At 18.4% G+C, this 72,089-nt stretch overlaps 9 protein-coding genes across 9 annotated transcripts; 8 read left to right on the forward strand and 1 right to left on the reverse strand.

Moving 5' to 3' along the window:
- Positions 1 to 1,203: 1,203 nt before the first annotated feature.
- On the forward strand, positions 1,204 to 1,897 carry MKS88_002182 (uncharacterized protein; the record flags this gene model as incomplete). Its single annotated transcript, XM_067215172.1, has 2 exons — positions 1,204 to 1,596; positions 1,733 to 1,897. 2 exons carry the CDS (start codon positions 1,204 to 1,206, stop codon positions 1,895 to 1,897), a joined length of 558 nt encoding a protein of 185 aa, XP_067074476.1.
- An 11,051-nt stretch (positions 1,898 to 12,948) lies between these two features.
- On the forward strand, positions 12,949 to 13,884 carry MKS88_002183 (uncharacterized protein; the record flags this gene model as incomplete). The annotated part of the gene is made up of 3 exons (XM_067215173.1): positions 12,949 to 12,951; positions 13,114 to 13,602; positions 13,732 to 13,884. 3 exons carry the CDS (start codon positions 12,949 to 12,951, stop codon positions 13,882 to 13,884), a joined length of 645 nt encoding a protein of 214 aa, XP_067074477.1.
- Positions 13,885 to 17,711: 3,827 nt separating this feature from the next.
- On the forward strand, positions 17,712 to 18,655 carry MKS88_002184 (uncharacterized protein; the record flags this gene model as incomplete). The annotated part of the gene is made up of 2 exons (XM_067215174.1): positions 17,712 to 17,798; positions 17,918 to 18,655. 2 exons carry the CDS (start codon positions 17,712 to 17,714, stop codon positions 18,653 to 18,655), a joined length of 825 nt encoding a protein of 274 aa, XP_067074478.1.
- A 12,990-nt stretch (positions 18,656 to 31,645) lies between these two features.
- On the forward strand, positions 31,646 to 32,383 carry MKS88_002185 (uncharacterized protein; the record flags this gene model as incomplete). Its single annotated transcript, XM_067215175.1, has 2 exons — positions 31,646 to 31,660; positions 31,772 to 32,383. 2 exons carry the CDS (start codon positions 31,646 to 31,648, stop codon positions 32,381 to 32,383), a joined length of 627 nt encoding a protein of 208 aa, XP_067074479.1.
- A 3,733-nt stretch (positions 32,384 to 36,116) lies between these two features.
- Positions 36,117 to 36,979, forward strand: MKS88_002186 (uncharacterized protein; the record flags this gene model as incomplete). The annotated part of the gene is made up of 2 exons (XM_067215176.1): positions 36,117 to 36,203; positions 36,329 to 36,979. 2 exons carry the CDS (start codon positions 36,117 to 36,119, stop codon positions 36,977 to 36,979), a joined length of 738 nt encoding a protein of 245 aa, XP_067074480.1.
- Positions 36,980 to 44,210: 7,231 nt separating this feature from the next.
- Positions 44,211 to 46,797, reverse strand: MKS88_002187 (uncharacterized protein; the record flags this gene model as incomplete). The annotated part of the gene is made up of 3 exons (XM_067215178.1): positions 44,211 to 45,338; positions 45,588 to 46,646; positions 46,777 to 46,797. The coding sequence occupies 3 exons, from the start codon at positions 46,795 to 46,797 to the stop codon at positions 44,211 to 44,213; spliced, it is 2,208 nt and encodes a 735-aa protein (XP_067074481.1).
- A 6,182-nt stretch (positions 46,798 to 52,979) lies between these two features.
- Positions 52,980 to 53,964, forward strand: MKS88_002188 (uncharacterized protein; the record flags this gene model as incomplete). Its single annotated transcript, XM_067215179.1, has 2 exons — positions 52,980 to 53,066; positions 53,194 to 53,964. 2 exons carry the CDS (start codon positions 52,980 to 52,982, stop codon positions 53,962 to 53,964), a joined length of 858 nt encoding a protein of 285 aa, XP_067074482.1.
- Positions 53,965 to 57,469: 3,505 nt separating this feature from the next.
- On the forward strand, positions 57,470 to 58,351 carry MKS88_002189 (uncharacterized protein; the record flags this gene model as incomplete). The annotated part of the gene is made up of 2 exons (XM_067215180.1): positions 57,470 to 57,556; positions 57,674 to 58,351. The coding sequence occupies 2 exons, from the start codon at positions 57,470 to 57,472 to the stop codon at positions 58,349 to 58,351; spliced, it is 765 nt and encodes a 254-aa protein (XP_067074483.1).
- A 10,712-nt stretch (positions 58,352 to 69,063) lies between these two features.
- MKS88_002190 (uncharacterized protein) lies at positions 69,064 to 70,044 on the forward strand (the record flags this gene model as incomplete). Its single annotated transcript, XM_067215181.1, has 2 exons — positions 69,064 to 69,147; positions 69,274 to 70,044. 2 exons carry the CDS (start codon positions 69,064 to 69,066, stop codon positions 70,042 to 70,044), a joined length of 855 nt encoding a protein of 284 aa, XP_067074484.1.
- Positions 70,045 to 72,089: the final 2,045 nt, after the last annotated feature.

Raw genomic sequence — 72,089 nt, forward strand, 5'->3', positions numbered from 1 at the left:
ATGTATTCTAACATTATTTAAATATATAAATATATCTCAAAATATAATATGAATTTGCATATAATCCGTTTTTATCTGATTTTAAAATTTACATTTATAATATAAGAATTTAAACTAAAGGAATGATTTATTATGAAAATGCAACTATTTAAATGTGAACATAGTCTATGTATATGTTAGATAAGAATTTCTTACATTAAAAACGAAAAAGAAAAATTAATCAGTAATATATTTTTAAGAATGTTAAATGATAAAATCGAATTCGTTCGTACAGGAAATATCTTATGTATATGTACATTTGAAGAAACGTTAAATTTATGATATGTAATTGTAATTTGTCTTATTTGAATATGTAAAAATTTTAAAATATTATTATTTCTTTTTTATTATTATATAATATTATCTATTGTGATGCTTATGTTACATGTTTAAGTGTGGCATTAACAAAAGAAAAATTATAATAATATAATTTATACTTTATAAAAATTTAAAAACAACACCTCGTAAATAATAGGTTTTAACATTTTACAGTTGTTAATAATGTTTAAGAAAATTATGAATATATTATGTAATTTTATATACATTACATAAATAAATATACTTTTAATATATTTTTTATTTTTCTATTTTGTCTGTTCAATGACTGAAGACACATTTTAAAATGGGCACTATATTGCAGGTACACAACTTATTAATGCGTGATATATACATATTCAGTGGAATATTCATTTTCTTATGAACTATATTAATAAAATTATTCTAAGAAATAAGGTTTTTCTAATTACATTTTTTTTTATCTTTTTTATTATCTCTAAGGGAAATTTTATAGAATCATTACCATCGAAAGTTTATTATAGAAATAAGTTTGAGTCACAAACAGGTTATTGCTTCGGGTCTGATGATAAGAGTATATTTACACAAGCAAGATCTAAATTAAATAAATATAAAGAAATTAACAGTATTGAAAATAGGCTTATGAATGCTTTATGTCACGTATCTTTTACTAATACAGGAGATGATTGTGATAAACAGTGTCATAAGTTATACTATTGGTTAGGAAATGAATTACTATTAAATTAATTGGAAAAGAATTCATTTCCAGAAGTTATTGGATTTCTTGAAGATGTTTCAAGTGCTCTTCATGAGCGTGATAAATGCAAATGTATTTTTTTTAAAAATACGAATAAGGAAACGTTTGAAAAAATGAAGATTGTGTATGATTACTGTGAAGATTACGATAACATTAAGAGTACTCTTGAAGCTCATAATAATAAGTGTACTGAAGAATTTAATGATTATCTTGTTAAAGCTAATAGTGCTTATAATGAAATATATAACTGTACACAAGAAAATGTTGAATCATATTGTACAGAACTTAAAAAGCATGTTCCTAGTTGCTTTAATGAAAAATTACCTCGTTTGAAATGTGAAATAAAGGAAGTTTCTGCACAAGAAAAAGGTTTAAGCCAATATAATACCAATTATCTTGACCCAAAATATGTAATTAATGCATCTACCTTTAGTTCATCTCAAATATTCCTGTTCTTTGTTCTACCCTTTGTCGGCATTTTCTTTATTGGCTTCCTACTATATAAAGTAATTATTAATATTATTTATAAAATTAAATATCTTAATTTACTTCCATTTATATTTGTTTAATAGATAAACAAATAAAAAGTAACTATGAGATAATTATTATATAATCATCTTGTATATATCTTCTGAATAATAGTTTACTCCAATTGTATCATGGATACATACTAAAGTATTAAAGAAAAATTCAATTAGACGTAATTTGGATGAAATGGATATACTAGAATTAACAGAATACACGAACGAACGAAGAAAATTAAATTTAGGTAGAAAACAATTAAATGTAGCATATCATGCCGCATGAGTAATCTTTTACGAAAAGTATATATTAAGTTTATATTAAGAATAATAATTTTAACAAGAATATTTGTCCATATATTCTTCTATTAGAAAAGAAAGAAAAAAAAAGAAAAAAAATACATAAATTAGAACGTCTATATCAGTAGACAGAAAATTATGATATAACAAGTGATATTATAATTTACCGTAAATAGGAATACATTATTGATATATTATCATTGTAAAAAAAGTTATTAAATAAAATATATAGAGAATTAAAATTAATAAAAAAAAGAAGTGTTGAATTAGAAATTTCCACGTTTTTCTTTCTTTTAATTTTTGTATTATTAGTCAAAATGAAATTAAAAATGAATTAAAATATTTGGAATTTTGGAGTTTATTAAAATTATATATTTTTTATATATAGTAGTATAGTTGAAACTCACAACTTAAAGTAAAAAAAGCCATAAAAGGAATAATTAATTCTTTGTAATAGTAAATTGTAAATAATTATTATTATGACAAGAGGAATGTACACCGTATAATACAGGTCATATATAATGTACGAGTAGTACAATAAATAATATACAATAAAATAAACGATTATATATATTATAAATTCGGAAATATATAAGCTAATTTTGGAAATAGAATATTCTGTTAAATTAAATGAAATAACTTTTTATATGAATATGCAAATATAAATTTTCATTAGCTCTTAATATACATAACATAAATTTACATGGTAAAAATAATAAATATAATTTGTGTAATTTTTATTATGAATAATTCTATAAATAAAAGCTACATCTATATAATATTCTTTATATTTTTACATTAAAGAAAAATGTTATACAAAAATAAAAAAAATCATGATAATAATAACAATTTCATAAGACATCACAGAAAAAAGAGATTTCAGCATTTTCATTGATAAAAATGGTATTCCTAAACATAACATTATAGAAATATCTAATGAATGCAATTATCTGTAATAAATGAAATTTTTATTTTCTATTATATATAAAATGATAATAAACAAAAAGTTATATAAAATAAAAATGATTAAAAATATTTTATCATTTTTGTAATTTTATATTATATAGATATTGTTTCTTAAAAATATATTATATATAGTCAAAATATGAATATATAAGGAAACATATTTGGTCAATATATATATAATGTATTATTAAATTTATTGAAGAAAAATTAAAAGAAAAAGCATAATATTGTAGAGAATAATATATATCAGCGCTGTTATAAATGAATAGAATAATTTAATCAAATCAATGATCCCATTAATCTATCTGTGGATGAGAGAAGAAAAAAGTATTACTATTATTTTACAATAAAATTCAAAATAGATGAACTTTGAAATATATATTTTCATAGGAAATATACAATGTAAAATTAGGATATTAGTAATGTGTAAGGATTAAAAAATGAAAAAGGTATATTATACAAAAATTGAATTATATATATAAATTAAATAAATTAAGCTTTATATAAATTATGTAATAAAAATAGTAGCAAAAGGTAACAAAAGAAATAAAAATAGAAAAATAACTAAAAAATATTCATTATATATACACCTTAGATCTACAATTTCTTTTTTTCTTTTATAATTTAGTTTTTACAAAAGTAATTTTCGTAGGAAAACTGCTATAAATGATCATTATATTATTAAAATAATACATTTAACATATAATATATTTATAACTACCTACTACGCTAAATGAATCAAAGAATAAGGAATATAAACTTACAAATATAAATATTACTGTTCTCAAAATTATATTTAATAAAACATCAAATTTATTTTATTTATATTAGTTGCACAGGTGTTACTATTTAATATATTATTTCGAGAGTATTTATGTATAAATCATAAATGCCTTATTTCAATGTCGTTAATATTTAAAAGAAAAATGTTCATACATAAAAAAATTTCCTGAGTTTTACTAAATTTTTTGTATATAAAATTTTGTATTTTTAAACTGTATTATTTTATATTGTAAATTCTTCCATATAATATTAGGCATTTATAAGTGCTACACACTTAAGTATATCTTCATTCAAATAATAAGTTTTATTTGGAGTAAATGACTTAATAATATAAAAATAATAAATGTCATTAAATTTATATATGATCTTTTTACGTGATATTTATTTTTCTTATAAGTGGTATTCTTAAACTCAAATTAACATAAAGGATTAAGGCCAATATTTTTTTTTGGTAATTGTGCGATTTGTATATATAAAAATGCATACCTTAAAATATAAAACAGCTTAAATATTTAATTTGTTTTTGAAAAATTATAGTTCGAGCTAGAATAATTAAGGTATATATATAGATAAATGAAAGTAAAAAGGTTCACTACATTACAAAAAAACATTTTAATATATATCTTAGTACTTTTTCATTTTTGTGTTACTATTAAATGTTACAATACTTTAGGTAATTATATACTTTTTCGTAAAATCTATATTTGTGTGTATAAAATTATTTTAGTTTATGTTTCAAAATACTGGTAAGAAATTTCAAATATATTAGTATAAACATAATATTTAGCTATAATATATATAAGAGATCATTAATTTTGACTAATAAAGTATATCACAAATAAATTAAATGATTCATACATTAATGATAATATTAGCGAAGTTAATAAATTGTTGATTTAGTTTAGTTTTACAAAAATTATTAGAATTTCTATGAAAAATTAAATTGTGAACCAAAAATATATAATTAATTTGATATTTTTAACATGTATTATACCAAAAAAAAAGCATGTGTTATGATTAGTAAAACAAGGAAATGTTCACAAAATATATATATTTTTAATTTTTTAACACTTTTGTTTCATTGTTGTAAATACTAATTTTTTTATCAATAATAACTACATTTACCGAAATATAATATTTATAAAATTATAATAATTCCTAGGGAAACTTAAAAATAGTAATTATTCAAGAAACACCTAGAACAATAGCATATACCTATATTTTATACATTGTACATTCTATATAAATTTAATATTTTTTAATAATTAAAAATAATGAGAAAAAAATTGTTTAATCACTCTATTATGTAATTAAAGTATACGTTGTGAATATATATGAATGAATTGAAATCATGTAATTTTACTTATCGTTAATTTTTTATAAATAATATCAATAATATAGTTTTAAAGAATCGTTTTTTAAGTATTTTTTTTTTTAATAAGTAGTAAAATTTTCTATACTTTTTAATTTTTTAAGAAAAAATATTAATAAAAATAAAAGAGATATTTTTTTATTGTTAGAAGTGCCTAAAGTGATGTTCATTTTTTCTTTATATTATATATTACAATATTAGAGTCTGTAACATGAAACAAAGTATTGAGTTCGCATGCTTTATCAAAATTTTTATGTTTATCATTTTAATTTGGACGTGTCATTTTTACAGTAACATGGTTCCATAAAAGTTTTTTGAGGGAATTTGTTTTATTCATATTTACATTGTTTATTTTTATTAATTATTTTTTTGGAATGGGAATATTTATCCACTTATATATGAAATATTCACATTTTTTTTTTTAGAGCAGGTTTAATAAAATTTTGCATGAAAAGCATGGTTCTGCTGAAAAATTATATAAAAGAGTTTATCGATTATTAGTAATTTATACAGACGATATTTATCCATATGTTGGAGATTTAGAATTAAAGATACTATATAATAAAAAAAAAAAAAAACGAAAAATTAATTACAATAGATAATGAAAAATGGGACGAAGAAAAAAAAGAAAAAATATATAAAATCTCATTAATTAAAATAAAATTAATTAAGCGACTTATGAAAAATAGATGTACCATATTTCATAATTCATATAAGCACTATGAAAAAAAAAATAATGAATAAACTTGATGATAAAGTTTTTTTAAAAAAGATGATATTAATTAAGGATAAGGATTACAAAAAATAAGAATGTAAAAAATACGGATTAAGGTTTTTTATATTATTCCTGTTATTCGTGGTGGTATTAATGATACCTATATTAGATTCATCCATTGATAGTTTATTGATTTTATTATATCATTTATTAGAATAGAGTGCACCAAATGGTTCAGAAGCTCCGTCACCTGGTTCTGTAGGCCCGGCGAATTCTTCATGGTCTTCTTATTTTTCACAAAATCCTTTTGTACTATACAAAGCCTGCAGTATTTTAATATATTGTGTATCAATCTTACTATTGAGTATTATACTTATACTAGGAATTTTTTATTATTATAAAAAAGTTATAAAACATAAAAAATTAAGTCATTGGAGGCATTCAATGAATGGTAAGAAATGCATTTATTTTTATAAAAAAGCCTTTAATGTTATATACTATATGTAGTATATTTAATAACATATTAAATATAAGAATAATTTATTATATTTTATACATGAACCTACGTATACTTAGTCATATGTATATGTAACTATAAAAAAATACTTCTTTATTTTTTTTGTAAATTTTGAATGTTTGAAAGTTTTTTAATTAGTAATTTGATATAATTTTTTATCTAAATTGAATAGTATTGCAGAATACATATATTTTTATACATATAAATTTTCAATGAAAAATATATATTTGTACGTTAAAATTAATATATAACATCACAATTAATATTATTGTATTAAAGTCATTTATTAAATTATGTTATAACTGTATTATTTCTGCATTATATTTTTTATAATATTCAAGTATAGAATTATTTAATATTTTAAGATTATTAAGAAAACGAATTATTATTTTTAAGTTAAAGTTTTAGCGTGCCTTGTTATTTACATTATGAATGTAAGAGATTATATTATGTTGTAATTTTTTTTTTTGTTTTTATTTTAACTTTAAAATAATATTTTAAATATCTTTTTATTTCTTTTTTCTTAATTTCTCATTAATATATTAATTGATTCTCTTCAAGAATAATATTTAAAAAATAAAATAAAATTTGGGATTTTTACAGTAATTTTTTGTTATTATATTCATTTCATAGTTTTCATTATCTGATTTAGATCACATGCATAGCGGAAATAATCTAACAGATCATTTGAGTTGTATGAGTATTATTAGAAAAAAGAATTTTCATTTACTTGTAAAAATTTTTTTTATCTGTATCGGTAAAATTATTCTTTTGACAAAATATGTTTATAAAAGGCAAAATAAAACTAATTTATTAGCTCAAAAAATATCACGATAAAAGTTACTAAATAATATATTTTGGTAAAATATATTGTTACACTGCATTAGGTCTAGTTTACATATAATAATTTATATATTGTCATTATTATATATATATTTTTTGGAATTTTTTTTAATTACGGTAATTGAATAAAACATTCGTATATTAATTTTACTGTGTTCTTATTTTTAACATTATAATATATTAATATTTTTTCAAATACATATATGTAGGTAAAAACTAAAAACATTATGACGATTAATTTTAAAAACCTTCCTTTAGAAAAAATTGTACAAATTAAATTTAATTAAAAATTAAATTTTTTAAAAATATAACACAATAATAAAGAATAAGCTTTATTTACTTTTAAAATATATGTAATTTTTTATAGATTCAATAATACTTTATAAATTAAACTTCTTTTATATAATTTAAACCATAGTATAAAGTTCCTGTTTATGCGAAATTAAAAAACGTGTTATATTTCACAAAACGTACAAGTTTTAAAAATTGGCTATATTAATTATTACAATTATTGTGCATTTACAACAATTAATACATTATAAAATAAATAACTCATTTATTCAAAGTGTAATATTCTAGAATAAGAATTGATAATAGGAAAACATTATTAAAGTTAAAAATTACTATCTTTATATACAAGATATTGGAATACATATATATTCTATATGTTTAATGCTGTAAATTAAATAAGTATTTCAAAATATTAATATATCATATATTTTTTTTAACATTAAAAAGTTTATATAAAAAAAACTTTTAATTACTTGACTATATTAAATAATTAACGTATACATTTTGAATATTTATGAGTGAATTAAAATTATTGTATATGATTTAATGTCATTTTTTAATCATAATGTAAATATTAAAAATTTATAATATATTCTTAAAGATGTTTTATTTTGGTTCTCATTATAAAATCTATTTTAGTTATCTATATATTATTATATACCTAAGAAGAAATAATAACCAAAAAGTGAAAAAACACATATAGTACGATTTACGTTGAATGTATAATACTTATTATAAATATAATACATTCTGAATATATTACAACTTTAGAAAACTATATGATGGAACACAATATATGGTTTATAATTTTTAAAATTTCTATATATATAACTTTTACTTGGATATGTCACTTTTACAATGAGGAGGTGCGAAAACTGTATTGGAATATCTTTGTATTATTTATATTATTATTGTTTATTATTATTAATCCTTTTTTTTTTTTTTTTTTGTATAAGTATATTTTTTCATTTAAATAAGAACTATTTACATTTTTTTTTTTTTTATAATTATTTAAATAAATATTTGGATGATAAATGTAATATTGCTAAAAAATTATATACAAAAAATTATCGATTATTAGCAAAATATGAGCAGGGTAAGAACTTTTTCATCGTAAATTTTTAATGAAGAAATGCCACATAATGAAATGGCACAAAAAAATGTATAACTAATAATAAAAAAGGGACAAATGGAAAACCAAAACCCTCAAATAGTAGTTTGTTATATATTGAGGAATACGATAGAAATAATTAGAAACGTATATCTGGTATTTCTAAAGAAAAAAACCATCTCAATTTAAAAAAAATAAAATATTTAAAGAACTTGATTATAAAGACTACATTAAAAACGTCAAGATAATTAATGATAAAAAATATAAAAAACTATATCGTAAAAAAAAAAGAATACGAATTGCTTTACTTTTGTTATTTTTCTTGGTATTGATGCTATCCATAGTGTATCTTTCATTAGAGAAAATTACAAAGGGTAGATTATTGGGTTTATTAGGCTTGTTAAACGCCAAAAATGGAACTGTAACTTGAATGTCTACTGTTGACGTAGAGGGGGTTTTGATAACATGGTTAAACATAGGAAAATGAGGTTCATCAAAAGCAATAACTCTATCAACTATTTTGTTTTATTGCTTACCTTTCTATATATATGTTGTTATATGTATTTTATGGATGGTTTATTACAATAAAAAAGATATAAAATATGAAAATGTTAAGTTCACAAAAAGAATAAATAAGAAGTAATAAGAATTTTTCTGTAAAGATGAATTTAACATATAGTCATATATTTAGTTATATATTTAATAATTATAACAATGAATATTTTTGTTTCATAATTACACATATATATACGGGTGTTTCATAGGGGGGTAGTAGTAATGTACATTCTTATTTCTTTTGTTAACTTGAATTTTTGACTGTTTGAATAATTTTCAATTTTTGTTTTAAAAAATTATTTCAGATTAAATAAATATTTTGTCTCCTTACATATATTCATGTTAAAGTAGATTTTATAAATAAAATATATATATGAGTTAAAATTAATATATAATGGAATAATTTATATAATTTTAGTAGTGTTTATTTCCATTTCATTAATAATTTTCTTTTTTTTTTATCAATTCTAAAATGATTATGTATTTAGGATATATAAGAAAATGTATTATAATTGTTAACCATAAATATGTTTTTTTTGCATTCAGTGTGTGTGCATGAATACTTATGTTTTACAATGATTTGTTTATATTATTTTTTTTTTTTTTCAGAGAAAAAAGAATGTTATTATTTATTCTATAAAATATATTTTATACGAAATATTTATAAAAATTATTAATTGTAAAAATCGTTTTAACAGAATTAATTTTTTTTACAGTCTAAATGTGAAATCTTTTATATATCGAAATAATGTAATCTTTAGTTATATATTATTTTTAACTGTTTACAAACTTAGAGATTCTAAATCATTACAATTAAGTGAATTTCTTAAACCAAATAAAGTATCACTTTTGTAAATCTTTGTGCTATTTACTCAATATTTAGCAAATTACATTAAAATATATTATATAGGAAATTTATATTTAAGTATATATATATATATTCTATTTATTTTTTATATCATTAAGGGATTAAAAAATTGGATAATAATTAAAAAATATTAATGGAGAGTTTGTTGAATTTTGTTCTAAATATCATTTATTTGGGATTAAATAATTGAAGATTCATATATCATATCGTAATGTAATATGTTCTATTATTTTCATATTTTACCAAAAATTACATTAAATATATTGAAATAACATCACATAATACAAAATGTTCAGGTTATATTATATTATACGCTTTTATAGACTACTTAAACACTCTAACATTAATGCCTTAATATATTTCTTTTAACATATACTTTATACTTTTAAAATATTATAATTTTTATTTATATTTAGAATAGAGGATAAAACACGAATATACTTAATGCATATCTATAAATTATGACAGAAATATATAAATATTCCTACTGAGGATGCATGTTAAAAATTATGTTGAATAAATGTTAAGTATTAATAAGAAAATAGTTATATATTACGAAAAAACTATATATGTCTGTATAAATTTTAAATGAAATATATAAAAATTATATAAAGGATAACAATGGATTTACAAAAATATATACATTAAAGTTCAGGTTATAATAAATTGTGTTTTGGAATATAAATAAATTCTCATATTTCATAATAGTAGCAAAAAGTAAATAAAAATAAAACAATATACTTATTATATATATTGTAACTTGATAATCTGAAAATGCATATATTAGTGTAAAAAAAGATTTTAATAAAAAATATTTTTTAATAGATAGTATATTATATATAGAGAAAATTTTATAATAAATTAGAGTATATATATATATTAATGAATATGCTTCATATATTAAATAATTTTTACTATATTATTAACGAAAAAAGTTTATGTGGTATATTTCAATATTTTTAATGTAAACATAATTGTAAAATAAAACTTATCTTTTTTAAAAATTACATATATTAAAAAATATTCTTAAAAAAATTAAATTCTTTAAAAAAAAGTAAATAATTTTATTTAATGACATTTTAATAGAACATTGCATTTTTTATATTTTGAAAAAAGTTTGTGATGTATATACATAATTAATTTAGTATATAAATTTATATTATTTTTACATTAAGATCCTTATTATATTTACTTAAACAAAATTATCATATTTGTAGCATATAAAGTAAATAATAGTAAAATACTTTGTAGCGTTATCGTATATAATTGAAAATAAATTTATATTTTTTTCAAATATTTGTAATTACATTATAAAGAAAAAGAATTTTTAAAAGTACATATTTTTAGAGTATATTTTATTTTTTTAATTTAATTGTAAAAATTCTAGGTTTTGTTTTGGAAAATAAATTAAACGCTTTCATAGAAAAATCACTATGAAAAAAAAAAAAAGAGAGAGAATAAAAATCTAGCTGAGACTAATTTTAGATCAATAAGTTTTAAAAATATAATTTGCAATAATTGAATATTATAAATTAGTTTATTCATTACTAAAATACATAGTCTCTATAAATTCATTATTTTTAACATATTTTGGTGTTCATTAAGGATATACAATTATGTAAAAATATTAGTAATGTTATAATATCTATATAATACTACTTTATATAAGAGAATATTATCTAACTGGTTAATTTTATTTTTGATGAAAACATTATATTCCCACAAGATAAATTTGAAATCATTATGAACATAAAAAAATCATTTGAAAGTAACAATTAATATATTGCATAAAGATATTTAGTAATATTTTATATTTACCTTATTTAAAAAAAAGAAAGAAATTCCCCTTTTATACTTATTATAATTTTTCTTATACTTATATTTAGATAAATATAACATGAAATTGAGCAATATTCAGAAATATGTTAATTTTTCGTACAAAATTTAGATTTTCAATATTTATATTATTTCATGAGGGCATATGACATTATTATATTTATCTTCATGGATTTTATATATGAATTATTATAAGAATTTATAATAGAAATAAAAATAATAAGAATGTTTATATTTCTTTTTGGCTTTTATGGAATAAAATGGATTTTATACTTTCTGCTATTTTATACAAAACTATAGTTTATTTCATTCTAGAATTATATAATTAATCGGTAACGGTATTTTTAATTTACTTGAAATTTAGTTTTCTAAAGAATATTTTATGATATATTAATCTCTAAATTCATGAGTAATTGTTGCATGTATATGTAATAATGTAAATATAATTTTATGGTGAAATGATCAAGTAATAACTTTTACAGATAAAATATACTACTGGAGCGATAGAAATGTTTGGATTAATAAATTTTTGGAATTATACATTGTAATACGTAAAAAAATTTAAGAATTATTCAATTATTATTTTATGTCATATATATCTAACTATATGAACGATTATATAATATATATATTACTGTTTTTTTGCTTCGGATTTATGTCCTAATAAATGATATATTAAAGCACTTGGGTTAAAATGTAGTATGGGTTTTTCGTTATCTATGAATTATTATTAAATAAAAAAGGTTTTTACTTTTATTATTGTTATTATTATAAATAAATTATATTTATCAAAAATACTTTGAATAAGTATTTTGAAAAAAGTAAAATTTCATAGTACGAGATATTATCTTTGAATTCTTATTTAAATAGCACTTTATTCTTTAAGATATATATTATAAGTAATTAATACAAAAAATATATAAAGATCAATTTTCCTAGCATTTTTATATTAAAAATGGTTTTGCATTTTTTTAGTTATTAAAAGAAGTATTATTTAAAAATTTCTATGTATTTATTTTATTATTAATAATTAATAAAAAATTTATATTTTATTTTCTTAAGTATTGCAGGAAAAAATATAAATATTGATATGTTTTAACATAAAATATAAACAACTATGTGCTGGAATATTAAAATTTCTTATGGATAATTTAATCACATCTAGTATACTTTTATAAGGATGGTGATAACTATATAATTATATATTTAATATACCTAAAAATTTTTATGAACTAATTTGAATATTGTGACGCATATATTATTTCTTATTAATGTCTTAAACTTCTTTTTGCACTTGTATTATTTTACTTTTATTTCATTTTATTTTTTTACTTTATCTTTTTAGAATTTAGAAACAAGTAAGGAAGAAAAATTATTGAGACATTTTTTTGAAGAAGATATTCAACCTACTGATTTTACAGAAAAATTTTCCTCATTTTCTTCATTAAAGGGAATACATAATAATTTATATAAAATTGGTTACAAGCTTCATAATAATTTCAAAAATAGACAAGTAAATGAAATATTAATTGGTGAAAGTGTTAATGATACATTTAATGTTGAATATTACTGTGAGTTATTGAATGAATGGTTAAACCAGAAAAAAAAACATTATATAATTGAAGGATCTAATTGTGAAGAAAACACAAAATTATGGGAAGAACACATTGAAAAATTGTGGGAACCAATAAGAACGTATGTAGATGGTAGTTTTTTGTGTAATAGAGTTACAACTCCTTATATTTGTTCTGCTTCACCTGATTTGAAGACTGCTTTATCTGTGGGTTTTACACTTCTGGGAACTTGTCTTATTAGTTTTTTTTTTTTGTATAAGGTATTATATGAATTATTGTTAAAAATAATAAAATTTCAGGGCAAAGATTGTGCTTAATTTTTATTTAAACAATATTATTAATATATACGTATATAATATATTTCATTATTTTTTCATATTATATAATAGTTTAGTCCCCTTGGTACCTGGATTAACAATAATATAAATATAAAGAAAAGAATAACAAAAAATATATTTTCTGAAGAATCATCTGGATCATTAGAAAGATCTTCTAAAAATGGAGAAATTACTATAGGTTATCATTTTGTAGAAGATTCGTAATTTATATATAATATATTTTGGTGGTTTATTTTCATAATAATATGAAGAATGAAAAGGTTAATACCTGGAATGTTCCACTGTTCAGTAAAAAAAACAATAAATAATATAATTACCATATAAGTAACATATATTTAAGTTTCAAAAATAATGCTTTACTCATATTATTATACGTTATTCATAATAATGTTATTTTGAACATAATTTATTACAAATAATTCTATAATATTACAGATTAGCAAAAAAATTTAGGATTAATATAACATATTTTACTTAATAAAATATACATTTCTTTAGAAAAATATAATTAGCTATATTTCTGGTATACTATTCTCTATAAAATATTACTAAAAAGTTTATATGCCTCTTTCAGTCACTTGAATCTATAGGGGATAATATATTTTATATTGCCATCTGCTTCCGTTGTTATCATTTTTATGAGTTGAGTATTATTTTATTAAATAAATAAAAAAACAACTATAGGATATATTAATTTTAATATACAAATTTTTAATAAGTTTTCTAAAATAATTTTAAATAAATAGAAAAAAAACATGATGAAAAAATTATTTTTTCAGAATATTAATAATATACTTTCTAGTTTAATTAAATTAAATATTTATATAAATTATATAATATATATTATGTTATGAAGTTATATAAATAACATATATTTTATTTTTTATAAATGAAATAATTATAATAAAATATATTATCATTTTTTTCAATTCATATTATATTATTCATGTATTTTTACTCTATATAATAGAAACAATAAAAAATAATAATATTTCTCTTAAAAAAGTAAGGAAATGATAATGGATAATTCTAATATATATTTATCTATATATCGATGTTATATATATACCATTATTATTATTCGTATTATATATTATATATTCAGCGTAACGGTAATATCGAGAATTCATTATCTTAATATTTCTTAAATATATAACTGTATATTTATATTTAATTTTAAAGTGAAATATTATTTTTACTAATACATGAGTATGGAATATATTTTCATTACTTTTCTATATATTCATATTTAATATATTTATATATATATTTATTTTTTTTACGTAAATATTTAGGAGAATTATATATAAGAAATAGGCAAAAGAAAAAAGATAGGAAATATATATGTAATGAAAAATTATTATGTGATCCATCTGTTTTATTATAACTTTATTAATTGTTATGATGAATTAATTTTAATTTTATACATGTATTTTATCTAAATAAACTGTATATGTATATGAGATGAATTATTTTATTAATATTAACATTTCAGTATTAATAATTTAGTTGTTTCTTATATTACTTTATTTATTTTATCCGGTATGCACTTATTGGCAAACACAGAATGTATATTCCATATAATTAAATGAATTTTATTTTATAAACAAAACTATGTTATCCAATGTAGTTATTGAATGTGGTATATGAATATAACTCATATTAAATAATTAATTTTATTAAGTATAAATAAAGTTGTCCAAAAATCAAATATTATCTTTTTTAAAATATAAAATTTCAAATGAAATATATTGTTATGTAATAGGAAATTTAGAAAATAGAAAAATAATAAATGAGATAATGGCACATGAAATAATTCATAAATCTTTTGAATATATTTATAATAATAAAGATCTATGTACAGATAAAATAATAAGTAAGCATAAACAACGTCGAATTCATAGTAATGTTCAACAATTTTCAGCAGACGTACAATATAAATAAAAAATTATATTATACATATTGTAAAATAAAAAATAAATATGAAAGGATAACGTATAATAGGCCAAATTAATGAAATTGGTATAAAAAAAGGAATTCATGAAATTACAAATATCTTATATAATTTTTAGATAATTGGAAAGCATTAATGAATAAATAAAGAACAAATAGCAATTAGCTATCTAACTTTTTTCCTAATATATAATACAGTTTTTTATGATTTTATGAATATCATTTTAAATTATGTTTAAATTATCATAAGTAAAAATATATACATAAGTTATATTCTTAAATTTAATAAATTTAAACGTATATTATTAACAGAAATTATAAATATGACTATTGATACATAATTAATTATCTTGAAAAAATTTGAGAGCATTTATTATATTTTATTGAAATAAAAAATAAATGGTACTATAAAAACTAGGTGATGAAAAAGATTAATAATTCTAAAAATTTAGAATAACAAGATATATTTTTAATATAAAGGAAAATAATTCCATATATAATGCAAAATATGCACAAATATATTACGTATTATACATAGCATATATATCGTGTGTTTTTTATAAACATGTATTTACAAAAGTAATGTTTTAAGGAAATACATAATATAATATAATTAATGTTATCATATATAACAATAAAATTATACTATATATGTATTAAATTATTTCTAATATTTCAATATGGAAGGTAATATATATTTAGAACCACAAATAAATAAATCATTCTTATAAGATGATACACTCTTTTTTTATATTTTATCCATATATTTTATTTTTCATAACATTAAATGTTATAATATATTATTACAATATATTCATTTATGAAAATAATATATATACTCTCACAAAAGATTTTTGTTTTAGGGTGAGGAATACTGATAGGAAATAATCAAAATCTGTTAGTGCAAAATTAACTTCTAGAAAAATTTTTATGTATCATGTTAATAATATTGAGTATTTTAGTTATTTACCAATACAAAGAAGAATATATATAGTTATTTTTCTATTATTTTACTTTCTTTATTGTTAAGTTTATTTTATAAAAATTTATATTATATTTTGGATATAATAAAATAATAAGAAAAAATATGCTTTACTCCATTGAATGAATGCAGAAATAACTTATTGAAATAATTTTGTTTTTATTACAATCCATTTAATACTAAAATTATTGTTTTGTTTTTTTTTTTTTATATTATATTATATTAAAATTTCTTCTGAATACAGATATTTCATTAAAATATAGAGAATAGTTAGGTCGCAGAATTTATAAATATTTTGTTAATAAATAGTAAGAATAAGCTTAGTTATTATAATTTTCAATAATTATTATGCATAAAAAAAAAAAACCTATAATTTATTTACTTTTAAAATATATATGTTTTTATAGATTTGATGATATGTTATAAATTTCACTTTTTATATATATTAAAGAGAATGAAGGAATGAGTATGTTATGATTAATATATCATAGAATGGTGTATAAAAAATGTTTTCTTCATTTATTGTAATATTTATGCTATTATTATTAAATATAATATTTCTGAGAAATAAAATTTGTTTTTTAAATATTTATATAAATTAAAAAAAGAAATCAAGAAATATAGTTAAAATTTATTATTATTATTATAGTATATAAAAAATTGCATTCCTTATATTCTGTATATTCCATATCCTACATAAACTCCATATGATGAAATATTAAGAAATCATATATTATGTCCCTATATTATCATTAGTATAAATAAAGAAAACTGTAAAAATACTATGTTATACTAAATAATTATTTTATATATTTTTTATATGAATAAATGAATTCGAATTATATTGTTCAGATGAATTATATTTTTATAAATAGCACTTTTATAAAAATTTTACAGTATTTATATAAAGTTACGTTTCATATATTTTGTTGTAAATAACGTTATAATTTCATAAATTTTATTAATTTTTTTATAAATTATAATAAAATATATATAAATTAAATATATAATTAGAGTGTCTTTTTATTAAAAAGAATATTATATTATTGTTTATATTGTTCATATTGAATGCATTACAATATTGAATATCGATATAATGGGACAAAAAATTAGGTTACCGTTATTTATTAAAGGTAGAAAGTTAATCCATTTAAGTTGGATATATTATTTTTATATTCGTATGGTATGATAATAATAATTCAGTTTATTTGTATTTCTTATATTTTTCATTATAAACTTTTATTATTTATTTTAGTGTACGTTTGTACCTTTGATTAAATTATAATTTTATTTTTTTATTAGAGCACTCTTAACGAATCTTTGAATGAAAGTTACAATGATTGTAGAAAATTATATAAGAAAAATTTTCGTTTACTCTCAAAATATAAGAAGAATAACGATTCAAGTATTGTATGTTTAAATGAAGTGATACGCAATGGAGTGTACGATAAGAATGACATATGTAATAATGAAAACATGAATACAGAAAAAAGAAAACAAACGAACAGTAGTTCGTCAAAGATTGAAGGATACAATAAATCATATATGAAAAAAAAATCTTGTTTTTTTGAAACCAAAAAATATTCTCGTTTAGAAAAAAAAATATTCAAAGAACTAAATTACATAGATTATCTTAAAAATAACAGAACTATTAGCGATAAAGTTTACAAGAAAATAGTACGTAAAATATTTGCATTACGAATTTTATTACCATTATTACTGTTTGTATTGCTATTAATATCTATCTTATTAGATGGATCATTGGGTCGCGGACTTGTTAAAGGATTATTTGAAGTTGTAAATATATGTGCAGAAGGAAAATGGAAAGAATCTTTTCAATCAATTTTGAAAGATTCTTCATTTTCTTGGTTGTTTAATGTACCAGAAGGAGTAACGAAGTATGCATACGTAACGAGATTCTTTGCTTTTCTAATATATTGCACATCCTTTTTTATATTAGGAATAACAGTTATATTAGGGATTCTTTATTACCATAAAAAAGTTAAAAAATATGAAAAAATTAAGTTCAGAAAAAGGTAAAATGTTTATTGAATAATTAGTTTCTTTTTATAATAAAGACATTAATATGAAAAAAAATATATGATATTTTTTGTTATATACTAATTAAATATAAATCTAATTGCTTAAATTTTATAAATTCATTCACTTATATACAGTCTTCCTGATACAAAACTGTAAAAAGATGTATTTCTTATAATTTTGTTAATTTCAATGTTTCATTGTTTTTAAATATATATTCAAAAGTTTTTTTTTTTTTTTGCTTTATTTAATATAATGTCTTAATATATTAGTATTTATTTATGTAAATTGATTTTAGTGAATATATTATTTTTGTTCTTTACAATGTATATATTGTAAGAGAATTAATATAACTCTTTTTAAGTAAGATGAATAACGCGTGCTATAAAACTTGCGTTATGTTTTTTTGTATATTTTTATTCCAAAGTGATTATTCCTTCAGTATAGTATGAGGATGTATCATAAGTTTTAAAGTATATATAAATGTTCCTTGATTTATATTTAATAAAAGTAATTAAATATATTGTGTTTCATCAATATGTACATACACATTTGTTTTTACTAAAGAGAAAACTTAATATTTATACTATAAAATATAAGTACTGTAAATACATTTTAGATATACTTTTAATTTTTTTGAATAATATAAATTTGAATATAAATATATACTATAAAAATATATTGTTAATACCTACAGATTATTGATAAATGTTTATTATTGGATCCTATAAATATTCAATCAAATGAACCGTTAAACTCCCTTAATATTTTATTATTCTAGTAACTGTGTCTTTAATTAAGATTTGCAAAAATATTTAAAAATATATTATTGTTCAAATTTATAAATAAATATACTAAATGCTTTTTTTCATTCTATACATTATGAAACAATTAGTATAATGGTCTAAATGTAGAACGTTATTGTATAAAATGTTTAGACTTAATTTTATTTTTATTATTTGCTTTATCATAATTGCAAATTTATAAAAATATGTAATATACCAGTAAAAATAAGAAATTTCCTTAAGGAATAATGAAAATATATGTAAGATTTTCAAAAATTATATAATTTATCTAGATAAATAAATATACTTTTTTCAAATTTTTTATCCTTTATTTCAATTATACAAATTAAAACATAAATGTTATATATAATATGAACAAGAATATATGAAGTTTCTATTGATGGTTATTGATTTGTCCATATATGTGTTTCTTATATTATGAATAAAATAAAAGTAAAAAAGAAAACAAAAACGTTTTTTTTTATTGATAATTCATAAATAAGGCTTTTTGTATTTAAGGGTATGTGTTCCGTGTATTGCTATCATATAGATAATATTTATTAGTACAATATTATTGTGTATCAGTTTTTATATATAGGAAATAATTAATTTTTATAATTAACCACAAACTTCTAATTAATAAAAGAGAAGCTACTCTGGTTATTAAATATATATAATTGTTGATTTAATTTTATTTTACAAAAGTAACCTAAATGTATATGATAAAATAAGTTCATATCAAAAAATTATATGCATATTTACTATCGAAAACGTTAAACATATATATTATTGAATTAATATTGTTGTCATAATTAAACATTATTACAGTACTTACTTTACATGTAAACTGTTCGAAGTTTTTTTTATTTTATTACATTTTGTCTAGATATATTCAAATGAAAAATAAAAACAGAATTAATTCCATAAATTTACAATATTTTCAAGTATATATTATGATATAAATTAAGCTCAATTAAGAATAATATTTTTTAAAAAGTATTATATAAAAACATAAAAATAAAATTCATTTATCTTTAATATATATCATTTTTTATGAACTAGGGTTTTATATATTTTTTAAATATATTAGAGATCATAAAAACATGTATTTGCTTACGTATTAGATAATTCAATTGTTATAAATACTATAATACACAATGATATACAAAATATTATTTACTTCATCTATTATTACAATTATTATATTGTTATAATAATTAATATTATTTAATCATGACAGAAAACGTTCAAAAAATCATATCATGCGTAATATTATATTTATTATATGGAAATAAAGTTCAAAATTATTATATGCATATGTATTGGTACACATTTTCTACAATTTATACGTTGTTTTAAATAAATACAAATTTTTTTTCATAGATTAAATAACTTCTCAATTTATATTATCTAATATTCTTTGTATTATTTATATTTTTCTTTTTGAAAACAATTAATAAAAAAAAAATTAGAATCTCTAATATTAGATAGTTTATTAAAGTATTTTAAAAATTTATCATAACGTTTTATTTAAATTATTTTCACATTAGTACTTTTTTTAAAATAGGTTCATAAAAAAACTGTACTAAATTAATTTTAAGTTACCTTGTATTTTTAAAACATAATAAGGTATATTTTATATGCTTTAAATTTATAATATTAAAATTAAAATAAGTAAATAAAAAATAATTATATATATAGGTTTTTGTCTATTATTCAATAAAATTATATTACATTAATAATTTTTATTAGTAAATTAAAATCATTAAAAAAGTATAGGATGAGAGAAAATTATAAGTCACTTATTTTTATTAAAATCATTGTATTTAACCTTTACATTTGATACGCCATTATAAAAATAATTTATTATTATAATATTTAGTTTTTTTGTTTTTTTAATGTTTAATTTTTTGAATTAATATTATATTACCATGGAAATATATATTCCTTAAATAATATGTGTTTAATTTTATTTTTTTTGGAATAACTTAGGTAAATCACCGTATAAGAAATATAAGCCACCTAGAAATTCAAGTTGCAGAAATACTAGAATACTAGCAAAGGATTCATCGAATATAATGTCAAAAAAGAATATACCAAGTAATGGAGGGATTATCAAATTATAAGATTAAAAGTATTATGTATCTAAAAATTCTAAGCATAACAAATTAGAAGGGGAATTAGGAGAAATTTCAAATAAAAAAACAAAAAGAGATAAAATACTTAAGAAGAAGGAGACTTATTTAATTAATAGATTACATAAATAGTTTTAAAGAAAAATATTTAATCCATTAGATTATATATATAATATTAAGAATAACAAAACTATTAATAAAACGGCAGCATGTATAATAATATATAGAAAGATAGACTTGAGAATTATTCCACTCCTATTAGCTTTATTGACTGCGCCAATAGTAGTTTTAATATCAATTTTTGTACCTTTTATTTATGGATCATTGAAGCAAAGATGAGTTTTGCGGATGTGCATTATATATTTTAATAGTAGTATTATATTCATTATTGTTTGTATTTTTAGCAGTTTTCATTGTATTTTGTATTCTTTATGCAGTGAAAAATATTGAAAAATATAAAATGATAAAGCTAAATAATTCAAACATTGGTTATAATTAGTTAATTTACTTGGTAAGGAACAAAATAATAAGGAATAAAAAGATATCTACTATCCTTAAAAATATAACATAAAAAAAGTGAAAATAGAGTTACATAATTTATATAATAAATTCTAAATATACATAGTTATTTTGATATAAATTTTAAAAATATGTATTCTAAATGTTTAGTTAATTTCTCCGTTTTACTTTACATATTTGTATTTTAAAAAATTGTTCGAACATACTTTAATATATTGGAATAATATATATATAATTATAGTTTTATTAAAAATGCATATACGTTTTGTAAAACTCGTGTAAAAAAGAGCAGCTAGTGTAACTTTGTTAAACGATTAAAGAAAACTATTTTGTTACATTAAAAAATGCTTTCATTTTGTTTTCATTTCTTTTACTTTTTATTGGTATAAACTGGTTAATTGGTCACCTAATTAAAAAGAATATATGAACTGTTCTATATTAATTGTAAATCTATTTTCTTCAAAAAAATAAAACAAAATAAGTATGTTCTTTTTTGTTTATGTAATAAGAAGATTTAATTAATACATATTATAGATGACTTTATGATGAATGTATTATAATGTGCATTTACCACAGAATCTTTTTTAATATGTATAAATTTTTGAATAGTTTTAATATGTATGAATAAATATGTAATTAGAAATATTATTTTTAAGAAAGAACTATTTATAGCTTATTACTAATCTTCAAAATTACAGATTTTTGTACCTGTATATTGACTAATATACTTAATATATTACTTACGTAAAATGAATATTCAATGGAATTTTATAATATTTACTTAAATACCCATTATATAGAAATCTTATATATATTTATTATACTCCTATTTTTGCTTTTTAGTTAATATTAAATATTGTAATGTGTTACTAAATTATTTAATTTTATGTATATAACATATATATATCCTTATAATGCAAAACATTATAAATAAGGAGATTTGATTATAACATAATCAATTGTAATGTACATAGCACAATTGTATGCTTATATAACCATGATGTTTAAGTTTTCTATATAAATTCACCTTTAGGGGAAAAAAACATACATCATATTGGAAGTTTTGTTATAACTGTTTTGTTTCTATTACTTTTACTTCATATCTTGTGATATTTATATTCTGAAAATTACGAAATAAAATATAAATATTCAAAAAAATATATATTTATGTAAATTCATTTAAGCTATATAATTATATATGCATTTGAATAACCTTAAGAACAATTTTTAAAATTTTCGATGTAGTATATTTACAGTTAGTAAATTAGAGATTTATAGTCGTCAATTAAATATTTGACATTTTAGTTATTTATGAATAAAACAAGAATATTTAAAGGAGATAAATTCAGAAAGAACTTTATGTTGTTGATGCAAACATTAATTAATAATATTCATCGAGTATAGTGTAAATATTCGTTAACTGTAAGTTATTTAATGTAAATTTATATTTTTTTATATATGTTGTGCATTAAATGTGGAAATAATGCGTATATAATTGATAATATTTATTCAAATATTATATATATTTAATAATAGTTTAAGTAATATAATTTTATTATTCATTATAAATATTATATATTAATTATATCTAGTGCAAAAAGATATAAGCTTTTTTTTGCATTATATTAAGAAATCATTATTTATAATTAATACACATAATGCACTTATTTTTATTTACTGTTGTACATTAACACCATGTGCAGAATTTAGTTATAATTATAAAGCATTTTTCAATGTAAAATAATATTATATACTAAATTTTTAAAAAGCAAAGAAATAGTAAAAATAAAAAAAAAAAAATAAATAAAAATAAAATTTATTATTTTTCTACTAGTCTTAGTTTTACATATCATTTCGATATACCAGAACGTAAATTTATGTACTTAACAATAATTTTTTTTAAACATTGTTAATTTTTAAATATGATAAAATTTATATTATATTTTATATAGGTGGAATAATAATGAAATAATAAATAAAAATAAACTCTCTTATTTTGATTATAAATATATTGCACATATAATTTAATATAGTAAAAAGAAAATGAATTTTTCGTACTATGTGTAAAAATATGTATGATATAAAATACCTTACATATAATAAAATAACTATTAAAAAGTACATTTTTAAATATGTAATGTAATTTACTATAAATTATGTTGATTTAAAAATTGTTTTTATAAAACCAATATATTTTATAAAACTAGGGTACTTATGACTTACTTGTACAGCTCTATATTTAAATCCTTCAAAATAACGTGTGCTAACAAAACTAATCTTATAGAATACATATTCTGTAACCTAAATAAAGTAACAATTCAATATCTTATCCTATATAAAAGAGAAGTCTATATATTGCAAATAATATTGGTGAAAGGTACCATAAAGCTATGTTCATTAGTACGATCTTAAAATTTTCTTTTATACCACCTTTTTTATTTTTTATAAAATAATTACCTGCGAAGAAAAAGACTTAAATATTTTAGTTTCCACTATTGTATCGAGTTTTTAATATATATAAACCTTATCTTGATTATCAATATTTTGTTTTGGGGTATTTATTAACTTTGTTCCTTATAATGTTTTAGTTTGTGGTGTTTCACATTGTAATGTCTCATTAATTTCATTATATTCTTTCCGTTATTATAATTCTTTACCAATGACCTTCTCATCCATCATTTCATTATCTGAATACAACAATTGTATAGGTGTTGAATTTGATACACCACATAATTTGAACTTTCCCTTCAATGATTTAGTATAGATTCTCTAAAAAAAAAAAAATAAGTAATAAAATTTTTTATTAATATAAATATATATTTCAATAAAGAAAAATTAATTTTTTAAGAAAGAAAAAAATAAAAATATTCCTAATAATTATTTAAATTGTTATCATAGGTATGGCATTCCTATAAAAGTATGACAGAAGTAAAAATTTTTTTGAAAGACACAAACTTAATTTGTTCCTCCATTAGAGTGAGTTTTCTACGTCATCTTAAATGATGTAAGGAAAATGGTAATTGCACTTTTATGTAATTAATTATAAATGTCGTTATTATACTATAAATTATAATTTGTTTTAAAAATTTTCCTTTTATTTTTTTTTTTAAATATATTTTATTATTTTATACCTCTATAATTATATTAATTTATATGAAAAAAAATTGAGGTATTAAAATATATATATATATCCTATTGTATGTCATAAATTTTATTTATGATAATGTATTTAATTAAATTAATTTAAATGGAGTTGTTTAATAAATGTAAAATATATATAATACTTATAGAAGTAGTCATTAATTTTATAATATTTTAGGATTTTTTGTTATAATAATAAAAGTAAAGAAGAGATAACATAAAAATACTCTCAAAATAAATGATCTAAAAATTTTGGTATTTTATTTTAAATAAATAAGATATGAAATGAAAATATAAAATTTTCTGTGTATATAATTAAAAACATAAACTGTAAATGTGAATTCTTACATTTAACCAACAATTTTAATTTTAGTGAAATGGTATTTTATCATCTGTTAGATTCATTTATATAATAAAATTAATTATTAAAAATATATTAAACGGTTACAATAAGATTATAGTATATTTTTTAATAAAATAATTACCTATCTAAACGTAGGTACCATATCCTTCTTTAAAGAATGACACTGAAATAAAAAATTAATAGTTATTATTTATTAACTGATTACTTATAAATTCTATAAAAATTAAAAATTTATATCTTTTATTAATATATTAGAATTCCATAAGAATGTATATATATTTTTATGTATTTCTTTTTTTTTATAGCTACATAAACATAATGAGCGTCGATAAATATATATTTTTATTTAGCTTATTTTATGTAAAATTACATATACACAAATTATTTTATAAAATATCAATATAATAATATTAGAAAAAGAAAAAGATAATATAAATAATATTTAGATATATAAAAGCATTGAATGGAACTACAGAAATTCAAAATATTTTAAGTATGTAATGCGTAAATGTAATATATAAAGAAATATTATTAGAAAATGTAAAGGAAGAAAATAATAAAAAAAATGTACAAAGATTATATTCTATTCTTTTGTTCAATAACAGAAAGAAATTGAATAATTGGAATTTTTTGTTTTATTTATTTTTTTTATATTATCTAGAAAATACGAAGTAATAAGAAAAATTAATGAATAAATATAATAAAAACATAAATGAGGTATTCCATGAAGAATACATTAATTGAAATAACATTTTGTATCACGATATTTATAATGATTATTTAATATATGTGGGAAAATATTAATTTTAAAAATATTATATATTACGGAAATATTATTGTCACAGTTTAAAATTAATTTTTTGTTACATATGTTTTTAAAATATTTTTCCTTAAAAAATGTATTAGTAAAAAAAAAAAGGATAGAAAAATATTGTTAAAATTAAAAAATTAATTATATATATAAAATAAAAAAGACATAATAATATTTCAATTTCATACCTCAAATACATATTTATATTGTGTTTTCATGTAAGAAAGAGTGCTAACTTAGTATTTTTTAATCGTTCCTATTTATTTGACTGTATTGAATTTGATTATTTAATGAAACTATTCATTCATAAATTACCCTAAAGCATATTAACAGTCAACTATTTATAGATATATATGTATTTAATTTATTAAAAAAAACGCAAATAAGAAATCTTTTATTAAGTAAATTCGTAAAATATGTTCTTAAAAAAAAAAGATTTTAATAGTTTTGTATTTTTAATTTAATAAAAATAAATTTTCATAATATTAATATTAAAATGAACTGATTTCATGTAAATTAAAGCTGTAAAGTGTTTACAATAATTTTTTTCTTATTTTCAAGTTATAAAATAATTATGAAAGGAAACATTATAGTTTTTTAAAATTTACAAAAATTCTTTGATATTTTATGTATACTCTTTCCGTCATATCGAAATATATTTATTAAAAAAAATTATAGCTTAAAATTAAAATTTTAGGAATGGAAACAAGTCTTAACGTATCATACTCCTCGTAAATGTAAATAAAATAAAGTTCTCTCTTCTATGTGTTATAGATATAATGAAATAATTATATTTTTTTAAAATTATTAACTGAATAATATTTGTTAATTGTTAAGATATATATTGAAAATACATATTATTATGTAAGAATATAGTTGTTGTAATATTTTAGGAATTTTATTTAATTTTTCCATTTTGTGTTAATACATTTTTTTTTTTTTTTTTAAATATATATTGAAAATTATTTTATGATACTGATGTATATATATTACGTTTATTTAAAATGAGTACAAATTTAATTATAATTAATAAGAATTGTTGAAACTTGTTTAATAGTATTATAAATATATCATTTTCTTATTTATTTAAAATATAATATTTAATGTTAATATAGATAACATTTTGAATATGTGAATTATTGATATAATATAAGCTAGTATAATGTAAAAAGTATAAAGACTGGACAAATACACCACAAAAACAGAAATATAAGTAAAAAGAATTCTATTTAAGGAAAAGCAGTTTAAATAAGAATTTATTATTTTTTTTTTTTTTATTATATATAAATGCACAATATAAAATGTGCTTTATTTAATGAAAAAGACGCTTACATTTTAAAATTTATAATACCTAATAATTCATGCTAGATTTTAAAAGTATCAATATATAGTAATACTGTAAAAAGTTTTAAAGAATAATATATCTTCCAAATAAATAAAAAGTTTTATTTGATTATCAATTAGTTTTAATTTTATGTATATTCCTTTAGTTATAAATATAGAGCAAAACCATGTCATACAAGAAATTTCTATTTATATGTAATTTAACAAATAAAGGAATAGCGTATATTTATATAGATTGTCTTAAAGTGGAATATATGTTTCTTTTTAAATATTTATAATAATATTGTTAATTCTATTAGATTAAATAATACGTTGTATATATAATATATTTAGTAAAAACTTCACAGCGCCCGCACTGAATTATCAAAGTACGATTTAACAATTTATCACATATCGGTAAATTTAATTACAATAGTATAAAGGTTATTACTTGTGTATTAATTACATGTTGATATATAAGTTATTTTTACCAGTTTTTATACTACAAGGTGAAATATTTATTTTAGAATATATGTATTGATAGTGTTTAAGACATTTATTTATTGAATTTTCGTTATATATTTTATAGATAAATTTTTCAAAAATAAATGTTAAATACCATAACTACGTTAATGATGAGTAATAACATTAATATTTGATATGTGTTTAATATAAACGAATTTTTATAATTTTACTATCGCTTTTTCATAATGAATAAACTTCAATAAAATAATTATTTTTTAATTTCTTTTTCTTTTTTTTTTTAGCATAATAAATTTGACCTCTATTACTCTTTATATTAAATTTTTATAGTTCTGCTAGAACCATATTCATTTGTATAATATCTTGTTTGTAATATTATCACTGATCAAATTCATGCTAACATTATTTTAATTTGCTCTATATTTAAAATATATTTTAATTAAATTATTCACAACTTTTTTATGAGAAAAAATATATCTATTAATGAATATTTATAAATTATTATTTGATTTGGTATTATTTGTTATATAATGACTGCTACGATAAGCATATGTGTGATTAGTTTCAGAAATATTTATATGTATTTGTTCATTTTTTTAATTATGATAAATCTAAATATTTACTTTTTTATTGCTGAATATGGAAGAAACATCTAGATAAGGTAAACTTATTTTAGAAAGGTTACAATTTCGTAAATACAACACTGCTATACAGTAATTTTATTTCGTATTAAATTAAAGGGATTGTAGAAGTGCATTCATATTTTAAATTGGAATAATTTATAATATTAAAATAGGAAAAGTTAAGAAAAAGCATGTGATAAATGATAATGTAATTAGTAGAAAATAATAGATAAATTCACATCTGGTAACATAGGAAATATTTTTTCTAGTGATTGTTACCGACGAATGGATTTTTCAAAGGAATTTAAATATATTTAAATCGTGTAACCCCCTGAGAATCATTAACAAATTTTAGAAAGGTACTGTTTTTAGTTTGGATATATGTGTTCTGTAAGCATCATATTCATTTTTAATGTTATGTGCTTCCCTAAAAAAAATATTTCAATTTTGTTAGATACATTTATTGATATGACTGCTTTATAATAAGTCATATTTTTCATCATAGACGAAAAGATATTATATATGTATTATATTGATGGAACTTTTTTGAAGCTGCAAAACATGTGACATATATGAAATATTATAGAAAAGGAGATAATTTAAAATATTTTTTGTTTTATTGTATAAGTGGTAAAACCTAAGTTTCTACATGTAAATTATATCGATAACATTACTTGAATTACATTCAATAATAATGCAGTATTTAAATGAATACTTTATTTCATGTGCATTTAATATTTTATAGTTAGTGTAAATATGAAAATAATCTTCTGAAAACTCAAAATTATTATTTTTTTTATATTTAACTTATTCAGTACTATTTAATAACATTCTTAATTAAATATGAAAAAGCTATAGCGCGAAATGCACTTAAGTTTTATTGAGTTATATATATGTGTAGGAATACAACTTTCTTGTAGTATGTTCACATCATAAGAAGAAAATTAAATAGTTTACTAGAAAATTAGTCTATTTCATTATGATTTCTTAATTGAGGATAGACAGAAATAATTTATACAAATAAATATTTAATTTCTAAAGAATAATCTCAAGAAATGTTTATAATCATTAAATGTTAATAAAAAGATATATTGAATTTAGTAGTATATAATTTTCATGATTTTATAATATAATTTTTTTATTTTTCATAATTTATTTAATGATTTATATATATGGATTGGTATAAAATTTTAAATACTTTATTTTATACTATATATAGAAATATTAACTAAGGAAAAAAGCTACATGGATAAAATGTGCTAAAACCTATAGGAAACTAAATATGATATTACATAAATATCAGTTTGACAATAAAATTAACTTAAAACAATAGAAATACAATAATTTAATTTTTGTAAATATAGTTTTTTTTTTTTAATATTTTAATATTTTCCTTAGGAGAATAATATATTAAAAAAAAATAAAGTTTCATATTAGATAATTAGATTAATTTCGTAATTACATAATATTTTTATAATTTATTAGTTTTTGTCTGTTATAATATATAGAGAACATAAATGTATTAATAGAGAGCAATACTGATGTTAAAAATATTTTTATGAAAATATTATTTCATGTTAATTGGAATGTATCTTATAAATATGCTCCTATTATAATATATTGTAAATGAATAAACAAAATATAATTTATTTGTTCAATATATGTTAGCTGTAAAATTGTTAAATCATATATTTCGCTAAATTATATTGCTATATTTTATTAATTATTACGTAAATATAATATCACGTATATAATATTCATACTGTACATATATTTCATTCGAAATACCTTTAATTTGATGCTATTAAATTCAAGATATTTATAGTAATATTTCTTTAATTATTATTTTTTTTAATTTATTGATATCTCTTTTAAAATTACAAATATTATTAATAAAAAATGTATAAATAAATGTATGAATTTTAAAATTATTTGATTAAAAATAATGGTATAATTAAGATTAAATTACAAATTATAATTTTCAAAAATTATGATATAAATATAAAAACACTGTTTTTCTTATTTGCCTTTATAATTTGTTTTTATATTATTAAATAATATACTAAATTTAAAATTTTTTAAATTTATAAAATAAATTATAAAAGATACAAGTTTTATAATAATATCACATAAAACTTGCGAAGAATGTTTTTTTCGTTTATTGTTACTGCTATTGTATTTTTATAATATTTAATATTTTTTGAGAATAATAGTCATTTTTTCCAAAATCTCGTTTTTATAAAAAAAGAATCATTATTATGAAAAAGCATTTAAATTGAAAGTCTTTTACTTACTATACAGAACACTGTATAATATATATTTTGTAAACTATATATTTAGTTTAAATTGAATATTTTCAAATAGTATTAAATCATATATATGTATTTTTTTATTTTAATTTGAAAAGAGTTAATAATTTAATTAGTGTACTATATTAAATAACTATATTATATATTTTAAATATTTATAAAAGATTCAAAAGTATGTTACGTTAACTGATCATTGTTTTTCATAAATAATATTAAGGTCAAAATTTAAAAATAAATTTAAAGTTCTTTTACATTTTAAGTGCTGTAAAATAATTATATTTATTATATGTGTATTATTAATTTATTATTATGATAATATAAAAAAATATATAGTTATACTTTTTAATTGAAAAAATAGTATAATATTTTTAATTTTTTTTATCAATCCCATATTACTGTATTAGAAATCTACATTATACAGCAGAAAATTAAGTTTTTTTTTTTTTATTAAAATTTCTACGTTTATCCTTGTATCATGGATATATCATTCAACAGTAATGAGATTTGATAATGTTAATAAAAGATAATTGAATTATATATATTTTTCAATTATTTTGTTTTTATTAATGCTCATTGATAGAATTTATTTTTTTAATTAATGAATATTTACTTTATTTTTTTAGAGTAACCTTTATAAATATTTGGATCAGAAGCACAATGTCTATAGACAATTAGATACTAGAATTTATAGATTAGTATCAGAAGATAAAAAGACAAAACATTCAAACTATGGAATATACAAAGAAAAAAATATATATAATAATAAAAAAGAGACCATACAAAATGATAAACACGCATGTAAAAGATCATTAAAAAATGGAAGAGATTATGAACGTGTTAAGGACAATAAATTTAGTGAAGATTTTAAAGGAAATATATATTTTAATAAACGTATATTTAATAAAAAGTATTATTTAAGGAATGTTAAGAAATTTGCAAATGCTGATTTTAAGTTTTTAAGAAAAAGCATACAAATGAAAGATGATTGGTTTTTTTATTTACTTTTCTTGCATTTAATTTCTATACTAGGAACTTTTATATTATATTCTCAAAAAAGTATAGCGAAAGAATGGTGGTATATCCCAGCATTCGCTCTAATATGTATATTACAATTTATAGTTTTAGTAGTGGCTTTTTATATCTACAGAAAAACTGTAAAATGTGAAAAATTAAGACATATAAAAAGTGATATGCATAATACAGCATATCCTTCTTTAAGTAAATTACTTTTTTAAAACTATTAATTTCTATAATTTACTAATTTATATACATAAATAACAAACACATCTATAATTTCAGAGATTTAATGGGAAATCTGCAGGTTACCAGATTTCTCATGCGAAAGCAGTAGTAATGTACCCTTTTAATGTTTTTGTTAATTTGAACTTTCTAATGTTATTAGCATTTTATTTTAAATTATTTTTTCAGTTTCACACAAAATTGTGATTTTTATAATGGTTCTGTATATAACTAGATTGTTTTTGAAGAACCCACGTATATGCTTTTGAATTAATATATAATTGCAAAATCTATATGTTCTCATTAATATCTGTTTCAATTTATATTTCTAACTGTAAAAAATAGTGTTGATTATTTTGTCTTATTCTAGTCTTAAATTAATATTTCCTGCTAAAATTAAAAGAATGTATGATTATTTTTTTTAAGTATAAGCGTATCTGGTTTTTCATATAGAGTAACGAAATTAATGACTATTTTTGTATTGTTACATACGTGTACATATATTTTTGTATGTACATAACAAATTAATTATGAGCTCAATCAGTCTAATAACAATAGATTTTTTTTTTTATTTAAAAGGTAAATATATTTTATAAGAGATAATAATAAATTAAAAAAAAAAAAATAATTAAACTTAACAAATTACATTATATAAGTGACTTTTAGTAGTATATATGATAATTAGTTTCTATTTATTTTTATTAGTTTTCTTTTAATTATTTTAAAATAAATTGTTAAATCAATAATAAAATTTCTTTATAAGGAACAACATGGTATGCCATATTTACGATGTTCTAAACTGTAACAGATATATTGTAAGCATATGTTTTGTTCTCTTTAGTAATTTTATTCTTATAGATGCTTTGTTGAATTATAAATTTTATTATATTTTTGCATTATCTCACTTTAAAAATTACGGTTAATAGTAGGTTCCACGATATAATGTAATATAGAATGATAATTTAATTTTATTTTTAATTGTTTTTGAATGATCCCCCTTTCTAACATTTATATATAAGAAAAGAAATAAATTTTTAATGAATAAAACTGGTTATTTTATATATACTTTTTCTACATTTTCATATTTATATTTTTTGAGTTAAACTTTTTATAATAGACGAATAAATTTAATTTTATTTATATATTTTTTTGTTATTATTATATTTGTTAAACATACATAAACTTATATACTATCAGAGTGTGTTAAATATGCTTTAAATATATTTTATTAATTAAAAAAAAATTAATGTTTATAATGTACTGTAGTAAAATAAGAAAAATATTAATATAAAGAAAAATTAGATGAAAATAGAAATTTTATTCATTTTTGTGATAAATTAAAGTACATAATTTTCTGGTGATATATTCTTGTGATTCTCTTAGCGATGCATAACATAGTTGAAAAGAAGAAATATATTTATAGTAAATATCCGTGTAAAACGGTTATTTAATGAAGCAACAGGAAAATAAAATTTTGTGTAAAAATATATATGTAGTATATTATTGGTTATTTTTAAAGAGTATACTGGAATAAAGACCTTCATATACATTATAATTATATAAAATTAATAATATTATTTTTTAGAGGAAGTACTGCGAATTATTATAGAACTCATTTCGAAGATAAATGGTCATTATACGAGATAATAAATCTAGAAGAAGTCAAAAAGTGTTAATATATATATATTTCATATACAATACATTAATATTTTATACGAACAATAAAGATCAAATTAAATATTTCAAGGTTTGGAGTTTGGCTTACCTTTTAAAAATATTGAAAATTGTTTGCATTATTTAATTTTTGGTAGATAAATTTTGTGGAAAATTATCAATTTTGTACTTTACTAGGTTGTTTCAATGAATAGAAAAATTATTATAATTATCATATTATTATTATTCATAAATAATTTTGATTTATTTCTATTTTATAAAAATATATTTAAATATTTATTATAAAATAAAATCATGACAAAAAATATTTCTATTTTTATTCTTTACAAAACTAAACAGATAAATCATTTGATATTTTTATTATATAAAAGAGGAAAAGAAAAAGTTTAGGAAAAATGAATATAATATAAAATAAACGTAAAGTTGAAAAAGCTAACATAATATCATTGTATGAATGGTATTTATATTTTTTTATAACTCATTTATTAATATACGTATTAAAAAAATTCTACTTTTATCAATGTTTAAGAGTTGTCCCATGTTTTATATAAAAAAATTTGTTTAATTATTTAGAATATATGTTTTGGAATTCATAAAAGCGTATAAAAAACAATGTATATGTATCATTATGAATATTATAATATATACATTAATGTAATTGAATGACATATTATTATTATATCAAAATTTCCAACTTGATTTAGTAAATAAAAAAAAGTATTTATCCATAATAACTATTTTTATTCTTAATTTTTAATTATATTAGTTTTTTTCTTATAATTTTTAACTTACAGTAATAAACATAATTTTTATTATCATTTTGTTTTATTGATAATAATAATATTTTTTTTAATAAACTAATATTTTTATTACTATCAATTCTATTGTAAATATAATTAGAGTAAAATTTATATGATATATAATAATATTTTCGTTATAAGAATTATTGGCATTATTTGTAAATATTAATTTTTTTTATTTCATCTTAAAAATATGTTATTAAAAGTATATATTAAAATAAGATTACATACATTTTTTCTAAATTATTTCATATAAAACATTAGTAAATTATTTATATTCGTAAATATATTTTATGACCCTTTTATATATCTTATATATGTATTTTGTGTTTCTTTCATTAGTAAAAAAATATTTTTATTAATATCTTTAATATTATTGAACTGCAAAAAATACTTATATACTACATAACTTTTTATCCCTTTTTTTTTATTATATTAATATTTTTCTTTATATATATTTAATTACATTTTTAGAAGGAACAAGTATGGAAATTAATAATTCATTAATATTCTATTAAATAATAAAAAATTGCACTCTGAATTAAAAATAATTGATAACATTGTAAAATTTTTATAGAAAAATATAGATCTTATTATTGTAGTAGCTTATAAAATATAGGTAAAAACACAGATTTCCATATATAAAAATAAATTTTATTTTATTAATACAGAATAATTTATAAAAGTATACGTATTTTTTTAGATAAATACTAATGTTTACTTTAAATAATTAAAAACAATTTCATACTTTCATTTACTTGTTTTATAATGTTCATTATCATATTAGTTAATGTTATTCATCTATAGAAGAAAATTCTTCAAATAAATATATAAAATAAGAATTATTTCTTAGGAACCATGTAAAAGTTCTTAATTAACTTCTGAATATATTAAGTATATATTTTCTACGAGTTATACTTTATTTTGAATAAAAAAAATTTTGTATCCCCGAATGAATAATTTTTGTTGTTTATTCAACTTATTTAATATTATTCTTCTACTTATTATTTTTTTGTATTTTGTTATTATTTTTATGTAAAATCTCAATATATAGAAATTACACCAAATCAATTTTTAAGTTGTGTTTTCTCCATAAAATTTGGTATATGTTGTATATATATAAATGCATTTTATTACTATAAAAATAAAACAAAAAGAATAAAAAATAATATAAGTTTCTTTTAACATTTAAAGGAATTAAAATATAATTAATATTATTATTAGTCAATATATAATAGCATTAAAAAACTATACAATGAATAAAAATATTAAGTCCCTTTTATTTATTAAAATCGTTGGATTTACCCTTTTAAATTGGATATGCTATTATAAAAATAATAAAGTATTATCATAATATTTCTTTTTTTTTTTTTTGGCTGGTTTATATTTTTATTTTTAAAAATTATATTTTCTTAGTATAGAAATATATGTACTTGTAAATAATAAATGTTTACATTCTTTTTTTAGTATATCTATTGTAAATCTATGAATAAGAAGAATAAACTAGGTGCATATTCAGGTTTTATAAATAATAGACTACTATCAGAGAGTTTATTGAATATAATATCATCTGGAGATTCATTGAGTGATGATGATGGCACTATATTAGTAGATGACGAAAAAGATATATATAAAAATGGCAAAGACGATAAATCACGAAGAAAAATAATAAAAGAAATTTTATTAAAAGCTGAGGAAAGAAATAAATTATTAAGAAAAAAAAAATATACTTTACTTAATAGAATAGATTCATATTTTGAAAAAAAAATATTCAATGAATTAGAATGCATAGATAAAATGAACAATAACAGCAAAAATGATAAAACAGCTGCAAGAAGGATGCTACGTAGGAAGGTAGTTTCAAATGTTACTCCACCACTTTTAGTTTTTTTGATAGGAATTGTATTTTTAATATGTTTTTGGGCATTAGTAATATCTATTGGAGATGAAACAGGCCAAGATGTACTAACAACGATCAGTACTACAGCACATTGGCTATCATTAGTAATATCAGTAGTTTTAATATTTGGAGCTATCTTAGTTGTATTATATATTAATTATACATTAAGAAAAATTAAAATATTTAAAATAAAAAAGGAAAATAATCCTAAAATTTAATATAATATTGTTAATTCCTTTGATAAAGAAAATATTTCATATAGAATAATAGATGTATTATACTTTAAAATAAAATATAGCTAGGAAATGTACATACAATTACATAATTATTATTGGGCCACGTATAAATACTTAACTATTTCGATATAAAATAAAAAAATATGTAATTTTAATCATAAATTAATTGTTTTATTTTTTTTGATTAGTGTTTTAAGTAATTATCTGAACTTAATATGTTGTCATAATATATATATGTATATATAAGCATATTTGTATATGAAATATATATATGCGCAAAAACGTTAGTATAAAAAATTTCATATAGTATCATTTTGTTATATTAATAAGAAATTTCATGTTTCTAAACTTATAAAAGGAATGTAATTAATTTTAATTTTTTACTTTTTTGAGTTAAAACTTTTTAATTGGTAATCTAACTAAAAAAAGTTTATTATTTATATTAAACTAATTGTACATAAAATTTTCGATATTTCATAAAATTTAAAGTGGGTATTTTTTTAGTGGGTTTTGTAAAAATAATATTTAATTCATTTTCATTATAGATGATATTATAAAAAATATATTATCATATGTGTTTACTGCAAAAATATTTTTAATATAGGTTCAAATTATTGGATGCATTAAATGTAAAAAAAATATAAATATTTAATAAAAATTATTGTTTTTCAGAATGAACCATATAAAATTCAATACCAATTTTTAGTATTATATATTGTTGTAACTAAATTTACTCATCATATCCTTAATATTTTACTTAAAATATGATCATAATTACTTTTAATAAGAATCCTTCAAATATTTAATATACATAAATATTATAAATATATACATATATACTCTACCTAATTTTTGTTTTTTATAAAATATTGTATATAACAACGTGATCTTAAAATATTTAATTTTATGTACATAATATATATGTTTTGATAAGAATTAGCCAAATTATATTTATATATTTACTTATTGAAAAGTAATATAAATAACAATTATTGTTTGTAACAGAATCAGTTATATCTTACATGTTACATTTTAGACTGAATATATTATGAATGTTTAAGTTTTGTATATGTAATCATTTTTGATACGACAGAATATATGACATAATAAAAAATTTGTTATACCATTTTTTTTCATGTATTTTTACTTCATATATTGAATTTATTTATGTAGACAAATTTGTAAAGTAAAATATATATAAGAATATAAATATATACGTATGTAATTGGATAAAATTTAAAACAAAAATTAAAAAAATATATAAAAATTAAGTAGTTTCTTTATATTTATTAGAAATATGAGTCATATACTGATTAATTTTATTTTTATATAATTTTATGATTTTTATAAATGGATAAGAAAAATAAAAATGAGTATTTCTTTATCATAAGAACCATTTCATTTATCCTTTTTATATGATAATTCGAATGTTTCAATAATGTATAATAATTTCTATATTACGTATTTTTTGTTGTATTATTATGAATATGATATTAAGTGCAATACTATAAATCACATATTTAAATTAATAAACAAAATTTAGATATATTATAAATTACTAGGTCATACATAGATGTATACAACAATTAAAATGAGGGAATAATCTTAAATGTCTAATGCACACATTAGAACGGCACTTGAAACTTTTATTTGATTAAAAAGAAGAGTCTTCATTTATAAAATATCATATGAATAACGACTCGTATATATGTTTCTCCGTAACTATGAAATGGTAATTCTATGAGAAACCTTTAAAAAAGAATTAATTATAAATACTACTGATCCTATATATATTATTATATTGCTATTATATTTTTGGGAATATTTGTTGGATTCTTATTTTTTTTATAAAGTATATAGAAATGAAATACGGAAATATATACACTATTTTTTACCATTACATTTTAGTTTAGCTAAAAATGTAAAATTATTATATAATTTTACTTATGTTCATAATTTATCATATATAGATACGATTACTCCCTTTAGAAGTTACACTTATATAAAGGCATTAAAATGACAAAAATAATTAAAAATAATGCTCCATATGAATATATTCTTGAATTTGTATCTCATAGATAGCAATATTCCCATTTAAATTTGAACAAAAATTAAATTTGTCTTTACTATATTCATATATAAATATTTTTACTACAATTCCACATATAATAATTGACATACTAAGACAACAATATAAAAATTATTGTATATTGATATAAATATTCAATCCTATATAATATCAAGAGAACAAATAATAATAAAAATTTGAAATAAGTTTTGTTAAAAAAAAAAAATTTTTTTTATTTTTTTGAGTATTATCATTTCAATTTTTTTTTACTTTATATAATATTATTGATGTTTTTATTAATACATCCTTTCCTTCTCCTTTTTTTTTTTAATATTTAAGTTATTGAAAATGCTTCATATTATCATATAAGTAATTCAAGATTTTCTTTATCATCTTGTATTATATATTGAAATTTTAAAATTATTTATTATTTATTCAAAAGAAAATATCATATTTAGCGGTATTTTTCGTTTTTAATACTTAAATTTGTGTTGTGTTTGTGTTACCATATTTTTTGTATAATTTTTATATAATTGTTATTGTAGTTTTTACAAAAATTTATATATTTTTAGTTAACCTAATTTATTAGGAAATTTCAATTTATGTAACTTTCTACACCACTGAAAAATGCTTTTATATTGGAAATAGATAAAATGTAATTTATATATTAAGGATCTCGTTTGAATTGATAATCTATATTATTATGTCTTCTTTCTCAGTTTTTATGTACATCATGTGAGTTTTGTAAGCATCCTCTTGTTTCTTTTTAAACATCATATTCAATTATGTTTTTCCATTTTCATTGACTTTATAGCCACGATTTTATTGGAGTAAACTAAATGAAAAAAAAATAATAAAAATATATATTAAAATATAATCGTTTTATGCTGATAATTATTTGTAAAAACCAACATACGAATTGTGTTAGAATATTCACATTATTAATTATAATTTTTGTTAGGATTATATAAAAAAAATAAAGTGAATGTTGCTATTAATACGATGTATGTTGTTAAAATGGAAATAAAAAGGTAATTTACATTTGTGGATAGTAAAATATGTGGTAAATCATTACAAGGAATTACCTGTCGAATTTTATTGCCATACTATTCTTTAAATTTAATTATTTTCTCACAAAATCATTATCTGTATTTACTTAACATTGCTTGTAATGTTGTATATAATCCTCATAACAATTTTTAACTATTTAACAACTACCATTAGTTACTTACTTTTTAAAACTAAAATTGATATAATCATTATAATAATTATATAGTTCTTTATGAAGATGTAAAAAAGCATATTCCATTTCTTTAAATTTTTCCTCAAATTTATTACCTACTTAGGATGAAAATTTATTATATCCATCAAACCAAGACACTTATTATATTTTTCTTTTTATTTTATTTTGTAATTCAAGTATTTGCAACGTTTGAACCTATCGGAGTAATTTTTTTTTTTTTTTTTAATTTAATTATATATTTACGAATATCTTGACTTGGATTTGTAAAATCCTACATAATATATATTTTAGCACATGCCTATCCAGGATTTCCCTTAACTCCGACATATTGAATATCTTGGATAGCATTATTTTATTCCTTACTATATTGAAGATAAAATTCCACGCAGTTATTCTAAATATAAATAAAAAAAATAAAATAATAATAATAATATGTAAATTCAAAAAATCATACTTTCATAAATAAAATCATTTATTTCATATATATAACAAGGAATTCTTGTAATACCATGATATATATAATTATTATAACAAAAAAATAAATTTTATGTTAATATGTGAACTATTATTCCATTGTATATAGGAATACGTGAATTAAATAAAAATTATTATATTCTTATGAAGTTCATAGATATAAAAGTAAAGAAATGATATATGATATCTAGATATGTGGTGTATTCCTTTTTTTCTCAATTAGAATTTAGAAAATAATTAGTTAACGAAATAAACATTTTATTTTTTTATTAATATTAACATAATTCAGCGTAGTTTGTAATATATAAAATAAAAGCTTTTAATTATAAATATAATAATTCGAAGAATAGGATTGCTTTATTCTAAGAAAAAATATTTAAAGAGTAAAACAAGCCCTCCTATTATTTTTATTCATATGCAAATTATGTAATTTTGTTCTTAAGATATAGAAAAAACAAAGTAAATTTAGTACATTCTCATATAAAATGCACATTATATTATAATAACTACATAGAAATCCTTTCTAGCTTACTAAATTACCGTAAAGAATAAATATTATCTATTTTAAATTTGTAGAATTTTCTCTTATATTGATTATTATTTTTTGTTTTTTAATATTATAATATCTTTCAAATTATTCCAATTCATATTTAAAATAAGTTATAATAATATATTTGATTATTAGTAAAGTGAACTATATGATTATTACTGAAATAAATATATTAATAAATGAAAAATAAATTTAACTAAAATATAAAAATAATATATGAACATAAGTAATATATTGTTGAATGAAAAACGTGCTGCTTCAAATTGTACCTTTTATTATGGACATGTTATACAAGAAATAGTTTTTATCGTAAAAATACAAAATAACTTAATAATTATTTACAAGTTACTATAAAGGAAGTTAAAATTTTTGTTTGTTCGTTATCAAATTTAGCTTAGTATAATACCATTATTTACATTAGAAATATGAATATGTACGAAAAAAATATATATTATTCTATATATTGATTATAATTATAAATTAATCGTAAAAGAATAAAAAGATTGATAGTTGTCGTTATGCCTTCAATAAAATGTATTATTGTACTTTGTATTTGTAACATGACAAAAGTATATATTTATATATATATTTAACTTTTGCATTATAATATATATTGCATACGTCTTATTAGAAAACATGCTTATGATAAATATTTTATATTCTATATATAGTAAAATAATTGTGAAATGTAATATCATAGTAATCATAAATTTCGTATATTTTACTTAATTTTTATCTATCTCTGTTCTACGTTATATTAGTTATAGTACAGAATAAACTATGATTTTTGACACTAGAAAAATAATAAATTATTTCTCCTTTATTTCATTTATTATGTTTCTGTTAAATATATTACTCTTAGATATATTTAATATTATAATTAAATCATGAATTACCATTATATTTGAATTCTATTATATACTTAATAAAAATTTTAATTTATTTTAAAAAAAAATTATACTAATTATAAATAAAAATAAAAGGTATTATTATTAGCATTATATTTATTTGATGAACTGTCTTATTCTTCATGAATTGTTCAGAAGTTAATATAGTTTCACAATTATTATAATTCTTAAAATAAGTAATATTTAAAAATTATTAAACTATGGATATTCTATAGTTCTTTTATTATTATATCTTTCTTAATATTAATAATATAATAATTTTCCTATTTTATTAAATTTTTTATTTATAATATGAATACTTCTTTTTTTAATTTATTAAATCCGTTTCCTTTTTTAAAATAAACACATTGACAAATTGCACAATATATATCCATATATTTAAGCTATTAATATAATGACATTTATATTAATTAAAAATTACATTTATATGTGTTTGTATGCTATTATTATTTGATAATTATTAATATTTATTATACTCGAAATAGTTTTAAAAAATTAGAGATATATTAAAAAATATATTAGTATTTCATGTATAAAACATAAAAGAAAACTCAATTATATATTATCCTTGTACTGCATATTTTATATTAATTAAATATATATGTACTGTTTATCTTATATGATAAAGCCTAAGAATGTTTATTGAAAAGATATTTATATATATTAAGATAATATACTATAAAGGAATATTCATTTTATAGCTGGAATATAAGGTAAAACATCTAAATTCTAATGATTTTATTTATAATCCATGAAACTTGGATAAAGTTGGTACTAATAATTTATGATAATAATTTTTTTTAATAAAATATTATTATTATATAATTTATTTATGTATTATGAGGATCTTATATTATGAAGAATACATTTATATGTTTTTATTATGTTCTTATTACCCACTAGTGATAATTATAATAAATAAAAAAATTATATTTTTTGTTATTTTAACTATTAATATTATTTTTAAATTAATTATATTATAGAAACAATAAATAAAATGAGATTGTAATATTATTTGAATAATAGAGTGAATTAAATAAAAATTTATAATCTACCTGTTTTTACGGTATATGGTAATAGCAAAAAAATATTACATATCAAAATTTATTTTATATTTTCTAAAAATGATTATACAATTATTTTATTTTATAAATGTTAATATACAAACAAATATAATAAATAAATATTTAAAAAAAAAGCAAATAATCAATAATCATATTAATTAAGAGGCAAAATTAAAAGGATTATTCTGTAATTACAAAAAAAAAAAAAAAAAGATGAAAATCGAATTTTTTTATATTCTTTTTAAAAAGTAATGAGAAAGTCACTAAAATTTTTTTATTAAAATAACACAATATGAATGAAATTATATGTTTAATTGAATGGGAAAAAATAAAAAGCATGTGATATTTATTAAAATGTTTATAAATTAATTATATATTCTTTCATTTACTTTTCGTTTTAAAAAAACGTTGAAACTTAACACTTTAGTACAGTTTAACTTATAATCTTATTCATATTTAACTTTTATTTCTTTAATTCCATAAGACTATTTTAAAATTATTATTTTTACCTTTTTTTTATCAAAATATTAATTTTTTCCAAATTTAATATTTTTGCAAAATATTAATATTAATTTATATATAGGTAAATTAACATTTTGCTATTTTATTGGGTTAAATATTAATATAAGATGATAATATGTATTATTACATAAATAAAAATAAGTATATATAATCTGAATATATTTACAATAACTGTATTCAAAAATTTACTTTTCTCGTATCTTTTTCTGTTTTATGTTACCCATTAATTTACGAGCTTTTTATCATTTACCCCAGAACATTTCACAAAATTTATTAAATATGTTACATATGCATCATGTAATTATACCTATATATTGTCCTAATATATATTGGATGTATATTCTGAATTTATAAAATATATTATTTTTCTTTAATTAAATAGGATTATACCACACTGTTTTCATTATATATGGAATTTTCTGATATATCAACTTCATTTATCCAGTCTTCTACTTCTTGGCTAAAACTTTTCTCTCCTATATAAGCTCGAACTTGTCTATTTTCATTATTTTCTAAAACATTTCCATTAACTCTAATTATTTCTTTTGTAACATCTGATTTTCTCTCTAAATTTATTTCTGTTTTCAAATCATTTATGGAACTATCCAAATGTGATTCCTCATTTTCTATAAAATCTTCTTTTTTGGAATCTTCCACTATCATCATTAATACTAGTATGGACAGTTTTGCTAGTAATTTTTTTTTCATGTAATCATATAATTCTTCATAAGGTTCTGTCTCCAGTAATTCTTCTGTATTTAGCAGTGAAATATTGTTTTTAGTTCCTTCATTTATATCCTCATTTAAGATATTGAGAAATTCTTGTGTCATTCCCTCACACCATTCCTGTTCCAAGTACTGTTCTATAATCTTTCGCTTTTTTGCTATCCACTGTCTCCATAAATCTTTTTCTTTTTCCGAAAATGAATCTTTTATTATTTCATTTGGAAAATTCATTTTTAATTCATCATTATTTTTTATAGAAGCTTTTTTTTTTTTCCATTCATTTTTTAAATTATTAAACCATTCTGTTTTGTTCAATTTTTCAGAAATATTTTTATGTTCTTTTATCCATTTATTCCATAGAATTTTTTTTTTTTCAATGTCATTGATGCTTTTAGTATTTTCTATTATAATTTCTTCACTGGAGAAATTAGAGTATGTTATATATTTCTCTTTTGTGAACAATTCGAGACATAATCCCAAAAATTCTCCTTTTTTGTTTTCCCATTCATCATTTCTTAATTCTTCGAGTATTTCCATGTGTATTTCAACAATGGTTTTGAATTTGTCCTTTTTTTGCTTTGACGTGTGTATGTTATTATTCACGTTATGTTCATTTATTTTTATTCTTTTCATAGTTTCTTCGTTATCATTTATTGTGTTTTCTAAATAAACATTTGTTAATAATTCCCTTTTTTTTCTGGAAAGTGAAGGTATTAGTATTCTCAGTAATTTAATGTGTCTTCTTTTTATTTTATTTTTTTTTTTTAATATCCATATAAAAGCGTACTATAATATAAAAATAAAAAATAGATTCATAAAATAAACTATTAGAATAATCATATGTTTATTATTCTTTTTAACTTTTATATTTATTTTACTTTAATAAATAGGGGAAGTACAATAATGATTATAAGGCTTGTTAATATAGTTGATATGTGTACAACAGGTGGATTTTGTGCTTGACCTATAATTGTAATTTAAATGAATAATTAATATAGTTACTTTAAATGTAGGAAATTAATTAGTATTATTGACACCTGGAATTTTAGGGGATATAGCAGAATCAGGAAACGATGTTGCAATATCATATGTTCTAGTAGATGACGTCATAATTTCAAAACTATGTGTTTTTCCTGGAACATCAGGATTTGTATGTGAAGTTATTGACTCAGGAGTTTTTTGGAATTCTGGAGAAAAAAAATTTTTAGAAACTTCTGATACTTCAGCTTGTGTAGATTGTGTAGGATCTTCAGAACTATCGTCAGTTATAATAGATGAAGGTTCAGGCGGAAATATTACTGGGGAGTGAGTTTGAGGTTCTTGTTTAATTTCTTTTTCGGCGCTACTATGCTCCCCATGTTTGGAGGGAGGATGAGATTCAGTTTCTTGTAAATGTGGTACGGGTTTTTGTTTTTGATCTTCACGCATTGGCGGACTTTCGCTTTCTTTTTGCTCCACTTCTGTTAAACTTTTACTTTCTTGAGATAAACTTCGATCAGATTCCTTTTGAAGCGGAGATCTGCATATAGATTGTTTATTAAAAATTTTGGGATCCATTATGTTGCATGTTTTTTTTCGACCCTTTTGTGCTTCTTTTATATCATAACAATTTTCAAATAGTTTTTTTTTTGTTGTGAAATACCTTTTCTCTTCTTCAATCCATTCATTATATGAGTTACATTTACTTGAATAATTACTTTCAGACATAGGGTTTCCCTGTGACTGTCTTAATTCATCCAGATAGCTTTCTCTTTTTTCACAGAAATCATCTACATTATATTTTAATTCTAAAATTTCTAAATCATTTTGATTCATAATCAAAGGACATCCTCCTAATTTATCTAGCTTCTTATAATGAGGACTTAACCATTCATTTAGAGCCTTTTCCCACGTTGCTTTTTCTGGTAAATAATAAGATGGCGGAGACTTGTTATTAACTAGGTATTTAGCCAAATATAAGCATTTATCCTTTAATACTTTTTTATCATTCTTAGCAATTATGTCATCAATATTAACTTTTATATGATTTACAATTTTGTTGAAGACTCCTTCATTAATATATCTAAAATAAGTTGATCCTCGAACACCCGAATACTTAATTAAAGTGAATTTTAAAAAATCATTTAAGCATAAATTTTTATTTTTGTTTTATTATCACTTTTTTTTATTGTAAATAAATAATTTATTAAAAAATTTAAGAATAATAAAAAACAATGAATATTACCTTAGGTAAACATTTTTCCATAATGAATAAAAATTAATGCTCAAGTTGCAAGTAACAATCTGAAGGTAAAATAAAAATATACATCTTTTTATTGATCGATGGGGATATTTTAAATTAAGATAACTTAATAGGTAGGAATTATAAAATTATTATTTACATAAAAATTTATATGGGCAATACGAGATAATTAAAAGCTCTTACATTTATTTGTATGCCTGTTATATTCTTTTACGTTAAATAAATATAACTGAAGATATATAATAATCATATTTTGATATTAAATTAACACATGTATCTCCATATAAATGTAATGCACCATATATAAAGAAAAAACCAAATACTGAAAATAACAAATTGCACATAAGTAAAGTTTATAAGTAATATAAAATTTATTCTGTACAGTTATCTTTAATATCTATATAACTTCTATTGTTTTTCTTATTAGTAAGAACATATAAATACTATTAAAGGAATTAATGTGAGTAATTCTTTTTATTCTTTTTTTTTGTAAAATATATAATCTATATACCAAAAGATTTATAATACTGAAAGAATATTTCTTTTTTATTTTATTACTTTGATATTTATTTTTTGTATTAATCATTTTTAGTGCTATATATTTTTTGTTAATACATTTTATGTTTACTATTTACGGTCTATAAATGAGTACCACAATATATAAATTATATTTAATTGTCTCTATGGTTACCTAAAGTACAAACAACTAAAATATAATACCACTTAATATTATATGTATATTTATATATAATATTTACCTAAAAATTAATTATTTATAATTTATATTATATAATTATAAATTATTAAAACGGTATAATTTAATATTTATTTATATGTTCTTCGGTATGTGGCTATCACCACTTCTGGGTATAAATTATTGAAAGTGCAACAAATTCTATTTAATAAAATATATGCCTAGGTATACTGATTAATGAATATAAAATTGTATACTTACTATAAATATGAAAAATTATTAGTTGTGCTTATAGCAAAAATATTATACTATAAGCTTAAACATAGGTAAAATAAATTAAATGCTTATGCTAAAAAATAATAACATTGCAATCATAGGTAAATTACATAATATATTATGTTAAATAGTACAATAAATAATGAAGTATCATAATTATATTTCTGTAATTATTAATATATATGTTAGAATATAAATATTAAAAATATTTAATTAATTTTTCTGGTTTTTACTGAATTTGATAAATTTATGTAAATATAATTTTAACACTACTGATAATTATATTAGCATGCATACTAAAAAGGATTATATAATATTTTATAATACTTTTTATCAATTCATATTATAAATGGAATTACAAGACAATATAAATGTGTTTGAAAAGCATAGATTATTTTGTTATAATGCAAATAAATTATTTACAGTTTTAATACTTCCTTTGAAACAAGACAATATAAATGTAGAACAGTAAGAAAATTAATAAAAGAATTCTAATTTCTAATGAATTTTTGTAAATAATTAACATAATCACTTAATATGTTATAGTTATTTTCAAGGAATCGAAATTTATAAAAAATTAATTTTTTCATGTATATATAATTTTTAATTTGAAATTTTTGCAAATATATTTTTCTACTCTTTTTTTTCATTTAATTCTTTACATTCTATCATATTTCTTTTAAAAAAATTTTTATTAGTAACAATATATTAGGAAAAAATAATTTATCATTTATCAAGATATTATATATTTAATTTTTGTATTTGAATATATTACATATATGGTAAATAAAATACATAATTAGTATGTAATAGTAGATGTTTATGTTAAAAATAAAAGAAAATATTATTTTCTCAAATATCTGAAAGCATTTTGAAAGAGCTGCTTAATGATAATTTTCAAATATATATATACGAAATTTTTGTTTTCTTTTTTTTTTTCTCTCTATACTATTCTATAAATTTATGAAAAAATATTTTTTTTTGTGGATATATTTTTTATTATTTTATTTTTACGTTTGATCAAATTTATTGTATATTACTGCAGTGTATTCATGACATTTAATTTTAAATAATATAAAATTAATAAATATTTTTAAAAATTATTTAATATTTTTTTCTATAACTAGATCTATTTTATTTATATATTTTAAAATAATATTTATTATTGAAAAATGTGTTTGAATATATGAAATTTTCAAGTCAATAACTGTAATGAAATTCAAATATATATACGTACAGAAAAGTATATAGATGAAAATAAATGTAAAAGTAATGCTATTTAGAATACTTTTGTGGCTTTATTATATTTTTTCTTATTTAATATAAATAAACAATGTAGTAACTATAATATAAATGTTTGTAAAAATCTTATACTAATTTAAAATTATAGTTCATATTATTTTATAGTGTACTTTTTACTTATCTATGTATTCTAATACTGCAAGTCATTTTAAACCATAATATAAATGAAAAATATGATATAAAAATATATTGTATGATAAATATATTGCAATATTATGTATAATGTTTTACTTTTGTATATAAATGTAAACTAACAACATACTATGTAATAAATTTTTGATTATATGCTTTTACTAATAATGGAACAAATTGTATTTATCGACATCATAATAATATAAAATATGTAAAGTTATGATTATATTTTAATTAATATCATTTAATCCTAATGGATAGCATATTATTATTATATTCATAATGTGTTTAATTTTAAATTCTTAAGTTATAGCACTGATATTTTAAATATAGTGTTCTATAATCTATTATATTCTCATTATTTAATTATAAGAGTACATATGTTAATATGTGTGTTTAATTATACATTAAAATATAAGATATTCTTTATATTACTAATTTTTATTTAATTAAATGATAAATCGGTTTATCCATTGTAGCTACTTTAAAGTTACAATTATTTAATTACTAAATTATACTTTTTGTTAAATATCCATTTATATATATTATATTGAAGCATAGATCATACGAAATATTATTTATCCTAACTATATTCATGTTAATCAATGGTACGGATAATAGACATCCAATTAAAATATTGTTTTTTGATATTTTGTGCCCGTCTGCTTCATAATTTACAATTTTGCATAAAATATTTGTATTTTAATTTCACAAATTTTTTTCACATTACTAAATTAGTTCCCACATTTTTTTTTATTGTTCTTTTAGTTTTACTGTCAGTTATATAACGATATATTTGCAATATTATTATTAGAAAAAATAATTCTAATCTTTATTTCTGAATTTTTAACTTTACACTTCAAGTGCATTATTTTAGAGATTATTTTATATTCATAAAAATAATTATTATTGAACATTTATATATTAGAATATTTTATAGATCTATATATTATATAAAACTTATTGTTTCCTGAATAAGGTAATCATATTCAGTGACATAATTGTTACCTGGCCATTATTTTTAAGTATGCATTTAAAAAGTGGTATATTTTTTTGGAATATAACAGAAAAGTTAAAAAATTTTTTAATAGTATTAAAAAACATTATTTATTTGTAAATACAAGACTATTATGGCAATTAAGCATTGTCTTAATATATAAGAGTGTTTCTTGTAGAGTGTTCACATTTTTAAGTAGAATAATTTATAATTTAAAAAAAAAAAAAACTTTATGGGAAATATTGCAATATATATTAATAAAATTATTGAAAATAATTATATATATTCATATGAACCACAATAAGAAGATTCATCTACAAGTGACGCTCGATCCTCGAACAAGGATTTTACTGAAACCAAATATCATTGAGATTCATTGATTTTATTTGGTACATTAATATATTTTAAGATTGTTACAGTTTTAAACTTCGCTACATGATTCTTACGAATACCGTAATCATTGTTAATGTTTTATCGTTGGGTACAAAATATATTTTAATTTCTTACAACACATTTATTAATACGGTTACATATTAATTTATATTTTTGGCAATAGATAACATTTCCATATATAATAAATGAAATGTACGAATTTTCTAGAAATAGAAAGAAAATAAAATGTATCAAACATGTAAAAAAGATGAATGTTTCAAATAATTTATTTATATAATAAAGCTAAAGAAAAAATATATTTAAAATAGTAATACTTGAAAGCATATAAATAATTAATAAATTCGATAAAAATTGGTTATTTTAGTGAATATATTATTTTTTGTAGATTTCGTTGTATAAATTATTATAAATATGAAAAAATGTTTTAGAAATTGAAATTTAATAATATTTTATATTCATTTACTTTTATTTGTATTTTTAAAATATTAATAATTAAACATATAAATGACATAATAAGGAAAGTATTTAAACTTTAGTGCTATATTATAAATGTAGTAGGCGTATGACATATATAAGAAATAAAAGAAAAATTAAATATTTTTCTGTAAATTAATATTTTTATATATGGTCTCATTATTTAAAGAATGTAAATAATATAGATTTATAACGAATTGTTTTTTAAAATAAATAGATCAAAAAATACTTAGGATCAATTAATGTTTCTAAAAATAACAATATTTACAAATAAATATTTAGCAGTATTTTATTATATAGTGCACTTATTTCTCATAATATATTTTACAATTTTTGTGTATAGATTATTATAAATTTTTATAATGGATTAAAGAACATTATATACATAAGCGCTAAGTAAGAGAAAAAATGTGAGCTGTTCAAAATGTTCGAAAAAATAGAACCTAAAAGGTCTTCATAAAAATTATAATGAAAATAATATACATATTAAAAAATCAAAATATGTTAATTTTAATATATGTAATTTGTTTTTTTTTTGTTTTTGTAAATTATAAATAGTATTTTGGTTTCATCTATTTTTTTTTTAAGTTTTAATAATTAACTGGAAAAATAGTAATTTTTAAGGAGATCAAATATATAAAGTTAAAGTTCTTTTGACTAGAATATTTTTTTATAAAACTTTTATGTAATTAAATTTCTAATGGTTACAATATGTAAGAGATATATATTGGAATAATACATTTATACATATTTATTCCAGTTGCCATGTAAAATATGTTTCTAGGATTATGTATTTTCAAAATAATATATAAAAAGTAATTTATTCTTTCTAATATTATGAATTGAATAATCACTAAGTCATATATCTTAGTTAAATGTATTTTTATTATTTCACAATTTTATAAGAATATTATTTCATATATATATCATTAGTAAATTTGTTTTAGTTGATATTTAAATTAATGAAATTTAAAGTAACAATTATATATCTGCTTAACCTTTAAACTTTTTTTTTTTTTTAATGTTCTTATATTTCTTTTGAATATATATATTAAAAAAGAAATTTAAAAATCTATGTATATTAATGTAAAAAAATTTTTTTTAGATGGAGGATATAACCTAAACGTAATTAAAAATAATGATTTTCAAATATTAAGGTGCAAAAATAAAAAATCACACCTTGTTTGCTATTAGAATATATATTTCTACATAGATTAAGTAGTTCCATAAATTTCTATCTTAAAAAGAAATTATATACTATAAAAAAGTATATTTACTTGAGGAGGAATTAATGCATTTGTCCTAATTAATATAATTAATATGTTTTTTTTCTTATATTATTATGATTATTGTATTATTATAATAATTGATATTTTATTAATAAAAATCAACGTTTTCAAAATAAAAATTTATATAATCAGAATTATTAATTGTTTATAATTTTTAACATTATTAATTATTTTCTTAATATATAGAGGAATATATTATATTTATATTCTCTACATTCTACATAGTGTATAAACTCAATATTTACATATAATATGTATTCGAATATTTTTTTCATAATTTATTCTGAAAAAGGTTAATAAAAATATTATATCATTATAACACTACACTGAATATTTAAATTATATATTTTAAATATATATGTATTAAATCGAATTATATGATTTCAGAGAAAGTTATTTTTTTTTTTAATAAAATTAAGATAAATATTACATAATGCATTTTAAAAATTAACTTTGGTTATAGAACATGTAACGTATATTATAGTTATATATATTTTATTATATATTTATACAGAAATAATAAATTTTTTTTTATTATTTTAAATATTTCGTTTTATCATTAGAAGTATATTCTATTATTATTAACTTCTTCTTTATTGATTATATTATGATATTAAATATCTGTATCATGGAACGAAAAACAAAGATCCTCTTACTTTTTAATATTGTTGAGCTTATCCTATTATCTTGGGTGCTTCATTTTAACAGTGATGTTGTATGAAAATATCATTTAAGGATATTTGAAATCATAATATTTTTTAGTTTTTTTCTGTATTAATACCTTTTTTTTACCTCTGTATTATTAATACAATTAAATAAAAAATATTTACATTTTTTTTTAGGGCATGTTTGACATGCCATTGAATAAGTATTGCAATTGTACGAAAGAATTAGAAGCAAGAAATTATCGATTACTAGAAGGATATAAGTATAATATCGATTCAAAGGTTATATTTACTAAAGAAGAGATGCCAAATATTGGTTTGACCAACAAAAAAGATATATGTAACAGTGAGAAAGAAGTACAAAGCAAAATGAATAAAACAAATGGATGTTCACCAAGTATAACAAGAAGTCGTAAAAAAGATATGAATAAAAAATCTTGTACATTTGAAATTAAAAAATATTCCCATTTGGAAAAAAAAATATTTAAGGAACTCGATTATGAGAATTTTCTTAAAAAAAACAGATTAATTACTGATAAGATGTACAAAAAAATAATGCTTAAAAAATACAGATTACGAATTACTTTACCTTTATTATTTTTTTCACTGTTATTAATCATACTCTTAGTAGATTTATCATGGGGGTTGATTGATGAGAATGATGGGGGGTTATGGGGTGCATTAGGGGTTTCTACCTATTTAGATAGCTTGGCTAATGGTTCTCTGAAAAGCTTTTTAGAAATATTGAAAAATTTCGAAGGTTTTTGGAAATCTGCTTTTAATGCAACATCGAGTACAGTTAGTGAAAAACTCGTATTAAGGCATTTATTTGGTATACTAATATATTTCATACCGTTCGTTATATTGGGTTTCACATTAATATTAGGGATTATGTATTATCATAAAAAAGTTAAAAAATATGAAAAAATCAAGTTCAGAAAAAGGTAAATGAATAGTAAGAGATATTATTCTTTCTAAAAGGAAATATCTAATAAGAACTAATATATATTATCTTTAGTGATATTCTTAATAAATATTCTCAAAACAGTATAAATTTTATAAGTAAATTTACATAAATATACCCATTCGTATATTCAACTGTAAAATAATATGTCTTAATTTTTTTTGTGAATATAAATATTTTAAGTTTTTTAAATGTGTTCATTAATATGTTATCTCTGTTTAATGTCGCATTTTCGATTTTTTTATATGTAAGTAGGTTTTTATGAGAAATAAATTTTTCTGAAATAAAATTAATATATAATAGGATAATTTACATAAATATATTTTAATATTATGTTAATTTATAAATATAATACGTGGTACTTCGTATTTTTCTACAGCTGAATCTAAAATTATTATTTATGGAAGTAATTATTAAAATGTATTATTAGATTTATATTAACTATAAATACGTCCTATTTTATAATTTATGTAAGAATGTGAATCTGTTTTGTTGCATTTACATATACATATTTTTAATTAGAAAAAATATAATATATATTATAAAAAGTGTCTTTTATGAAATATGTTTTATAGAATATATTTTTTGTTAATCCCTTTTTGAAAAAGGTAGAGATGTTTGGGGATGGTTTAAAAGAAAAAAAAAATGTATATAATTAAATAATATATATATTAAATATTGATTAATTTTTATAGTTTTTTAAATTAAAATAATAAATATTTAAAATTAAAGGAAGAGCTAAAAGAATTTAATTTATTATTAGTGTATTCGGCTGCGATATTAAAGATAATTTTGGAAATTCTACTTAAATATATATAATATTGAAAATATATAAACTATATAATTTGTTAATTTTTTTTTATTACAAAACAATAAAAGAAATTAGTTTAAGTTAATTGCAGATGAATGTATTATATTGTGGAATTGTTTTGTCTTGTTTTGTTTTTAATGATCATATATATTTTAATGTGTCCTATATATCTATGAATATAAAAATTCTCTTTATCTGTAAACAATCTATATTTATTTTATTTTTGAAATAATAGATTAAAGTGTATTTAAATATTTATATATGCGTTCTATTTTTCAATATTGTCTATAATTATGTAGTGTGTAAAAGTTTGAAAACATTTTAAATATATATGAAAATATAAGTATTTTATAGAAACAATTAATAACATCTTCAAAATAATTACAATTTATTAAACACAATAAATAAGAAAAAACAATTATATTTTTATAGATAATTTATAAATAAAATGGTTATAATTTGTTAGATAATTTTTAACAATTTGTATGTAAAAAATTATATATTTTTTCGTTTTGTTTCATTTAATATATATAATACAGAAATTTGGTTATGGGATGGTTTTTCGAATATTTTTATTTGTTAAAATTGATTTTATATAGATATAAATGAACGCAAAAACATAAAGTTTATATATTTTTTAGTTATTACACTTAAATACACTTTTAAAAAATATTTTTATATAAATAAATTGTCTCATTCATTATTATTTCTTTGTAAAAAGCATACTCAAGTTAAAGGGAATATGATATTATGATGTACAAGCAGTTGTTCCTAGGAAAGTGAAAATATAACTAATGTACATTTTAATTAAAAGATCAATTATTTTTGTATTTTTTTTTTAATTTTATAAATTAATATAATATATTCAAATATTTTATTTCATTCAAAAAAAATATATATCTATTGATATATGTAACAGTTCTATTATAACAACAAGTATTTTATTTTTTGTTTTTTTATTATATTATTGTTACTTATGAATATGTAGAGTTAAAAAAAAAATAATAAAAAATATAGTACATAATTATAAATAATTTTCATTAAAATTATGTAATACCACTTAAACGCAAAGATTACAACTTTTAAAAATTATGGTACGAATATAAAACAGAAGTCTTAATTTGACTTTAAAATAGATACTAATTCATATATTAGGTAGAATAAAGTAAATTTAATTTTTTAAATATATTATAAGCTAAAAAAGTAATATATTAATTGAAGGAGTAATTGGTTCATATGTTATAATTTAAGAAACATAATATTATATTTTTTTTCATTGAATTTTTTTTATTATTTTATTGTTATAATAATTGATATTTTTCCTTAATAATAAGCAGTGAAATATAATGTTTATAATATTTGATTATTATTAGGATAATATTTATATAATTTGTAATTAATATTTTAATAATAGATAAACATACTATATATGTATTCTATATGTTGTATATTTTATGGGAACTCAATATTTCAAAATAATATGGAATAAATTTTTTTTCCCTTAGTTTATTAAGAAAAGGATTTGTAAAAATACTATTTAATTAGTACACTCGATGAAATAATTTAATAATATACCTAGTATAATTAGGAATAAATTTAAATTATTTCATTTTAATTAAAGTGTATTTTTTAAAAATATTAAAATAAAAACTTTATTATACGTTTATAAATATATTTTTCTTTATATATATTACAAAATTTATTACAGCAATGAACATTTCATTAATTATTTACGAAGAAATAATAATTTTTTTTTTTTTAATATAAGGTATTATTATAATTCGTTAAAATATGTTATTACATGAAAAAATTACCTATACGCGTATATGTAAGGAATAATTCTCTTGTAATTTTACGATTTTCTTTTTTTCTAATTGAATTACAATATTTAAAATATAAATTAATAAGGAAAAAAAACAAAAAAAAAATGGATAAATTTAAAAATATTTTATTTACAATTAAACAGTGACTTAAATATAAAAATAATAATTTACAAAAATAAATGCATAATCATAAGAAATTATTTCTTAGATTTCTTTATGAATATATTTCCTTGTAAATTAGATATTACATTATAAATTATATTTTTTTAATTATATTTAGAATATCAAAAAAACTGCTTATGAATAATAGGAGACTAAAGCATGGATTATAATTAACACAACGCAAAATATTTTCTTTATTTGCTATTTCACGCTTTAATAATTAATATTTATTAAGAATAAAATATAGTTGTCCTAAAATATGATGCTTGTAAAATTAGTAATAAAAACAGGATAAATTCCTTAGTAGCTTAATAAGTATTTTAACATATAGAGGAGCTTATTATATATATATTCTATACATTCTCTATTGCTTATAAACTGAATATTTCCATATAATAAAAAATATTTAATACTGAATTAAATAAAAAATTAAATTATATATATTGTATATTTATGAATGAATTCAAATTCTTTTATTTTAATGATACAATTTGTTTTTTTATAACATTTAGGTAAAAAATATATAATACCTTATTATATATCTTTTTATATGTAGTTGTTTAATTGTACATTATAGTTGTATATATTTTATTAATATCTTACTAAAAAGCAAAAAGTATTAATAAAAAAAAATATTATGTTATTATTAATTTATTCATTAGTTTGTATTTTATAATATTATAGATATATAATATGGAACTAAAAATTAATCCAATCTTATTTATTATAATAACTACTTTTACTTTTTTAAAGAGGATTTTCTCTTTTAACCATGATGGGGTATGATAATATTTGTTATGTTATTGTATTATACTTAATTTCCGCGTTTTTTTTTTATTAATACCGTTTTTTACAATTAAAATATTTGTTCATTTGAATAATAATCTTTTTTTTTAGTTAACTTTTAACAAATTTGTAGGTGAGAATTTTATGCAGTTTAGAATATTAGACAAAAGAAATTATCGATTACTAGCAAAATGTAAAAAGGATAAAGATTCAAATAACATATATTTAAATGAATTTTTTCCAAATAATGGTAAAAAAGAAAATAAATATATAACTAATAATAACAAATGGAATAAAGAAAAAAACACGAAATCCAACAAAAGTTTATTAAATAAAGCTCAGTATTATACAGAAGTCATAGATTACAATAATGGAATATTTGATGGAAAACATTTTCATTTTGAAAAAAAATTAATAAGAAAAAAAGATTATGATGCTTTTCTAGAAAAAAAGAGGAGAATTAGAGATATATCTTTAAAAAAAATAAAATTTATAAGTTACAGAATTGGAAGTGCCATATTTTTACTTTTTTTCTTGTTGGGAATAGGTTTGCCTATATTACAAGGATTAAAGCTATTACAAAAAGCTGGAGATGCGATTAAAAATTTAGGATCTATGAGTAGTGTGTGGTCAGCTATAGAAACATGTTTAGGTCAGGCAAAAAATCATTTTTTTTTTATAGCATTTAGCACAATTATCTTGATATTAGTTGTTATACTTGTAATAGTAATTCCTAAAATTTTAAGAAATAATGAAAAATATAACAGAATTAAGGCTATGTATGAGTAAAGTGCATAACATGAAACATGTTTTTTTATATGACTTATTTATATGAAACGTTATATGTAATATCTTTAGTTTATATACTTAATAAACATACATATTGTTTATATAATTTTATTAATGTACATGGGTTTAGAACTTAATCCTTATAATTAATACTCAAAATTATGTTCTTTGTTTGTTGGTAAATTTGAATGCATTAATGATTGTCATTTTTTATTATAAATTATTGTTGAAACAAAATAAAATAACATCATGTAATATATGCATTTCTGTATATAATTAGATTCTTATAAGAAACATATATATGTGAGTTAAAATTAATATATAATATTAATGAAGAAGTGTTAGAATTTCCGTTTTAAACGAAAAGTACTTGTATTGTATTTTATATTCTAGAAGAATAATATAATTATCTGTAGACATACTTAAGAAATTATATGATGAACTTTACATTAAAAATTAATATTTTTTTTTTGTATTTAATGTAAAGTAATATATATATTATGTTACAATGATTTCTATATATTTTACTCCAATATAAACATAATATTTGTTATATAAATAATTTTTATTAGAAATATGGCATAACATATAAGCTATTATTAATAATTTTTGTAAGAAGTTTGATTTTGTTTCTTTAACGGTGTACGTAGGGAATTAGAATTGGATAATAAAATAATGTTCTTATAAAATATTATTTCTTTGGTAATTAGGATCAATATTTTAATTTTATCCATGTTACTATTTTATTTTATTTTATTTAATAAGATTATGTATTTTATAAGTATATAATTAATTTATAAATAGAAAAAAATAAACTTCATTATTTTAAGAAAATGAAATATATTTTTATTCATATATTAAAAAAGAATATATGTTATAAGAAAAAAAAATTTTAATCTTTAACAAAATTTTTATTTTTTTAAATCCTATATTTTTATTATTTAAATGAAAGCAATTCTTTTGTTACAGAAATTATTTTTTTATAGAAAATAAATTATTAAAAGTATGTTGAATTTGTTAGTAAGCTGAGTAAATAGTTTATATAGATTATGTTAAAAACATTGCAAGATGACATTACATAAATTAATTAGGAACAAAATGTTACAATAATATTTTTATAATTTTATTAATTATGTACATAATGATGTACAAGATTTATATATATATATATATATATATATAATGTATATAATATATATAATATATGTAGTAAAATTGAAATCTATGATTAAATAAATATTATAAACTATATAGTATTTTTATATTTATTGTAATCTGGAAGCGTATGCTGAAGTCTTTTTTCCGAATTAAATTTATGATTACTATAAAACTATTATTATGAAACATAAAATTAATTATCTCCTTATTTCAAACATATTTTCGTTTTTCCTTTTAATATGAGTATGCTAATGTTTAAAATAACGTGAAATAATTTCAGCGAAAAATATTTTTGTTTTATTATTTTGAATGTGATATTGTGAGTAATCTGATCATTTTCATATCTAAATTAGTAACAAAATTACAGATATATGGTAAAATACAAGATACGACATAGTTATGCTGAATAATTAATATTAATTCCTATTCTAAAATTTATAATTTGGTTATTAGAAATGCATCTAAAGTTTTTACATGCAGCAAAAAAAGTATATGATTTTTTAAAATGTAATATGTATAATAATGTATATATAATGAGTTCTATGGAGTTCAAAATAGTGGAATTCTATTAGAAATCTGAATAAAAAAAGGATTTCCTTTCAACTATTCTAATTATTTAGGTATTATAATGTTCCTTGCTATTACTTTTATGGAAATAATTGTTGTATTTTTTTCTTGGTATATAGCAAATAAAAATGCAATATAGAAATGTATATACGATTTGTTACTTTTATAATATACATTAGATAAAACTTTATAATTATGTAATAAATTTATATATGTTTTTTATTTATCATAAGAAGATTTTCTTACTACTTCGGATGTTATATGTATAAAACTATTAGAAGAGAAAAAGACAATTAATTATAGTCCTTTAGAAGAACATATATATGAATTATAAACTAAATATTAAGAATTTTACTATATAAATTCGCATTGAGCGGAATATATGCCACTTAACTACATATATAAATAACCTTTTTACAATGTTAAATATAATATATACCATACAAAAACAACAATAATAAACTTTTTGCATATTATTTCAAATTTTTAATTCTGTTTATCGGCAAGTAGATAAATGATAATAAAACTTTAAAGTTATAAATAATATATATATATTCTTTTTAATTTTTGAATAATGTTTTTATTTTATGAATTTTATTTGTTTATTTTGATAATAATATTACTGGTGTTTTTTTTAAAGCTTCTGTTGCTCCTCTTCTTACTTTAATACAAATTTAATAAACAGTTCTATATGTTAATGTGTAATAAAATCATTATTTATTTCACAATCTTGTGCTATATATTTATACCTTAAAATTTTGTGTTTACCATTCTAAAGAAAAATTCATATATATGTGGACTTTTTTGCTAATGACTCAAACAGTAGTACTTTATTTATGTTTGCCCTTTCTTTGAATAATTTTTATAATTTTTATGCATATGTATATATTTCTTCTTTTTTATTTAATCTTATTTGTTAATAAATATCCTCTTACATGTAACTTATACATCATCGATTATTACATTTTCTGCTGCTAATAATGTAAACTGTAATTTTGGGAGCAACAATCTCCTCGAGATTGATATCCTATGCTATGAAAACTTCCTTTATGGTTTCTATTTGCTTCTTTATTTATGTTTTGTTAGGATTCTTTTATTTCTTCAAGTTCGTTATGTTTGGCTATATTTTTCCTATGTAAACGATTACGTAACCAAGATTTCATTGATGTAAACTATATGAAAAAAAAATATGTATATGCACCTAAATATATAACTGTTTTGTGTTTGTAATTTTTTGTGAAAATAAGCATACTCATTGAGATAGAATATTTACATTATTGGGTATAAATTTTATTAACTTCATATAACAATAATAAAGTGAAAGATGCTAGAAATAGGATAACTGTGGATAACATAACAGAAAATATATAATCTATTATTATCGGTGGTAGTATTCGTGATACACCAGTGCAAGAAGTTACATTATGAATTTTAATATCATATGCTTTTTTAAAATTTTATAACTCCTCACAAAAATAGCCTTTATTTTTTTTTTTGACATTCCTGATAATTTTGAACTTAAAATTTATAAAAATTATTAACATTTTCACGGATATTTGCTTTTAGCATATCGACCTGTCCAATATATCTGTTAAATCCATCATAATAACTATATAGTTTTTTAAGATTATGTAAAACATCCGATTCAATTTCTTCGAATTTTTGCGTACATATATTATCTAATTGGGACGAATATTAATTGTATTTATTAAATCAACTAAGATTCTTTTTATAATTTACTTCTGAATTTATCGGATAATTTAAGCATTTATAGCATTTTTGTCTATCAAATTTATGATGATCTCTTATTTGAAATAAAAATCTACGAATATGTTCACATATTTCGATAAAATCGATGTTTGTTATTCCAGCACATTCCTTTCCAGGATTTCCAGTACCTCTGTCATAACGAGTATCATGGATATCATAATCAAATTCCTTACTATATTTAAGATATAATTCCACGGAGTTATCCTAAAAATAAATGAAAAAAACAAAAAAAAGGTAATTATAATTATATTGTATAAATTATAAAAATCATACATTAATAGATAAAAATATTTATTTCATTTATAAAATAAGGAATAATTGAAATACCATGATATATGTAATTATTTTATTGAAATGATAAAATATCCGTTATTCTTTAAACTGTAGGATTCCATTGTATATAAGAATACGTGCTTTAAATAAGAAATATTATATTCTTATGAAGTTAATAGTTATAAAAATATAAAAATAATATATAATGTGTAGATATGTGATGTATTACTCATTTACATACGTAAAATTTAGAAAAAAGTTAGTTAACGAAATCAGCATATTGCTTTTTTATTAATATTAAAATAAGATAGAACATGTAATAAAATATAAAATAAATGCTTTTAAATGACAAAATAATAATTTGAGAGACATGGTTATTTTATTGTATATAAAAAAAATTATTGAGAAAAATACTTTTTCCTATTTTCCTATTCACATGCGACTTACCAAATTGTACTGATATATTATAAAAAAAAATAAATTAATTTTAGTATATTCTCGTGTAAATTTCCTATTATGCTGCAGTATCTATTAATGAAACATTTTTGAACTTTTAAAACATTATAAAAAGTTTAATATAAATTATTTATAAAGAATAGAATTTTCTCGTTTTTATTGTTAAGGTAATATATTTCTTATTATTTCAACTAATATTTATAATAAGTTATAATTCTATACATATAGATTAAGAAACTGAACGTCATGTATATTACTATAATTAAAATTTAATTAAATGAAAAGTAAATTTTACTAAAAGGAAGCATATTTTTAATTTAACAATTAAACACTCATTAGCTAAATTAAAAATATACTTCTTCAAAAAATTTGTTTTTATTATAGATGTAATATTTAATAAATAAAATATATTGTATAATTATAAAATAATCTGCTAATTCTCTCAATTCTGTAACATATAGAAGTTTATGCTTTACCTTCTTCCTTTGAACTTTCAGCGAGGTATAATATATATTTTTATGTTCATCATTTATCTATATGCAGATAAATTAAATATGTTTATACAATAAATTGATTATAATAATATATTGAAATAAAAAAAACAATTTTATAATTATCCTTACTTCTTCAGTAACTTTTATTGTTGAAATAGTTTTTACTTGTAGAACAACAAAAATATAGATTGATATATCAAACAAAATTTATCATTTTAATCCATAGAGCATATATCTTATTAGTATTCTCGTTTATATATATTTTTATTTCAATGTATAATAAAAGAGTTGCAAAAGTTAATGTCATAATATTTTCCATTTTTGTGTATGTCACTGCTATTTTATTTATAAATATTATATGTCAGATAAGATCAAAAACTTGATAACATTTAATTCAAAGTACTTAGAAAATAATAATAAATATTTTTCTTCTTCTTTTTATATATCTTATTGTTCTAAAATATATTACAATTATATATATTTATTATAATATATAAATTATAAGTTATATGTTAATTGTATTAATATATTTAAGATATAATAAAGTGTATATTAAAAAAAATAAAAAATGAAATAAAAAAAATTGTTTTTATTATAATTTCTTATGTGTAATGAATTGTCTTATTCTTTATGAGCCATATAGAAAAAAAAATAGTAGCATAATTATTATAATTGTTAAAATAAATATTCATTGAAGTTATTTTACAATGGATATTCTCTGAATCTTATTTTACTTCTTTATTTATAATATTAATATATATCTTTTTAATTTAACAAAAGCGTCACATTTAATAATTTAGAATAGTTATTAATGCCGTTACATATTTTGAAACATTACTGTTTGTTATTTGACGTTTGTATTAAATCATAACTATAATCATAAGTTTAGACATGTTAATAATCTTTAATAATGTTATATATTTAATTTATTTTTAATATATTTGCAATATGTTTATATGAATATAGTTAAATTAAAAATTTTTTCAAGTTCATATATCAAATATAAAAAATAAAAGACAACATACATATTAATGTTCTTGTAATATATACTCCATATTAATTAAATATATTATTGATATATATATTAAATTATTATGTGTAAAAGTATTTTTTGAAAAGAGACTTATTTATATTAATCTAAAATATTTTAATAAAACTACATATTTATTATCTGTAATACAATATAAGAATATTTAAATTCAATTGTATTTATTAAGAATAGTTGAAACATGAATAATGTTAATATACATAATATGTAAAAATAATTATTTTCTTAAATATTATAAATATACCATAATATATTTGTTTCATGCAATGTAAGAATATTATATTACAAACAAGGAAAAACATTTCGGTTACCACTCTACTACCTGATTGTAATTCATATAATTATTTTACAAAAATATTTCTTTTATTTTAGTTACTAATATTATTACTGCATTAATTATATTGTTTAAAAAATAAACACATTGCTTATATTATGTTTTATACTCAATACAAACCAGTAAAAAAAAATATATAGTTTATTTATTTTTCGTGGTATATGAAAAAAGTAAAAATTTATTACGTATGTAAATGGATCATATATTTTATCAAAAAGTTATAGTATTGATTTATGTTATATATATATATATGTATATATTGTAAAATAATATATAAAGAAATAATAACAAATAACTGTATTAACTAAGTACTAAAACGAAATATATCATTCTGCAATTACAAAAGGTAAAAGAAAAGGAAAAAATTGAAAGCCAAAATTTATAAATTCTCTTTAGAACGTAAAAAGTTAGTTGATGAAAATTTTTTATTAAGGTATCATAAAAAGAATTACATTATAAATTTAGTTAAGAGAAACAAAAAATAATATATGGCATATTTTGTGATTCCTATAAAATAATTATATTTTCTTTCGTTTATCCTTTGTTTTAAAAAAATTTTAAAGCTTACCTATTTAGTACATTTTATCATAAACACTTAATCATATTTAATTTTGTTTTTTAATTTCATAAAAATAATAATATTGATATTAAAAAATATGAAAAAACGATAAGAAGTTGTCTTATTTATCTGTTAATGTTTTTTTACGAAATATTAAATGTGTGATAATTTATAAAAATAAACATTCAGTATACCTCTATTATCATAATATTTCACTTATTTCAATAATATCAGGGTCTTATTAAATTACTTTAAATGAAAGTTAAGTAAATCAAATAAAAATACTTTAATGTTATCAATACCTATGTGTGTATATATATACATATTGAACATGCTGTGTTTATGATACAGTATATCTGTTGTGCATACAATTAAATTCTTTATTGAAAAATAAAAATTTTGAATGATTCCTTAATCTTGTGAAAATATAATAATTAAAAAAAATACAATTATAACCAATAAATATGGCATTAAAATCTTATACGAATGATAATTTTAGTGTGAAAATATCTAATAACTTATTATAGCTTGAGGAATTTTATTTAAGTATATCGAAATTTTTTTTTTGTAATTTGTCCCTGCTTTATCATTAGGTTTTCGTATGTTTTAAAATTTTGCTTTTTCCTTTATTTTTTCTTAAATTTATATTTTCTACAACTTATAAAATATTTCATTGGTGATTTATATAAGTTTTTTATTTGTAATATGTTTTTACAAAGTTAAAGTTAATAAAGTCTAATTATAGATATACAACTAAGAAAGTTTATGTCTGATATTATTATAGGTAAAATATCTTTTTGAATATGTATTGAATGAGAAAAAAAAATAACACATTTTCTAAAGTACGTAAACATTTTTTATAAGCACATATACATAAAGCATTAACAAAAAGAATAAAAATAAAATTTTTTTTATTGTTAATAACGAATCTATATTTATACAAATGTGAAGAGAAAATTTAGTGAGGAGAAACTTATATATATGTGAAAAAAATAAGAAAAACATATGATAAGTAAACATTAAATATAGCCTATAATTAATTTTATTCCACAATGATACCATATATTTGTGTGAAAAATAATGAAAACTTGGAACATAGACATCAAGGTTTAAAAAATATGTAAACGTAAAACTACTACTTAAGTATTATAATATAAAAGAAAAGAAAAAAGTAAATAAATAAAATATATGGTCATTTCAAAATGGTTAATAAGTGAATTTGAAATAATATTCTTGTTTTTAATATAAAAGAAGCAATTCTATACTATACCTATTTTCTATACAATCATAAACATATTATCTAAAGTAATTATAATTGACACGTATTATATATCCCTGTTAAGTAAAAATTATTATGAAATTTATTTTTATATTTAATTAAAACACGTTAAGTCCACTATTCTATATTTATCAGAAATAATATCCTAATTAAAAGGATTAATTATGTTTATGCTATCATCCATATTTATAGTAGCGATTTATAAGATCCTAAGAAATAATGAAAAATAAAGGCAAATTAATTATATATATCAGAAGGAAATGAATAATGTTGTGTATGTATATTTCTGTAAGAACTCTATTAAGACAATCTAATATATCTAATATTTTTAGTAGTATATTATTAGTCAACATAATTATGATTTCTATAATTTTATAAATATACATATGTATACCTATGATTTTGATACATTACAGTGGAAAATTACCTTATGTTTGTTATAAATTAGTGTATTTTATTGTTAAACAATATGCATTTGAGTGTATTAGTTAATCTGCATAAATTACATATGGCATTATATACATTCTGTTTATTTATATGCGTTTTTAAGAAATATATATTTTTGTGCCTTAAATGAATAAATAATATCATAATATATATATCTCTATTGACGTATATATATAATATATATTTTATGAACTATGCGCTACCTTCTTTTATATGTCGTGTTCCTGTCTAAAATTATTTTCTTTTCTGATTTTTAAACAAATATATTATTATTTTGAAGTTAATATATATGATGCTTTTTTTTTTTTAAAAAAGTATTGTATATATGTAGTTATATTTATATGTATATGTATATCTTTAGTTTAGATGAAAATTAATGTCTATTTTATATAAGTTTTATGAAAAACATTCTATAAAAAGTTCTAGTTGTAAAATCCTTTTTAAGGGAATATTATTTATTTTTTGCGTCTTACAAATGTGAAATTTTATATTCATAATAAAAAAGTATCCTTTTTAAATATCGTTTATATATAATTCGTCACTCACCTTGTGATTTTAAACAGTTATAAGTAATTTTAGAATCAAAAGTACTTATAATTTATTATTGTGCTTAATTATAATGTTAATTCCATTTTGAAAATATTCATTAAATATGTATTAAATTGGAAATAAATAAATAAATAACTATATTATATGTAATCTTTTTTTATATCATTCAACTATTAAATTAATGAATAATGTTCAATCACTTTTTAATAGATAACATTTTCAAATTCTTTTTTTATGTTGTGATAATAGTGTATTTCTAAATATATATTATATATCTGTAAAACTCTAAATTATAATTAAAAGTAATCAAAATATGTATATATTGTTTACATGCTTTTCTCCATACGTGGATATTTAGTTATATATATATAGAATTTTCGGGGATAAATATGAAAATATTTAGTAAGTATTTCATGTAATATTAAATATATATAAAAGTACGTATAGCTCGTATTGAGTATAAATATTTAATTCATATATATAGGGCTAATTTTTTAAATAAAATAAAATTAAGTAAATAAAATTTTTTTAGATATATTTCATAAATGCAGGTTTAGTTTTTAGATTAGATTTAAAGACTTAGTGTATGGACTATTTCTAAGGAAAAAATAGTACACAATATGATAATTTTATTATTTTTAGGGCATTTGTTCTAGGAAATATTAATTTTATGTGTTACGGTTCTGCTACAATAAATAGATATATAATTAAATTATTATATTTAGAATTGGGAAAATTTTGATACAATTTTATTTATAATAATATCTTATACATCTATAGTAAAATATATTGATAAATAAAAAATATATACGATTTAATCATAAAAAAATTAAAAAAATATATCAGTGACACAAAGATACGCAAATGACAGTATATTTAATATAATAATTACTGTTTTACTTTTTTTGTTATATTAAATTAGAATTTCTTCTAAATATCTATTATGAATTAAAAATAAAATAATTAAGTCAAAAATTTAAAAATATAACATTTGCAAATAATGGTATAAAATAAACTTAAATGTAATTTTCAAATTTTGTTGTGCAAAAAAAAAATTATATAATATATATGACTCTTTAATATATAGTTTTTTTTATGTATTTTTTTGTATTCTAAATTATGAATTTATTAAATATGTTATATGCCCTTAAAAAATGGCGTTGTTATAATTAACACAATATAAACTTCAGTACTATATAGCGATTACTGCATTTATCATTAATTTGATAAAATTATTATAATAATTTATTTTATGTAAAAATTATAAATCATTTTTCAATGTCACAATTTTTATAATTTTAGAATTATAAACACAAAATGTAGTTAAAATTATATAAAAACACTTAATATAGAGAATCATATATTCTCTATATTTTATACATTCTATATTCTACATAAATTATATTTGGGAATAATAAGAAATATTATATTTTTCTTTTGTTTTATTTTTTAAAAGGATAAATAATAAAAATCATTTAATTAGAGTACTACATTAATTTACGTCTATTTAGTAGATATAGATAAATTAAAATTATATCATTTTAATTAAAATTATATTTTTAAAGACAAAAATAAGTCAAAAATTCCTTAAAATATTATTAAAGTTATTTATAATCGTTTGCGTTCTAAAATATATTATAGTTACAAAAGTTTTTTTAGGTTTCTACAAAAAAAAAAAAAAGAAAAAGTAAAATAAATATTTATTGTGTCATTTGTTATTAAAAGAATATTATATTATTGTTAATTCGTTTTTTAATATAATATTAAATTTAGATATAATGGAAGAAAAAATAAAGTTAATGTTTCTAACTAAAATTGTTGCGTTTATCCTTTTAACTTGTATAAGAGATAACAGAGATCTGGTATTATGATATTGTTCAAGGATAGTTATATTATTCTTATTTTGCGTACTTTATTTTTATTAATAATCTTTTTTATAAAGAACTTATTTATTGTTTTAATTACAAATATTTACTTTATTTTTTAAGGCTTGGTTTAACATAACGCAGAGTGAGAAATTCAATCATAATAGAAAATTACAAGAAAAAACTTGTCTATCGCTAACAAAATATAACCAGGATAATAGTTCATGTATTGTAGGATTAAAAGAAGAGATATCACGTAGTGGAAAAGACGTACGAACACACATGTATAATAATGAAGTAGATAAAGTAAGAAAAAAACAATTAAACAAAAGTTCAATGAATAATAAGAGAAGTCATAAAAATGATAAGAAAAATAAATCATGTATTTTTGAAACAAAAAAATATTCCCGTTTAGAAAAAAAAATATTCAAAGAACTAGATTTTTCGAATTTTCTTAGAAGCAACAGGACAATTAGCAATAAACTTTACAAAAAAATAACGCTCAGAAAATACGGATTACGAATTGTCATACCTTTATTATTGTTTTTGTTATTACTAATATCTTTAATTTTAGATTTATCTGGGAGTGATGGAATTATAAATGTGTTGCGGACGCAGCTGAAAACCCTTGTTCCAAATTTTTGGAAGACTTTTGGATCAAATTTTGGGTGTCTTATAGGAAAAACTTTAGGAAATTATTTAAGGCCGCTTTTTACAGCGCACAGCTGGGGATCCACAAGTGATCCAGCGAAGGTTTACGCGACAACAGGTTTATTTGGTTTTATTGTATATATTATACCTTTCATGATATTAGGTGTAACATTTATATCAGGGATAATTTATTATCACAGAAAAGTTAAAAAATATGAAAATATTAAGTTTAGAAGAAGATAAATCGAATGGTGATTAATATGCCTCTTTTGGGAAATAATTATTTAAGACGAAATAATATCTGTAATATCTTTATTAATTTCCTAATAAAAATACTAACAATTGTTTATATTTTACGAATACACCTACATATGCGAATATTTCTTAATACTCAAAAGTAAAATATATTCGTATGTTTTTAGCATATTTTCACATTTTTTAATTTGTCATATAAAGTGTTGCTTAAGCTTAAATATATTTATAATAATTATATATATTTTTTAGTTAAATAGATTTTTATAAAAAACATGTACCTATATGTTTAAGTTAAGATATAATAACATAATTCATATATTTTATAAAATTTATATGATAGTTTATATTTTAAATGAAAAGTATTGCTTTCTGCTTTGTATTCCGTTCTAGCGTTAGATGGCTATTTTGTCGGGTTGTAAAGGAAATGTATTTTTAGTTTTAAATAAACAAAAAATGTGTATTGTTTTGTATTTAATGAAAGATATTACATCTAATTTGTTGTATTGATACATATAAATATATATATATATATATCAATAAGAATACTTAATTTTCATTCTATAAAATAGGTTTTATGATAAATGTATTATAAGAAATTATTATTGTAAAAACTATTTCAATGAACTTCTAGCTTTTTCGCATGGCGTGTAATTGAATTTACAAATATATAATGAAAAAACACCCTCATTAAATATATATTATATGTTTTTGTTTACTATATAATAGATTCTGTAATATTACAATAAAAATTAATTCCTAATAGCATTAATTAATATATTTTATTGCGGTAATAACTAAATTTTAGAAAGACCATATATATATATGTTATGTATAAAATTTATAAATAAATAATATATATATTTAATTTTTTTTTTACTGTAATAAAATATTAAATATACGATTTAAATATAAACGTGTATTAATGGATAACATGTAAAAGATTTTTTTTTACATTTTTTGTAATTTTAATATTTCACATATATGCGTTTATCTGTAAAAATCCATGTTATTATTCATTATGAGAAAAATATATATGTCTACAACATGATAGTAATTTATAAGTATACTTTTATGTACTTATTTCATATTTTGTGTGTATACAATCGTTATAGATAAAATATTAATATGATTTTAACGATGTATATAAATATACGTGATTTTTAGAGGAAATGAATAATTAGTTTATATTTATATATCTTATATTTTAAATAAAATAAATTTTAAATGAAAAAATGCTTTTTTTAAATAATTCATGATTAAATAATATTGTTTTTTGGGTTACATAAGTTTTAATAGGTTCTATGTAGAATTATTATTATTTGCTTACGTTGTTTAAATAAATACCTGTTATGTATATGATATTTTATACGTATAATATGCTATAATAATCATAACGTAGTTTAATATATGAAATTTTTATTTTATAGATTTAAATGAAAATTATAATATAATATTAATAAACGTTTTAATCATCATATTAAAAAACAATTAAAAAGTTTTGTTTACTAAATGAAATAACATATGCATACATATTTTTAAGAAAAAGTATACTAATGAGACAGAGAATATGAAAATTGTATATATGTATAGTTCTAAATGGAAAAAGAGAAGAAATTTCTAATAATAATTTTAATAAAAGAATATTTATATGTATTCTTTTTTTTTAATATTAAGTATTACACTATTTTATCCTAATATTTTATACTTTATATGTGATATATGTATATATATATAAATGTATGTAATATAATTATGTTATTGTAATATATGTGTATATTTTTTATTATGATGTTAAATTATTTATGTTATATTTTTATAAAATTATTTTTATTAAAAATATTTTATTCACTATTTTTTAATGATGCATTAACAATAAATAATTAGAAATTAATATGTTATATGAATACAATTAAAAAATAAAATTAAATTAATGAAAAATCATCCTTATAAGGTAGAAAATAGGTATATATCACAAAACAATTCTTTAAAATAAGGTTTAAGTTATATTTTTGTAAGAAGAACAACATGATGAA

Source organism: Plasmodium brasilianum, chromosome 7 (genome assembly GCF_023973825.1).
Source record: "Plasmodium brasilianum strain Bolivian I chromosome 7, whole genome shotgun sequence".
Lineage (NCBI taxonomy): Eukaryota > Apicomplexa > Aconoidasida > Haemosporida > Plasmodiidae > Plasmodium > Plasmodium brasilianum.